This window comes from Pristiophorus japonicus, chromosome 14, assembly GCF_044704955.1.
Source record: "Pristiophorus japonicus isolate sPriJap1 chromosome 14, sPriJap1.hap1, whole genome shotgun sequence".
NCBI classification, from domain to species: Eukaryota; Metazoa; Chordata; class Chondrichthyes; family Pristiophoridae; genus Pristiophorus; species Pristiophorus japonicus.
This window is the reverse complement of record NC_091990.1, coordinates 22,935,157-23,007,245: the sequence shown is the minus strand read 5'-3', so window position 1 is coordinate 23,007,245 and position 72,089 is coordinate 22,935,157. Positions and strand designations below refer to the sequence as shown.

The 72,089-nt window shown below is 43.7% G+C and overlaps 1 protein-coding gene across 1 annotated transcript; it reads right to left on the bottom strand.

The window, feature by feature from the left end:
- Positions 1 to 30,518: 30,518 nt before the first annotated feature.
- ythdf2 (YTH N6-methyladenosine RNA binding protein F2) lies at positions 30,519 to 68,128 on the bottom strand. The gene is made up of 5 exons (XM_070898992.1): positions 67,733 to 68,128; positions 67,473 to 67,497; positions 64,653 to 64,732; positions 56,335 to 57,900; positions 30,519 to 31,436 (listed from the first exon to the last, which is right to left on the bottom strand). The coding sequence occupies exons 1-5, from the start codon at positions 67,757 to 67,759 to the stop codon at positions 31,413 to 31,415; spliced, it is 1,722 nt and encodes a 573-aa protein (XP_070755093.1). The 5' UTR covers positions 67,760 to 68,128; the 3' UTR covers positions 30,519 to 31,412.
- Positions 68,129 to 72,089: the final 3,961 nt, after the last annotated feature.

Here is a 72,089-nt window from a genome sequence, read left to right as displayed (position 1 = left end):
CATCTTTATGTACACCTGTACCTCGGGGTACCCGGACCCACACCCTTGCATTCAGTATATTGCCCTGTAGTCTGTACATTTCAGTACTGGAATGTTTCTGTATACTGACCGGTGAATTTCCGGGTGACTATTCCTTATATCGAATCCATTCGGTTTCTCTTGGCTGGCACCGCTTGTGCCCTTAAACCGAAGATTCTCAGTGCAGGGGCCGTCTCTCTATTCCGTTCCACCTGCTCCTCAGTCCCGACTCTCCCTCAGAGGCATCACTTCCCGATACCAGCCTACTCTGTAAGACAGACAATCGGAAAAGGGCATACAAATAACCATTTTATCAACAACAAAATATTCGAAACTCTGAAGCGTTGTTTTGTCAATCCGCCCTCCTCCCTAAGCCTGACCTCACCCAGTGTGAATCTGAACACCTTGGTTCAGGGTAAAGGGGACACAAAGGGGAAATAATGGTTTCAATAAATACAGAGGGTGGGGGCTGGATAGAAGCAGAATTGAACAGAAACAAACGACAGGGTTGAAACATCAATTCAACAATCCAATACTGAGATCTTAGCGAAAGTTTTACGTTATAATTACAGGACATTCCTGTACCCAATCTTACTGCTCATTCCAACTTGTGCACAACCTACTCTAGGGAGCAATATATGGGGAATCTTTACTGTTCGTGTGGCGTAAGATTATGTTTTAGTACACATTGGAGAAGTAAAGATAGATACAGTTTAAATAAGATATTGAGGGGTAATTGATTCGTTTGTTTCTGATGGAATGTTAACACAGTGGCGAATCTTCTACAGTTACATCACAAAAACTAGAACATAGGAGTAGGAGGAGGCCATTCAGCCCCTCGAGCCTGTTCCACCAATCAATTGGATCACGGTTGATCTGTATCTCAACTTCATCTGCCCGCCTTGGTTCCACATTCCTTAATAACCTTATCTAAACAAATCTATCACTTTGAGTCTTAACGTTGAAACTGCATATGGAGATTTCCTCTGAGGGATGTGTGCAGTGTCGCCGGAAATACCAGCAGAAAAAAACCGTTACCAGTGTCATTCTCATGTCCTATAACATATTATCGAGAGGGATTCTTCCATATGATCTTTCAGAACATTTTTACAGTTTCATTAGAGTTAGAAAAAGGTGCTTTATTTCCGGCGTTACTGACAGCCATCAGAGAGAGCAGCTTCACACCCACACACTGGCACTGGACCACAGGGATTGAAATACTATCACTTTACCCAAACATCCCGAGTATTGATGGCAACAGACTCTTAAAGCAATTCTGTGTCTTTGTTCCCATAGCCTCACTAGACTGGAGTGTGTGTCAGAGATTGGGTTCCAACACTATAGGGCTGATTCTGCAATCCGCATCTTTAGTCCAGCGAGGCTCTCGGTCAGGGGTGAAGGAATCTGTCCGAATGATCCCACATAGACCAAGGTTGGGCTGATGCCCATATAGTTCTACTAGCATGCAGTACGTTAAAACATAATCTGAGAGATACCACAAACCCTGTAGGACAGGGCCTGTGCATTTAAAAATGCTTGATTAATTAATAGTTTGTTAAGGCGAATAGAGTAGTTGCATTTAAGGGGCAGCTGGATAAACACACCAGAGAGCAACAAATCGAAGGATATGCTGACAGGGTGAGATGAAGTAGGATGGGAAGAGGCTTGTGTGGAGCATAAACACCGACATGGACCAGTTGGACCGAATGGCCTGTTTCTGTGCTGTAAATTCTATGTAATTCTATATAATGGCTGATCTGTATCTTAACTGCATCTCCTCGCCTTGGTTCTGTGACCTTGAAAACCCTTGCCTAACATACCTGACTGCTGGGGACCGCTGCTTGGATTCTCCAGCGACCGCTTCCTGCTGGGTTTGGGCGGGAGAGTTAAAATCACCCCGGCCTCACACTGAAGAGGGCAGGCCATCTGGGCTTGCATCCAATTGTACTTTGATCACCCCGTAATGTCTTAGGAGCTGCTGCGCCGAAAGGCCTGTTTGTGCGCTGTAAATACTTTGTAATACATACAGGGTCGCATATAGCAACTGGAGGAATATAGATCTAGTATTCTTATATAATGCATGCACTTTGTAACTCACATTTACTTCCTGTAATATTTTTCCTGTACCACTTTCCTCATAAGTTATTGATAGCACCAGTTATTGTTATCAACTTTCTCCATTATAAATTATAATGTTCATATTTACAATGGAAACTATGTAAATGTGTTACACTTTCCTGCCAGTGGAGGCAGTACCGCGCCATTACTGGTGGGATGGTGCAATTGCAGCGTGACTCCTTTACACAGGCAGGTACCATTATTAAAGTGGACATGGAGATTTGTAATTCATATCTAAAGGTAAGGATGGAATGTATGACTTTAAACTGGGGACTGGTCCAATTATCGCTATCCTCTAGCCCTGCTTCACTGGAACCTATTATGCACACAGAGCAAATGCTAATAAATAAACGATGAAAATCACTTTGCACATTCTGCTGCCGTTTCCTGGATGCGTTTGTGCAGTAGATGTATCTGGGAGTGTAAGGTAAATCATTTGGTGTGTTACCCACATTAACGGGATAGCCAAGAATGTTCTAAGTGTAAATGTTAAATACCTTCCGTGGCTAAAGCAAAGTCAGCGCATGCAATTTTGTTATTTCTGTGTGTTTTTTTCTCTTGTTTTGGATGTAGATTTCCATCAGAAACTGAATAAATGCTTAAATGTATGGGACCCGTGATAGAAACGGCTCCCGGAGGACTTCAAGCAGTCAAAGTCAGTTTACAGACTGAGAATATCTGACGCGTTTATTTTTAACATTTGCATATCCATCAATCAAGTGGGGGGTGGGGGGGACGCTATATTTCTCCCTCAATTTTTCTCTCTAGATTAACGCTTTATTCTACACAATTCAGCTCCATAGGGATCGCTGTATTTTTTTTGTACACACACACACACGCAGAAACAGGTGCAGACAACAAACGCCAGGCGTTTTCGCAATTTCCTTTCAAAGCCTTATTTGCCGCGTTGGGTTATCCATATTTATAACGGCGGATGTGTCCTGGGGTTTGATGGACCGCATCTCTGCTCGCTCTCTTGGGGAAGTGTCTGTCCCATGGGATCAGTTTGTGGTTTGAGCCCAGAATCACATCAAAAACAGCTGCGCTTGGGCCGCAGTTAATTAAAATATATGACATCGTCTTGAAAGTATATTAAAAAAAATCAGTAATCCTCCATTTCAAATTTGACTATTTTGTGGGAATAAAGCTTTCTGAACATTGCTGTCTCGAGCATGTGACTTGCTGGATGCGTTTGTTTGATTCCATATTTAATGTTTACATACTGTAATAAAGGATATTATGGAGACAGTTATAGAATCATACGGCACAAAAGGAGGCCATTGGGTCCAGCGTGTCTGTGCCGGTTCTTTGAAAGCAATCCAATTAGTCCCACTTCCACTGCCCTTTCCCCTGAGCGCTGAAAATGTTCCCCAAGAATTTATCCAACTCCCTGTTGAAATTTACTGTTGAATTTGCTTCCACCACCCTTTCAGGCAGTGCATTCCAGAGCATAACAATTCTGCTTTTCCCTATAAATCTCTACTCCCTCGTCTTTCCCGAAGGTGTCGATTTATCCTGCTGTGTGGTTCTGTGGGTACGAGGACTTTCTGGTACCTCACCCAATTCGGACATTCTTCATGCACGAGCTTGCGCAGCGAATGCTGATCTTGGAACGGGAGGCTATTCGCACATAGATGGCATCGCAGCCAAGCTCAATCCTGTTCTCACCCGAAACATGTACACCTTCCACAGTGGAGAGGTGGGGGGCTGGTGGTCACCAGATCAGGAGCAGAAATCCGAGATGATCTACTCCTCCCTATCCCAGGGATGCTGAAGTCCATTGTAGGGAAATTACAGTCACGCAGTTGGTCAACATGAATCAGGAATCAAACGTAGAACCTAGATGTATCGCACTGGGCAGCGAATAACATTTTTTACAAGATATTGATTATAACACATGTTCAAGGAGTACCGAGGGGAGAGTCTTGCTGTTTAAGGGGTTCTGAGGGCGAGGGGACACTTGCTGGTTACAAGGTACTGAGGGGTAAAATTTGCTGTTTAAGGAGTACTGAGGGAAGACTCACTGGATACAGGGTACTGAGGGATGATACTTGCTGTTTAAGGATTACTGAGAGGACACTGCTGGTGACAGGGTACTGAGGAGCACACTTTCTATTTATATACCACTGAAGGCTACACTATGGGGTAATGATGGGGGCACTCATTCTCTCCTGGTTGCTGATGATGGCTCTGTCTCTACAAGGGATAATGATACTCACTCTGCAAGGGATTCTGATGGGAACATGAGAGAGCTATTCAACTCGTTGAGCCGACACCACCATGGCGGCTAATGGAAACACTTCAATCATGCAAACAGGTGAGTGCAACCCCCACATTAACATCAACACTCCCCATGGGTGAGCAGAATATCATTACGTGGACAGACCGTCCATACACCTCAATACAAGTAAACAGGAACTTGTTCTATGGTCAGATTCTACACACCAGCTAAGAAATTATTCCAATTGTTGCCAGAATGTTACAATCCAAATACGTTTTGCAATAAAACAAATTAATGCAGCTACTCTATCCTACCAGGTCCAATCGTGCGCTCTCTTTCTCTCCACGTGCAGAACAGTCGGAATCTGTAATATAAAGGGACCCAGGTGAAACCACATGCAATAAGCTTAAATGAGAAGATTCATGTTTATATAACAGCACACAGCAACAAGGCTGTCTATTGGAATCCAATATTTATCCCTCAATCAACATCATTAAAACAGATTATCTGGCCATTATCTCATTGTTGTTTGTGGGAGCTTGCTGTGTGCAAATTGGCTGCCATGTTTCCTAGCTTACAACAGTGACTATACTTCAAAAAAGTACTTCATTGGCTGTGACGTGCTTCGGGGTCATGAAAGACACAATATAAATGCAAGTCTTTCTTTCTATCTTTTATACTGACATATACTTCAACAACCAACTCAACACTCCAACAACCGACATTGAACAAGTGCACTACTTGCAAAATCATTTCACGCATCAGTTTGTTTTGTGTCCATGTCCTTTTCCATTTGATATTTCATAGAATCATAGAATCCTACAGCACAGCAGGACCATCGTGCCTATGCTGGCTCTTTGAAAGAGCTGTCTAATTAGTCCCACTCCCCACCTTTTTCCCATAACCCTGCAAATGAGTTCCCTTGAAGTACATGCCCAATTGTCCTTTGAAGGTTACAACGGAACCTGATTCCTCCAACCTTTCAGGTAGTGCGTTCCAGATCTTAACAACAAGGAAAACTTGTATTTATATTGTCCCTTTAACGTAGTAAAATGTCCCAAGGCACGTCACAGGATTAGAATCATAGAAGCATAGAATAGTTACAGCACAGAAGGCTATTTGGCCCATCGAGCCCTTGCTGACTCGCAGCAAGTCCCACTCCACTGCTCTTTCCCTGTAGCCCTGCATTTTTTTCCCTTCAGATACTTATCCACTTCCCTTTTGAAAAATAAGATTTGAGACTGCTTCCACCATCCTTTCAGACAGTGCATTCCAGATCTTAGCCACTCGCTGTGCAAAAAGATTTTTCCTTGCGTCGCCTTGGCTTCTTTTGCCAATCACCTTAAATCTGTGACTCTGGTTCTCGAGTCTTTTGCCAACGGGAACAGTTTCCCTCGATCTATTCTGTTCAGAACCCTCATGATTTTGATTACCTTTATCAAATCTCCTCTCACTCTTCTCTGCTCCGAGGAGAACAACCCCAGCTTCTCCAGTCCATCAAAGTAACTGACATCCTTCGTTCCTGGAATCATTCTCGTAAATCTTTTCTGTACCTTCTCTAAGGCCTTCACATCCTTCCTAAAGTGTGGTGTCCAGAATTGGACACAATACTCCAGTTGGGGCCAAACCAGTGTTTTATACAGGTTCATCATAATTTCCACACTTTTGTACTCTATACCTCTGTTTTTGAAGCCCAGGATCCCATGAGCCTTTTTAATTGTTTTCTTAACCTGCCCTGCCACCTTCAATGATTTATGCACACATACCCCCAGATCTTTCTGTTTGTGCACCCCCATCAGTATTGTACCATTTAGTTTATATGTCCTCTCCTCATTCTTTCTACCAAAAATGTATCACCTTACACTTTTCTGCATTAAATTTCAGCTGCCAAATGTCCGCCGATTTTACCAGCCTGTCTATGTCTTCCTGAAATCTGTCCATTTCCTCCTCACTGTTCACTATATTTTCAAGTTTTGTGTCATCTGTAAAGTTTGAAATTGTGCCCTGTACACCCATGTCCAAGTCATTAATATGTATCAAGAAAAGCAGTGGTCCTAGAACCGATCCTTGGGGAACACCACTGTGCAGCTTCCTCCAGTCTGAAAAACAACCATTCACCACTACTCTGTTTCTTATAGTTGAAGAAATGTCTCCTAATGTCTCCTAAATTTCCCTCTAGTTCTTTTGCCAATTATTTGAAATCTATGACCTCTGGTTACTGACCCACATGCCAGAGGAAACAGTTTCTCCCGACTTGCTCTAAGAAAACCATTCATAATTTTGAATACTTTTATTCGGTCTCTCTTAACATTCTCTGCTCGAAGGAGAACAACCCCAGCTTCTCCAATCTCACCACATATCTGAACTCCCTCATCCTGGGTATGATCCTGGTAAACCTCCTCTGCACCTTCTCTAGAGCCTTGACATCTTCCTAAAGTGTGGTGCCCAAAATTGAACACAGTACTCCAGCTGAGGCCTTACCTCATTTGTGTTGGGAAATTAGGCACTTTCCATTTCAAGCACTCACACTTCAGGTATGGCAGAGGTTAGATGTGGAGTAAAGATCTCCTCTCCATCCCCCACCACAATCCCCTCAAGAGCACTGATGTAACAACAACTTGAATTTATGTAGCTTTCTTAATTTAGAAAACCAGCCCAAAGTGCAATATAGGGGCATAATCAAAAAAGTGAGCCAGAAGTGGGAGAGGCGACCAAATTCTTGGTCAAAGGGGTTATTCTTTTTTTTTAGCAACGTCTTAAAGGAGGAGCGGAAGATTGCGAGGCCTAAGGAACGAGAGAGAGAATTTCAGAGCATGGCAGCTGAAAGGCACAGACGACAGTATTGGGAAAAGTGGGTGGGGATGCAGAAGAGGCCAGAGCCTGAGGAATGCAGAGTTTGGGGGGGGAGTTGTAGAGCTGAGGGAAGTTACAGAGATGTGGAAGGGTGAGGCTATGAAGGGATATAAACAAAAGGATGAAATTTTTTTCATATAAGGCATTGGGGGACCGGGAGCTAATGAGAGTCAGCAAGGATAGGGGTGATGGGTAAGCGAGATGATGTGAGATTGGATATGGACAGCAGAATTTTGGATGAGCTGAAATTCATGGAGGATGGGAGGCTGGCCAGCAGAGTATTGGAACTGTTGTGTCTGCAGGTAACAAAGGCATGGATGAAGGTTCCAGCAGCAGATGGCTGAGGTAGAGACAGTGGTGGGTGATGTTGCGGCCGTGGAATTAGGTAGTCTTTGTGACAGAGAGGCCATGCATCCATCAGTCCAGACTGGGTTTGTCCCTAGGCTACAGAGGTAAACTAGCCAGCAACAACTTCACATTCAGTGCACTATAATGGGAAAAAAACATAAAGGCTCAGGTAGCACCTTGCAAGTTACTCTGCGTCAATGTTACTTATTGGCTGGGTAAGACCTGAGTTTGGGAGCATGTCCTTTATGGGAGTGGGGGGTGGGGTGCGGGGGGGCGAGGGGGGAACTGTTCCAGGAACCAAAAGAAGCACAAATATGTGAGAGATGACCTGGATATCTGACTTAGATATTGCCATCTGATTTGCTTTGCTGCTACCATACGAGAGAAGAAGAAGATAGGAAGCCACAAGCACAGAAATACCCTGGTACTGATTGCTACTTAAATGGTGCTCCATTGGACAATTCATGTGATGCTCTCGTGAGACCTGGTCTCAATGACTAATTGTATCCAACAGTGGGAAGAGCGCTGGGAGGAGGCTCGTGTGAAGCATAAACACCGGCATTGACCAGTTGAGCTGAATGGCCTCTTTCTGTGCTGTACATTCTATGTAATCCAGGTCATTGCACACAAATACCAAGATAACTGCAGGTACTAGCTCCAAGGAGGCAAAAAAAATCTTGCAAGTTACTCTAAATTGGCCTAAGAATCCAAAGATAGTTACAGCCCAGTTGCATGGGAGTGAGAGCAGATACCACGTGTCTGATGGCATTTGCTTTTTTTCAACCCTCATTTCGTCCTCTTCTCTCCTGGAGGTGCTGACTTTTGTTGGGGTACAGTTCCACAGATACCCAAGTCAACATTCTTCAGCCACCTTCCAACACAATTAGAAACAGGCGCCCTGGGAGATTTTGCTCCCCATCTTGCTAAAATGTGCTGAAACCACTTGCAGCAATATCTGGGCTGAGTTGAGCTAACTTTGACCACTGGAACAGGAGCAGGCCATTCAGCCCCTCGAGCCTGTTCAGCCATTCAATTATATCATGGCTGATCTGTATCTTAACTCCATTTACCTACCTTGGTTCAACATTCTTAAATACCCTTGCCGAACAAAAATCTATCAATCTGTTTTGAAATTTTCAATTGATCCCCAGCCTCAACAGCATTTTGGGGGAGAGAATTCGAGATTTCCACTGCCCCTTGTGTGGAGAAGTGCTTCCTGACATCACCCTGAACGGCCTAACATTCATTTTAAAGTTATGCCCCCCTGTTCTGGACTCCCCCACCAGAGGAAATAGTTTCCTTCTATCTACCCATCAAATCCTTAAACACCTCAATTAGATTACTCCTTAATGTTTTATTCTCAAGAGAATACAAGCCTAGGCTATGCAACCTGCCCTGACAATTTAACCCTTTTAGCCCCGGTATCATTTGATGAATCTGCGCTGCACCCCCTCCAAGGCCAATATCCTCATGGAAATTACCGGGGTGGTGGTGCTGGCGTATGGAAACATGCACAAGGAGGCGATGCAAGCCACGGGATATTGCCTTATTCAGCCAATCCTCTACTTTAATAAAATTAAATGTGTAAATAATTATTCATTAAAGGAGGATATGTTGCCTGAGGTGCAGTGCCCAGACTGAAAGTAGTCCTCCAGATGAGGTCTAACCAGAGCTTTTTAACAACTGAAGCATAAATCCCACCCCTTTGTGTTCCAGCTATCTTGAGAAAGCTGAACAGGGATTGAGTCTGGCCTGTAGTCGTTCAGAAGAAAGCATAGTCTATGTATTTTATAAGCAGTTGGTTTCAGCGGAGATTGAACCATGAGTTACTTTCTGTGAAATTACTTCAAAATCAAAGCTACTGTGAAATTTTCCAATTGTCGTGATAAGTATCCAGTGTCTGCAAAAGGGAGAAATGCATGGAGACAAGGATAGCATGGCGGCAACATTGATCAATATCACCCTAGGCTGCATTAGTGGCATCTGACAACTTCTCTTATGTTATAAAAATGAGCAGGAGTAGGCCATTCAGTCCCTCGAGCCTGCTCTGCCATTCAATAAGATTTTGACTGATCTTCGACCTCAACTCCAGTTCTTGCTCGATCCCCATATTCCTTGAATCCATAACAGTCCAAAAATCTATTGATTTAATTCTTGAATATATTCAATGATTCAGCATCCACAGCCCTCTGGGGTAGAGAATTCCAAGGATTCACAACCCTCTGAGTGAAGAAATTTCAGTCCTAAGTGGCCAACCCCTTATCCTGAGACTATGACACCCTAGTTCTGGACTCTCCAGCCAGGGGAAACAGCCTCTCAGCAACTACCCTGTCAAGCCCTCTAAGAATGTTATACTTTTCAATGAGATCATCTCTCATTCTTCTAAACCCCAGGGAATATAGGCCCACTCTACTCAATCTCGCCTCTTCTCCAGAAGCCACCGACTGATGTTGGGATATGGTTCTGCATTTCCCTCACCCACTGACCAGTGGGCCTAGACGGTGAGCAGGCTCTTCGACCATTGGGGGCATCACAACCCAGTCTTATTTTGACCTCCCCACACCCACACCCTCTCCAGCAGGTGTCACTGGGTCAGGAGCAGGAACCCTAGGCTGATTCCTAGCTCAAAGGGACTGAGAATCACTCCAGCCGTCATCGAGTGCAGGCCAAAGATACTCCTTTAACGAATAATTATTTACCTATTTAATGTTAATAAAGTGGAGGATTGGCTGAAAAATCCCCTGTAATATCCCCTAGCATGCATCGCCCCCTGTGCATGTTTCCATATGCCAGCAAACCCCCCACCACCTCCGGTAATGTCCACGAGGCAGCGATCCACTCCACTCAGTTCAAATTATAGACTGAAATATTTTTTTTAATCGAGTCATTTTTCCGCTTCTCCATTGCACAGATGAAGCGAATGTGACCAACGCAACATTACCTGCAGGGAAAGGGAAGGTGAACGCAAGGCAACGGAGAGAGATAACATTAACAGCTAGATTTCAACAATTGCAAGCGACTGGGCGGCCCATATTGTCTTGTTTCAGACAGTCTGAGCCCCAGGAATAATGTGGGAGATTAATTCCAGTCGACCCTCTGCTTTTGGCCGCTATAAACTGCGCTATTTTATCTCCAGGTTGCACCACATTCTCTCCGTCTTACCTTTCAGAAGTTTCAGCTGTTTAGTCAATTTCCACTGTGTTGTTCGGCCTGTTTGTCTTCACCCTTTCCCTCTCGACTTGTGGGGTGGGGTGGGGTGGGGGGGTGGTTTGAGCAGACCTTTTGGGGTCGATTCGGACCCCCCACCACCCCACCCATTTGATCTGCGATGGCGAGCTGGCTTGCATTTAAAAAATAATCATCTTTCGAACGTTATTTACAAAAACAAGAAAGTTTTCCTACAAACTTTGCTCTATCTCCCCTCCCAGGGAATGAATGAATGAATGAATGGGCGCTTGGTTGCGATCGCCAGGACAACGGCGACTACAGTCTGCACTGGGAATGTCTGACTTTGAAAACAAAAGGAAATAATGACTTCACTTTTTCTCAACAAAAGAATAAGCGTTTTAAAAATAAATAAATAGAAATGATTTTCCTTTCCCCAGTATTCCAGATTTCTCATTTGCTTCCAACAATTCAGGCGTTCCCAACCTGCCGTAAGCTCCACTTCTTGACCAGAGAAGGAACTAAACTGAGAAGCTCAAGGAGCAGAATCCAGGCCTATTGCTGCAGACTTGCCGTCAGACAGCGCCTTCCAGCTCCCTCGGAATGTTCCCAAAGTGCAGCCGGTATAGTGGCTAACTTTGAAGTACTGGTACTGATACCAACTAACATCTCAATAAACCACGTCTAGCTCCCCCTTCCTCTCCCCCTGCCCCAGTCTCCCAGGCACTCTCATCCTGAAAGCTCATCACCTTGCATCCACCCCCACCCCCGCACTCCTTATTCATATAATCGTACAATGGTTACAGCACAGAGGAGATCATTCGGCCTATCCAGCCTGTACAGGCTCTCTGCAAGAGCACCTCAGCTAGTCGCACTCCCCCACCCTTTCCCCGTAGACCTGCAAATTTTCCTTCAGGTACTTATCCAATTCCCTTTTGAAAGCCACGACTGAGTCTGCCTCCATCACCCGTTCAGGCCGTGCATTCCAGATCCTAACCACTCACTGCGTAAATAAGCTTTTCCTCGTGTCGCCTTTGGCTCTTCTGCCAATCACCTTAAATCTGTATCCTCTGGTTCTCGATCCTTCCGCCAATGGGATCAGTTTCTCTCTATCTACTCTGTCTCGACCACTCATGATTTTGAACACTATCAAATCTCGTCTCAACCATTTCTGCTCTAAGGAGAACAGCCCCAGCTCTTCCAATCTATCTACGTAACTGAAGTCCGTCATCCCTGGAACCATTCTTGTAAATCTCTTCTGCACCCTCTCTAAGGCCTTCATATCCTTAAGTGCCCATAATTGGACACAATACTCCAGTTGAGGCCGAGCCAGTATTTTATAAAGGTTCATCATAATTTACTTGCTTTGTACTCTATGCCTCTATTTATGAAGCCCAGGATCCTGTATGCTTTTTGAAGGGCTTTCTCAACCTGCCCTGCCGCCTTCAACAACTAGTGTACATATACCCACAGGTCTCTCTGTTCATGCACCCCCTTTAGAATTATATTGCCTCTCCCCCTCGTTTTTCCTCCCAAAATGTATCACTTTGCATTAAGTTTCATCTGCCACGTGTCCACCCATTCCACCAGCCTGTCTATGTCTTCTTGAAGTCTATCACTGTCCTCCTAAATGTTCACTATACTCCTAAGTTTTGTGTGATCAGCAAATTTTGAAATTGTGCCCTGTACACCCAAGTCTAAGTCATTAATATATATCAAGAAAAGCAGTGGTCCTAGAACCGACCCTGGGGAACATCACTATATACCTTCCTCCATCCAAAAAACAACCGTTCACCACTACTCTGTTTCCTGTCACTTAGCCAATTTGGTATCCATGCTGCCACTGTCCCTTTTATTCCATGGGTTTCAACTTTGCTGGCAAGCCTGTTTTGTGGCACTTTATCAAATGCCTTTTGGAAATCCATGTACACCACATCAACTGCATTGCCCTCATCAACCCTCTCTCTACCTCATCAAAAAACTCAATCAAGTTAGTTAAGTCAGATTCCAGCATCCGCAGTATTTAATCCATACTTGTCCAAGTGACTGTTAATTTTGTCCCGGATTACCATTTCTAAAAGCTTCCCCACTACTGAGGTTAAACTGACTGGCCTGTAGTTGCTGGGTTTATCCTTACACCCTTTTTTGTACAAGGAAGTAACATTTGCAATTCTCCAGTCCTCTGGCACCAGCCCCGTATCCAAGGAGGATTGGAAGATTATGGCCAGTACCTCCTTTACTTCCACCTTTACTTCCCTCAGCATCCTTGGATGCATCCCATCTGGTCCTGGTGACTTATCTACTTTAAGTACAGCCAGCCTTTCTAGTTCCTCCACCATATCAGTTTTCATCCCATCCAGTATATCAACTACCTCCCCCTTCACTATGACTTTGGCAGCATCTTCTTCCTTGGTGAAGACAGATGCAAAGTACTCATTTAGTATCTCAGCCATACCCTCTGCCTCCATGCGTAGGTCTCCATTTTGGTCCCTAATCCGCCCCATCCCTCTTTTTATGACCCATTTACTATTTGTATGCTTATAGGAGACTTTTGGATTCCCTTTTATGTTAGCTGCCTATCTATTCTCACACTCTCTCTTTGCCCCTCTTATTTCCTTTTTCACTTCTCCTCTGAACTTTCTATATTCAGCCTGGTTCTCACGTATTCTCAACCTGACATCTGTCATACTCCCCCTTTTGCTGCTTCAACTTACTCTCTATCTCTTTCATCATCAAGGGAGCTCTGGCTTTGGTTGCCCTACCTTTCCCCCTCATGGGATTGTACCTCAACTGAACCCGAACCATCTCCTCTTTAAAGGCAGCCCATTGTTCAATTACAGTTTTGCCTGCCAATCTTTCATTCCAATTTACCCGGGCCAGATCCATTCTCAACCCCCTGAAATTGGCCTCCCTCCAATTAAGTATTTTTACTCTAGATTTCTACCTGTCCTTTTCCATTGCTAACCTAAACCTTATGATACTGTGATCACTGTTTCCTAAATGTTCCCCTAATCACATTTGCTCTACTTAACCCACCTCATTCCCCAGAACCAGATCCAGTAATGTCTCCTTCCTCATTGGGGCAGAAATGTACTGAACAAGAAAGTTCTCTTGAACATGCTTCAGAAATTCTTCCCCCTCTCTGCCCTTTGCAGGCTGCAAAAACTGACTGCAAAAGCGTCTATAGATATGTGAAGAGAAAAAGATTAGTGAAGACAAATATAGGTCCGTTGCAGTCAGATTCAGGTGAATTTATAATGGGGAACAAAGAAATGGCAGATCAATTGAACAAATACTTTGGTTCTGTCTTCACGAAGGAAGACACAAATAACCTTCCGGAAGTACTAGGGGACCGAGGGTCTAGTGAGAAGGAGGAACTGAAGGATATCCTTATTGTGTTAGGGAAATTGATAGGATTGAAGGCCGATAAATCCCCAGGGCCTGATAGCCTGCATCCCAGAGTACTTAAGGAAGTGGCCATAGAAATAGTGGATGATCATTGGTGATCATTTTCCAACATTCTAACGACTCTTGATCAGTTCCTATGGACTGGAGGGTAGCTAATGTAACCCCACTTTTTAAAAAAGGAGGGAGAGAGAAAACGGGTAATTATAGACATCAGTAGTGGGGAAAATGTTGGAATCAATTATTAAAGATGAAATAGCAGCGCATTTGGAAAGCAGTGACAGGATCGGTCCAAGTCAGCATGGATTTATGAAAGGGAAATCACGCTTGACAAATCTTCTAGAATTTTTTGAGGATGTAACTAGTAGAGTGGACAAGGGAGAACCAGTGAATGTGGTGTATTTGGACTTTCAGAAGGCTTTTGACAGGGTCCCACACAAGAGATTAGTGTGCAAAATCAAAGCACATGGGGGTAATGTACTGACGTGGATAGAGAACTGGTTGGCAGACAGGAAGCAGAGAGGCAGGGTAAAGGTGTCCTTTTCAGAATGGCAGGCAGTGACTTGTGGGGTGCCGCAGGGCTCAGTGCTGGGACCCCAGCTATTTACAATATACATTAATGATTTAGATGAAGGAATTGAGTGTAATATCTCCAAGTTTGCAGATGACACTAAACTGGGTGGTGGTGTGAGCTGTGAGGGGGACGCTAAAAGGCTGCAGAGTGACTTGGACAGGTTAGGTGAGTGGGCAAATGCATGGCAGATGCAGTTTAATGTGGATAAATGTGAGGTTTTCCACTTTGGAGGAAAAAAAAAGAAGGCAGAATATTATCTGAATGGCGACAGATTAGGAAAGGGGGAGGTGCAACGAGACCTGGGTGTCATGTTTCATCAGTCGTTGAAAGTTGGTATGCAGGTACAGCAGGCGGTGAAGAAGGCAAATGGTATGTTGGCCTTCATTTCTAGGGGATTTGAGTATAGGAGCAGGGAGGTCATACTGCAGTTGTACAGGGCCTTGGTGAGGCCTTACCTGGAATATTGTGTGCAGTTTTGGTCTCCTAATCTGATGAAGGACGTTCTTGCTATTGAGGGAGTGCAGCGAAGGTTCACCAGACTGATTCCCGGGATGGCTGGACTGACATATGAGAAGAGACTGGATCAACTGGGCCTTTATACACTGGAGTTTAGAAGGATGAGAGGGGATCTCATAGAAACATATATGATTCTGACGGGATTTGGACAGGTTAGATGCGGGAAGAATGTTTCCGATGTTGGGGAAGTCCAGAACCAGGGACTTCCAGTCTTAGGATAAGGGGTAGGCCATTTAGGACTGAGATGAGGAGAAACTCCTTCACTCAGAGAGTTGTTAACCTGTGGAATTCCCTACCGTAGAGAGTTCATTGGATATATTCAAGAGGGAGTTAGATATGGCCCTTACGGCTAAAGTGATCAAGGGGTATGGAGAGAAAGCAGGAAAGGGGTACTGTGGGAATGATCAGCCATGATCTTATTGCATGGTGGTGCAGGCTCGAAGGGCCAAATGACCTACTCCTGCACCTGTTTTCTATGTTTTCTACACTATTACTATCCCAGTCTATGGGCTCAATTTCCCCCAAAGCATTTTTTTGGCGTACTTGAAGAGTTACGCTCAATTTTTGGGGGCCTAAGTACGCCAAAAAAAAAATATTCTAAGTTTTCCAGTTGGATTTCTTCATTTTGGTGTTGCGTAACCGATCTTTAGTTTTGGGGGGTGGAGCCTTGATCAGCGCCAAAAAGATCGGGCTGTCTTGGTAACCAGGGACACAATGCGAGCTGAGGCTGCAAAGTGAATCATACAGCCAGCTCCCAACACAATAAGAGAATTGAAAAACACATAGCAGCAACTTGCCTCCAACCCCGCCCGAAGGGCTTGCCGGTCCGGTCTCATTCTCGGTCCGGTCCCATTCTCGGTCCCCCGGACTCACTCACTCACTCTCACACTCTCTCTCTCTCTCACGCTCACTCACACTCTCTGTGTGAACTGGGGACCGAGAATCGGACCGGACCGGGAGAATGGGGACCGAGAATGGGACCGGACAGCCTTCGGGCGGGATTGGAGGTAAGTTGCTGCTATGTGTTTTTCAATATTTTTACTGTGCCCGGGCATCTGCTGCACTGATTTCCTTACCTGCGTCAATTTCCTTAACTCTAGGGAAGGTTTTTCTCAGAGGCCACATACTGGAGTAATTCCCAGCTGGCCAAACTTCCCTAAATGGCCAGAATTGGCGTAGGTGGCTGGTTACGCCCCCTTTGGCTGGAAAAAGAACTGGCCTAAAAAAATCGTAACTAACTGAGTTACACTGGTGCAAATTGATTGGAGAAACTGTGGTTTTTCAACTTAAACCAAAAAAAACAGCCTGCTCCAAAAAAAACTTTGCAAATCACTGGGGAAAATTGAGCACAATATTTGGTTAGTTGCAGTCCCCCTATTCTCACTACTCTCTAGTTCTATAATTTCCCTGCAAATTTGCTCCTCTAAATCCTTCCCACTACTTGGCAGTCTATAGAGTAAACATTCCAAACTCATCTCCCTCCATGAGACCCACCTCCTGCTCTTTTGATGGTAAGGGTTGAATGCATGAGCTCGGTTTCAGGTATAATATTTTCGTATATTTTCTTGTGTTTACAATCGTGCTGCAAGTCGGCAACAAACAGATACTCACTGTGCACCGGGCTCTCTCAGTTCTACATTGCAGCACTCCTCAGGTAATGTCCCCACTCCATGTATGTAACAGTATCACTAAATCTGATCATTATCACATTGCTGTTTGTGGGACCTTGCTGTCTGCCATGTTTCCTACATTACAACAGTGACTACACTTTAAAAGTGAGCTGCAAAGCATTTTGGGAAGCCCTGAGGTAATGAAAGGCACTACATAAAAGCCACTATATGAATGCAAGGACACTGGGGAGAACTCATCTGCTATTCTTCAAATACTGTCATGAGAACTTTTTAGAGGGCAGACAGGTTCTCGGTTTAACATCTCACCTGAAAGATAGCCCCTCCGACAGTGCAGCACTGATTTTGTGCTCAAGTCACTGGAGTGGGATGAATCCACAACCTTCTGACTCAGAGGCAAGAGTGCTACCCACTGAGCCATGACTAACATCTCAGGAGGCCAATTATGTCAATTGATCAACAGGAACTAAATGCTGTGCCTTAAAGGGAGAAGGTGGAAGTTGTCGGTTGGACTTGTGAGAAACATGAAGGAACTTTCTTTGAAGAAGTGAAAGAGATCCTCATTGGCTCATTAGGGAACAATGGAGGAGACAAATTTGCTCTAGGAGAGACCTGGAGGGTATGAGCATGGAAAGTGTGTCTTCTCAAGAAAGGTGATAAATGATGAATGGAATTATCAGCAAAAGAGTGGATAGGGGTATATGTGAGTTGATGAGGCTATTGATAGGAAGAAGGAACAGAGTGGAAAGAGGACAGAGCTTTGGACCACTCCTGCCTTACTGGTAGATGATAGAATGGATCTCTGATATTATACAGGTTGTGTAGCTGGATCTGTGATGTCACACACCGACTGTGTAGCTGGATCTGTGATGTCACACACTGACTGTGTAGCTGGATCTGTGATGTCACACACCGACTGTGTAGCTGGATCTGTGATGTCACACACTGACCGTGCAGCTGGATCTGTGATGTCACACACTGATCATGTAGCCTTCGGCCGCCTGAGGAAGAGAGTGTTCAAAAACCAGGCCCTCAATTCTACCACCAAACTCATGGTCTACAGGGCTGTAGTAATACCCGCCCTCCTGTATGGCTCAGAGACATGGACCATGTACAGTAGACACCTCAAGTCACTGGAGAAATACCACCAACGATGTCTCTGCAAAATCCTACAAATCCCCTGGGAGGACAGACGCACCAACATTAGCGTCCTCGACCAGGCCAACATCCCCAGCATTGAAACACTGACCACACTCGATCAGCTCCGCTGGGCAGGCCACATTGTCCACATGCCAGACACGAGACTCCCAAAGCAAGCGCTCTACTCGGAAATCCTTCACGGCAAACGAGCCAAAGGTGGGCAGAGGAAATGTTACAAGGACACCCTCAATGCTTCTCTGATAAAGTGCAACATCCCCACCGACACCTGGGAGTCCCTGGCCAAAGACCGCCCGAAGTGGAGGAAGTGTATCCGGGAAGGCGCTGAGCACCTCGAGTCTCATCGCTGAGAGCATGCAGAAATCAAGCGCAGGCAGCGGAAAGAGCACGCGCCAAATCTGTCCCACCCTCCCTTACCCTCAACGACCGTCTGTCCCACCTGTGACAGGGACTGTGGCTCTCCTATTGGACTGTTCAGCCACCTAAGGATTCATTCTCAGAGTGGAAGGAAGCAAGTCTTCCTCGATTCCGAGGGACTGCCTATGACAATGAGCTGGATCTGTGATGTCATACACTTATCATGTAGCAGGATCTGTGATGTCACACACTGATCGTGTAGCTGGATCTGTAATGTCGTACGCCTATCGTGTAGCTGCATCTCTGATGTCAAGACACTGACTGTGTAGCTGGATCTGTGATGTCATAAGCCTATCGTGTCGCTGGATCTGTGATGTCGCACTGTGATCGTGTAGCTGGATCTGTACTGTCATATGCTTACCGTGTAGCTGGAACTGTGATGTCACACACTGACCGTGTAGCTGAATCTCTGATGTCCACCCACCCCACTCCCAGACAAGGTTGGCAACAGAGAGAATAAAATATCTGAGAGAATAAAATCCGTTTCGTTTCTAGCATTTTGACCATGGAAGAATGCTAGGTACAGCCAATATTTTAATGTTAACACAATATGCTATGTGAAGGGGATTAACTATAATGTGCAGCTCATTATAATGCAATGAATGCTTGTCTTCTGAGGACTGTTATAATGAGAGCAGAGCACATCACCAAATAGAGCGGAAAGGCACAAAATGAATTAGAAAGTTACATGTTGGGGGTCCCTTATTGATTGCAGGCTTATGTGTACATGTAAAGCTGTACATATATCGACCAAAGCACAACGTAAGTCAGCATTATTTTGTATAATGCTCCCCCACGATAGTGTTGGTTGCATTCATGGTCCTTGCACCAACAAAGAGACAGAAGATTAGTTAGAGTGGCGAAGCTGCCTCAGATCAGAGACAAGTGTAACACACATCAGAAAGATGGAGAGTGGCTCCCTCTGGTGACAGAAATAAAGTACTTCAAGCTGTATCATGAGTTCCTTTATTGTTGAACTGAGCAAGAGCTACCGTCCAGTACGATCAAAGCAAATTGTTTTATGTTGATATTAGTTTCAAACTAATTGATATTTAATTCAACAGGTTCGCCATATAGGATGTTAGGAAGCTCATCTTTTTTTACTGGAATTAGTTTTATTTACACATTCACCAATCATTCATAGGCAGTCCCTCGGAATCGAGGAGGACTTTGCTTCCATTCCTAAAGTGAGTTATTTTGATAGCTGAACAGTCCGATACGAGAGCCACAGATCCTGTTACAGGTGGGACAGACATTCGTCCAGGGAAGGGGTCGGTTTCCATCGTAAATGGTTCACTTCAGAGGGATGAACCTGGAGGAGTGAGTGGCACCGATACCAGGTCTGTCGTGCTTGACGGGCTTGCCAAGATAATGCCTGTGAATGAGCTATCTAATTAGTCCCACTCGAACTGCTTATTTTTGCAAATTTTTCCTTTTCAAATATTTATTTAATTTCCTTTTGAAAGTTACTTCCACCGCCCTGTCAGGCAGCACATTCCAGATCATACAGCTCGCTGGATAAAAAAAAACTCATCTCCCCCTGGACTTTTTGCCAATTATCTTAAAACTGTGTCCTCTGGTTACCAACCCTCCTGCCACTGGAAACTGTTTCTTATTCACTAGTTTGTCCTATTTAAAGTTCATCGGCCTCGACGTTTGTAAAAGGCTTTTGACACACTGCTCCATACATCCTAAATCAGAACCCCAAGCTCCTTTAATATCAGCAGCTTGAGATAAATGGAAAATTAATGAGAACAGGGATTTAAATTTTACGTGTGGTCCCCAAGACTCCACAATACACATGTAAATGTTCCATAAAGGCAAGAATCTGGGAGAATCCGTGCTGCGGGACACATCTCCTGTACATCGATAGTCAGCCATGGCACTCAATGACCAGACCCCTGTCAAGCTCCTCCTGTGCTATGTGGGAAATCAGGGACGCTCCCAGTGTCCCTGACTACTATGTGTGTGGGAAGTGTATCCAGCTGCAGCTCCTAACAGACCGCATTGCGGCACTGGAGCTGCGCATGGATTCACTCTGGAGCATCTGCAATGCTGAGGATGTCGTGACGAGCATGTTTAGTGAGTTGGTCACACCGCAGGTAAAGGTTAAGCAGGCAGATAGGGAAATGGGTGACCATCAGGAAAAGCAGTGGAAGGAAGGTAGTGCAAGGATCCCCTGCAGTCATCTCCCTCCAAAACAGATATATCACCTTGGGTACTGTTGGGGGAGATGGCCAATCAGGGGAATGCAGCAGCAGCCAAGTTCATGGCACCATGGGTGGCTCTGCTGCACAGGAGGGCAGGAAAAAGAGTGGGAGAGCTATAGTGTTAGGGGATTCTAGTGTAAGGGGAATAGATAGGCATTTCTGCGGTCGCAACCGAGACTCCAGGATGGTATGTTGCCTCCCTGGTGCAAGGGTCAAGGATGCCTTGGAGCGGCTGCAGGGCATTCTGGAGGGGGAAGGTGAACAGCCAGTTATCAGTTACCAGTGGTGCATATAGGTACCAACGATATAGGTAAAAAGTGGGTTGAGGTCCTATAAGCTGAATTTAGGGAGCTAGGAGTTAAATTAAAAAGTAGGATCTCAAAGGTAGTAATCTCATGATTGCTACCAGTGCCACGTGCTAGTCAGAGTAGAAATAGCAGGAGAGTTAAGATGAATACGTGGCTTGAGGAATGGTGCAAGAGGGAGGGTGCCCTGAAGCCACTCCGAGACATCGTTGACCCTTGCACCAGGGAGGCAACATACCACCCTGGAGTCTTGTTTGCAAGCAAAAGGTATAAAGGAGAAAAGTAAAAATGGAGGGCAGAAAATCAAAGGCAAAAGGGCCATATTACAACATAATTCTAAAAGGACAAAGAGTGTTAAAAAAACAAGCCTGAGGGCTGTGTCTCAATTCGAGGAGCATTCGTAATAAGGTGGATGAATTAACTGCGCAGATAGCTGTTAACGGATATGACGTAATTGGGATTACGGAGACATGGCTCCAGGGTGACCAAGGCTGGGAACTCAACATCCAAGGGTATTCAATACTCAGGAAAGATAGACTGAAAGGAAAAGGAGGTGGGGTAGCATTGTTGGTTAAAGAGGAGATCAACGCAATAGTAAGGAGGAACATTAGCGTGGATGAGGTGGAATCTATATGGGTAGAGCTGCAGAACACCAAAGGGCAGAAAACGCTAGTGGGAGTTATGTTCAGACCACCAAAGTCATAGGGAGGTTGGGGATGGCATCAAACAGGAAATTAGGGATGCATGCAATAAAGATACAGCAGTCATCATGGGTGACTTTAATCTACATATAGATTGGGCTAAACAAACTGGTAGCAATACAGTGGAGGAGGATTTCCTGGAGAGTATAAGGGATGGTTTTCTAGACCAATATGTCGAGGAACCAACTAGAGAGCAGGCCATCCTAGACTGGGTCTTGCGTAATGAGAGAGCATTAATTAGCAATCTTGTTGTGTGAGGCCCCTTAGGGAAGAGTGACCATAATATGGTAGAATTCTTCATTAAGATGGAGAGTGACACAGTTAATTCAGAGACTAGAGTCCTGAACTTAAAGAAAGGTAACTTTGATGGTGATGAGATGGGATTTGGCTAGGATAGACTGGCGAATGATACTTAAAGGGTTGACGGTGAATAGGCAATGGCAGACATTTAAAGATCATATGGATGAACTTCAACAATTGTACATCCCTGTCTGGCATAAAAATAAAACGGGGTAGGTGGCTCAACTGTGGCTTACGAGGGAAATTAGGGATATTAGTGTTAAATCCAAGGAAGAGGCATATAAATTGGCCAGAAAAAGCAGCAAACCTGAGGACTGGGAGAAATTTAGAATTCAGCAGAGGAGGACAAAGGGTTTAATTTGGAGGGGGAAAATAGAATATGAGAGTAAGCTTGCAGGGAACATAAAAACTGATTGCAAAAGCTTCTAAGATACTTGAAGAGAAAAAGATTAGGCGAATTTATAATGGGGAACAAAGAAATGGCAGACCAATTGAACAAATACTTTGATTCTGTCTTCACCAAAGAATAACCTTCAGGAAATACTAGGGAACCGAGGGTCTAACGAGAAGGAGGAACTAAAGGAAATCCTTATTAGTCAGCAAATTGTGATAGGAAAATTGATGAGATTGAAGGCCGATAAATCCCCAGGGCCTGATAGTCTGCATCCCAGAATATTAAAGAAGTGGCCCTAGAAATAGTGGATGCATTGGTGGTCATTTTCCAACATTCTATAGACTCTGGATCAGTTGCTATGGACTGGAGGGTAGCTAATGTAACCCCACTTTTTAAAAAAGGAAGGAGAGTAAACAGGGAATTCAGCCTGACATCGGTGGTGGGGAAAATGCTGGAATCAATTATTAAAGATGTAATAGTAGCACATTTGGAAAGCAGTGACAGGATCAGTCCAAGTTAGCATGGATTTATAAAAGGGAAATCATGCTTGACAAATCTTCTACAATTTTTTGAGGATGTAACCAGTAGAGTGGACAAGGGGGAGTAGGTGGATGTGGTGTATTTACACTTTCAAAAGGCTTTTGACAAGGTCCCACACAAGAGATTAGTGTGCAAAATTAAAGCACATGGTATTGGGGGTAATGTATTGACATGGATAGAGAACTAGTTGGCAGACAGGAAGCAAGAGCAGGAATAAATGGGTCCTTTTCAGAATGGCAGGCAGTGACTAGTGGGGTACTGCAAGGTTCAATGCTGGGACCCCAGCTATTTACAAAATACATTAATGATTAGGTGAAGGAATTGAATGTAATATCCCCAAGTTTGCAGATGACACTAAGCTGGGTGGCAATGTGAGCTGTGAGGAGAATGCGAAGAGGCTGCAGGGTGACTTGGATAGGTAAGGTGCGTGGGCAAATACATGGCAGATGCAGTATAATATAGATAAATGTGAGATTATCCACTTTGGTGGTAAAAACAGGAAGGCAGATTATTATTTGAATGGTGACAGATTAGTAAAAGGGGAGGTGCAACGAGACCTGAGTGTCATGGTACATCAGTCATTGAAAGTTGGTATGCAGGTACAGTAGGCGGTGAAGGCGGCAAATGGCATGTTGGCCTTCATAGCGAGAGGATTTGAGTATAGGAGCAGGGAGGTCTTACTACAGTTGTACAGGGCCTTGGTGAGGCCACACCTTGAATATTGTGTACAGTTTTGGTCTCCTAATCTGAGGAAGGACATTCTTGCTATTGAGGGAGTGCAGCGAAGGTTCACCAGGCTGACAGGACTGACATATGAAGAAAGATTGGATCGACTAGGTTTGTATTCAATGGAATTTAGAAGAATGAGAGGGGATCTCACAGAAACGTATAAAATTCTGACCGGATTGGACAGGTTAGATGCAGGAAGAATGTTCCCGATGTTGGGGAAGTCCAGAACCAGGGGTCACAGTCTAAGGATAAGGGGTAAGCCATTTAGGACCGAGATGAGGAGAAACGTCTTCACTCAGAGTTGCGAGCGTGTGTAATTCTCTACCACAGAAAGTTGTTGAGGCCAATTCGTTAGATATATTCAAAAGGGAGTTAGATGTGGCCCTTACGGTTAAAGAGATCAAGGGGTATGGAAAGCAGGAATAGGGTACTGAAGTGCATGATCAGCCATGATCATATTGAATGGTGGTGCAGGCTAGAAGGGCCAAATGGCCTACTCCTGCCCCTATTTTCTATGTTTCTATCACAAACCTCATGTATGTTTATAGCAATCACTAATTAGAAGTGAGGCACTTGGACAACACACTTAGAATTGCACGGCGTTTCAAAAAATATCCCAACGTTCTGCATTCACTGATGTGTGCATTGCTTGAGACTCAAGACATGTTTCAGTATTTGGATATAACTGAAGTGCTGAATGAATACTTTGCATCGGTTTACGTGATTGACGATGACACTAAGGTGCTAACAAGAGACGCTCTTAAACAACAACTTGCATTTATACGGCGCCTTTACTAAAACATCCCAAGGAACTTCACAGGAGTCTAATCAAATAAACTGTGACACCAAGTAGGACATATTAGGGCAGGCAGCTAAAAGCTTGGACAAAGGGGTAGATTTTAAGGGGTATCTTTAAAGAGGAGAGGTAGAGAGGCAGAGAGGTTTAGGGAAGGAATTTGAGAGCTTAGGGCCTAGGCAGCTGAAGGCACGGCCTCCAAAGGTGGAATGAAGAAAATTGGGGATGCGCAAGAGGCCAGAATTGGAGGCGGTCAACTCGTAGAGTGAGGTAGTTGCTAGAAGGCATTAAAACTGAATCTATATGCAGAAATTATCTTCAGTTAGGATTAAAGCACTCCAGGGTTGCTGGAACTACTGCCATTTACCCAAGAGAACAGTACTCAAGAAAATGGGTGATAGAGCCATTGGTTTATGTATTTAATTGCTCCTAGTGCTTCCTTGGCTCAGTGGGTAGCACTCTTGCCTCGGAGTTAGAAGGTTGTGGGTTCAAGCCACACTCTAAAAACTTGAGCACAAAATCTAGGCTGACAGTCCCAGGAAGTGCTGCACTGTCAGAAGTGCCGTCTTTCAGATGGAGTGTAAAACTGAAGCTCTGTCTGCCTTCTCGGGTGGATGCCAAAGATGCCACGGCACTATTTAAAGAGTAGGCGAGTCTCCCAGAATCCTGGCCAACATTTGTCCCTCAATTAACATCACCCAAAACAGATTCTTATCATTATCACGTTGGTATTTGTGGGAGTTTGCTGTGCACAAATTGGCTGCTGCGTTTCCTACATTACAACAGCGACTACTTCAAAAAGTACTCCATTGGCTGTGAAGTGCTTTTGGATGTGCTGAGGTCATGAAAGGTGCTATATAAATGCAAAGTCTTTAAAAGCTGTGGCCCTTATGGCTAAAGGGATCAAGTGGTATGCAAAGGAGGAATGGGGTACTGAAGTTGCATGATCAACCATTATCATATTGAATGGTGGTGCAGGCTCGAAGGGCCGAATGGTGCAGTCCCATACAGCCCAAGCTGTTGCTAGGGTTTATGCTGATGTAGCTTGATTTCAGTCGGTGTTGTGAGGGTGCTACAATTGTTCTCGGTGCCTCTAGGCTGTAGGGAGAGAAGGCAAAGGGGAGCAGTTGCGACAGGGGGGGGTGGGGGGGGGGGGGGGGAATAAAGTACAGAAAAATCAGCCTGGGTTCCTGATTATTATCTAGTAACTCCTGCACAGTCCTTCCATTACATTCAGTTACGCAAATGCAAGCTGGGCCCTGGGCGACGGAGACATCATACTCCAACACGGATCCGCCTAGATTCAAGCAGTGTTGGGAGGAAGAAAAAAAAAGTTACGCCACATTACAGAGATTTACCTCAAAAGCTCTTCACATTTGTAAATGGTAATCGCAAACCAATTGAAGCAAACCAACCAATCTGCAAATGCGCACAACTCATCTAAACAGAATGTAGAACTAAGGACCAGCATGCAAAACCTTCAACCGAGAACTTCTCGGGCTCACTTGCGATTTTATCTCCAGAAATGTACAAATCCGGAATACTGAAGTTAATTTCTGCACAATTGCATTTGATATTCTGAATATAAATCTATTATTCCTGTAATGATCTTAAGCGTTCATGAATTTGTTTGTGTCAAATCCCAGCCCCAGTGGAGAAAGCCTTGTTCTTCAAGGCTGATCTCAGAACCGAGAGGTTATAACTATCAGGAAAGACTGAACATGCTGGGGTTCTTTTATCTAGAAAAGAGAAGACTGAGGGGTGACCTGATAGATGGCGTTAAAATTATGAAAGGGTTCAATAGGATAGACATAGAGAAAATGTGGGGGAGACCAAAACTAGAGGCCATAAATATAAGATAGTCACTAATAAATCCAATAGTGAATTCAGGAGACACTTCTTTACCCAGAATGGTTAGAATGTGGAACTCACTGCCACAAAGAGTGGTTGAGGAGCATAGCATAGATGCCTTTAAGAGGAAGCTAAACACACGAGGAAGAAAGTAGAAGGATATGCAGAAAGGGTTAGACGACATAGGGTGGGAGGAGGCTCATGTGCATAGACCAGTTATCCGGAATTGACACTTTCTGTGCTGTAAATTCTAATCAGGAATGGCTTATTCTGAAATCAAAGGTAACACTTACTATAAATCCAGTACACTTTACAATCGACAAATCTGGGAAGAAAGCAAGACTTGCCTGCAGTGATTTAAAAAAATATCAACCATCCAACCTTATGATTGTAAAATCTAAATTGGTGTGGCAGTAACTAATTTCACAATACAACTAGCTGTTATCTGTCTGTTAGTAATTAACTATGCAAGTCAAGAAAAAAAAATACCCAAAAGTCTTGCTGGAGTAACATACAACAGGTAAATACAGCACCACCAGCTTTCAAAGAGACCTACAGCAGTTGGAAGTAAACCATGGGCAGGCTGCGATTTAGAAAATTGACAACTGCATTTTGTAGAGTCTATTTAAATAGCTATAATATGTAGTCCAGCTCCCATGACATTGCATTCGGGGACTCAAGACCAAATGTAGGCTTCAGGTGAATTGGAGTTGGAGGGCAGGAGATAATTAGATCAGTACACAAGACAGAATTCAGTCCCCATCTTCAAGTTATACTCTCCTTATTTTCCCATCATAATTTGATTTTACATTATATTTATTGTATTATATTTTACAGAAAAACCTACAGCAATTTGCAAAGCAGAGTAGAGTTGGTTGGATCATGGAAGTTTTCTGCAGTGCTGGCCGAGGGGCTGGGAGTTGCAAAACTGATGGGTTACAGCATCCCCACCATTTACATAGGAAGTTCCCATTCTAAATGTTTACATAGGAATTTATAATAGAAGTGTCTACAGACGTGAGATTTTTAATATATTGTATAGAGAGACAGTTACCCGATTGAATTGCTGCCCATGAATCACAGCAGTCTGATGACATACCATCAGAGTTTGATCTTGCAAAAGCTGGTGAGCAACTTTTCGCATAGGCCCTAAATTGAGCAACACAGCATCAGGGTTGACTCCCCGTTTCAGCACAGACACCACATGGACCCAAAAGCTTGAATAATCTCTATACTGGAGATGCAATATAATGTGGATAATTGTGAGGTTATCCACTTTGGAGGCAAAAACGCGAAGACAGCATATTATCTGAATGGTGGCAGATTAGGAAAAGGGGAGTTGCAACGAGACCCGAGTGTCATGGTTCATCAGTCATTGAAAGTTGGCATACAGGTGCAGCAGGCGGTAAAGAAGGCAAATGGGGGATTTGAGTATAGGAGCAGGGAGGTCTTACTGCAGTTGTACAGGGCCTTGGTGAGGCCTCACCTGGAATAGTGTGTTCAATTTTGGTCTCCTAATCTGAGGAAGGACGTTCTTGTTATTGAGGGAGTGCAGCGAAGGTTCACCAGACTGATTCCCGGGATGGCCGGACTGACATATGAGAGACTGGATCAACTGGGCCTTTATACATTGGAGTTTAGAAGGAATGAGAGGGGATCTCATAGAAACATACAAGATTCTGATGGGACGGGACATGTTAGATGCGGGTAGATTGTTCCCGATGTTGGGGAAGTCCAGAACCAGGGGACAGTCTTAGGATAAGTGGTAGACCATTTAGGACTGAGATGAGGAGAAACTTCTTCACTCAGAGTTGTTAACCTGTGGAATTCCCTGCCGCATAGTTGTTGATGCCAGTTCATTGGATATATTCAAGAGGGAGTTAGATATGGCCCTTACGACTAAAGTGATCAAGGGGTAGGGAGAGAAAGCAGGAAAGGGGTACTGAGGGAATGATCAGCCATGATCTTATCAAATGATGGTGCAAGCTCAAAGGGCCAAATGGCCTACTCCTGCACCTATTTTCTATGTTTCTATATTTACAGTTTCCGAAAGAAGTGGCCTTCTAATCACACCGCTGAGTGGCCTGGGTGCGATTGAGAATTCCTTGTTCGCTGAGTTTCAATTCTTAATTATCTCCGCTCTGGGAAATGTACCTAGCTGAGGCTGGGAGAGAAGGACAAAACACCAGTAATTCTCACTGGGTCAGTCTTCAAACATCAGCCCGTTACAAAGCAGCAATAGGAGGGACTGGAACAAAATGTCTGGCTCACAACCACAGTATGGTTGGGAGCTAGATCATACACCTGATCAATAGTAAAAACAGAACATACTGGAAATACTCAGCAGGTCAGGCAGCATCGGCGGAGAGAGCAACAGAGTTAACGGTTCAGGTCGATGACACTTTGTCAGAACTCATTCACAGTATTTTGCCTTTGTACTTGACCAATAGAACTTGTACTGCAAATGGAATTAAAAAAAAACACTATGGGCTCACAAAATACTATTTCTGTAAAAATACTGTTACCGTAAATACTCACATTAGATGACCCAAATTCCAAGATAAAATGAAAATGGAAATGGTTCTCAAGCATCAACATTGTAAAGCTTTTATCCATCATAATTCTCACGATAGTGACCTGTGTTCAGACACGTTGGGGGGTAATTTTAACCCCCAGAAACAGGTGGGTTGGGGTCGGGTGAAATGCAAAAATTTTACAAAACACAAACCCCACCCCAATTTGCACACTTCCGGTTTAACGGAGGTGAGACGGGCAACCAACCCGCTCCCAGGAGGCGGGTTGGACATTTAAATATTATGAGGCTGGGAGCCTCACATTTAAGGAAGTGACTATTTGTACTGTCCTTTTGCACCTGCATCCCCTCGACGCCTCCCGCCTGAAACCGGAACCGGAGTCCTGCAATCAGTCCGATTACATTGTAGAGCTGATCCTCCGCGAGCCTGCTCCTCCGATCCGACCACGTTGGGAGAGAGAGAGAGAGAGAGAGAGAGAGAGAGAGATGGAGTGTGGGTAGGAGAGAGAGACACGGGGGGGGGTGGGGGCGTCGGAGGAGAGAGAGGTTCCTCCAATCCAGAGGTCACAACACTGTCAATATTCACTTCATACCCAATAAACTTGTTAACAATCCGCATACAATGCCCCATCTATGGCGGGTGGGGGGGGGGGTGGGGGTAAGGGACTTCGACTGGGGGAGGGTGCATTTGCACTAGTGTACGGCACTTCAGCTGGGGGAGACAGCATTGGCGCTGGGGTAAGGGACTTGGCTAGCACTTGGTGGCTTTTGGGGAGATCTATCCTCTGTGGCTTCTGAAGTCAAAATGGATCGAGTTACAATTTGTGAAGTCAGTCAGAATTTGGGCTGGGCGGTTCCAATTACACACTCCACAGAAAATTCAGGGTGTGGCTTATCCTTCAAAGGGGATCAATCAACAATCAGTGCAGTGAAATTGGAGAGCCAAGCAGAGACAAGGCAGCCATTTTGGCAGTACAAATAGACGTATCCCACATTGAACCTGTCTTACACCGGAACTCAAGGGAGGCGAGGACAGCTTTGGGGAAAAAGTAAGTGCTTTGACAGCACTGCTTGTGGGCTAGGAGGAGCAGGTGTGCTTCCACCCAGTCCCACCTTCTTCCCTGCTATTGGACATAATAGAAAGAAATTTGCATTTATATAGTCTTTCACCACCTCAGCACGTCGCAAAGCACTTTACAGCCAATTAAATAATTTTGAAGTGCTGTAATGTAGGAAATGCAGCAGCCAATTTGTGCACAGCTAGGTCCCACAAACAGCAATGAGATAAATGACCAAATCACCTGTATTAGTGGTGTTTGTGGAGGGATAGATATTAGCAAGGAATTCTCCTGCTCCCATTCAAATAGTAGCCATGAGATCTTTTACATCCACCAGAGAAGGCAAACGGGGCCTCGGTTTAACATCTAATCTGAACGACAATACCTCCGACAGTGCCGCATTCCCTCAGTACTAATCTGAAGTGTCAGCCTGGCTTATGTGCTCGAGTCTCTGGAAATTCCCCCCTCCCTCTGAACTTTTGTCTTCAAGACGATAGATGTTAGTTAATCTGTTTTAAACACCTAGTGTTAGCATTGAACATTACCAGTCAGGTATAGCAAGAGCCAGATGCAGAGTAGAGCTCCCTCTAATCTCCCCCAACAACCTGCTACTACACCAGCATGAAAACAAATACAGGAAAGGGAGGTGAAGACCAAAAAAAATGCATCAAACGCAATCATTCTGCTGAACAGGATATCACATTTATTACTGAGAAGTGATTAATAATGAAGAAAGGGTAAATTCCCAACTTTTCACTGTTGTTGAGGGCTGAAAAAAGACTTTAAGCAGTTTTTGTTTCTCAAAGTTCAGTGTCCAAAATGTTCCTTACAGTATTCCTTTAGTCCAGTCTTCTTTTTTTTTTAATTAGGTGGATTTAGACTTAATTGGCAGCAATTTAAAAAAAAAACATGCTCACTTTAACATTTGTGAACAGTAACCATTTTTTAATTTTTTTTGCAACGAAAGAAGGGAGAAACAGAAAAGCAACCACTCTTTCCCGGAGCGTTTTCGAAACGAAACGAGCAGCATTTTCAGGAAAAGGTGGGGCAAGGCGCTCTCTCAAAGGGGGCCTGGATGAAACAATTTGGGCTCCATAAATGAAACCTCGGAGTTGCAGAAGAAATCTGTCCACGTGCTGACCCAGCTGTGCGACTACAATTCGGAAGCTGTGAGGCAGCTGGTTTCTTTCCCCAGGAAATGCATTTAACTGTAGCCCACGGACCATAAAAATCAAAAAATGATTCTTTTTTTTTTTAATAATTTTTTTTTTTTAAAACAGAAGGAAAAACAAGTTGTACCACTTTATAAAGTCACAACCAATAGTTGAGAAAGGATTTTTAAACAATTTTCCCCCCACCTAGTTCTTGCTATCATTACCATAGTTCTATAGAAGAGGATTAAGTTTGACAACTACATGTCTGAAAGTCGTAGAATTCACTGAAAATGAAAGAGGAGGGTGGGTGGGAAGGAAGGGACGGGAGGGGGTGAGGTGGTCTTCATTATCACTCAATTTCTTGAAGAAAATTCAGGACACGACATTTAGGTCGACGCCACATTTTCAGAGAATACACAGTTACTTGACACGACCTTGACGTTCCTGTTGAGAAAAGGAAACAATTCAATTAATACACATTTCCTTAAGCTGCTTCACTTTCAGTGACAACAAAACACAATCACACAACTAACATTTTTTTTTTTAAAAAGGAGAAATTCTATGGGACGAAAAAAAATCTTTACACCTAGGTTAGAATGTGGAATTCTCTGCCACAAAATGTTGTTGAATCAAGAGTCCGTAAATTGTTTTAAAGGGGAAGATATCCCTTTAATATTCCTCTTTTTCCAAATGGCAGGCAGGAGAGGGGGGTTGGACTATGTGACTTATGTGGAGAACCAGCACTGGCACAGACTCGATGGGCTGTGTGTGTGTGTGTGTAGGAACAATCTTTAATTCTATTAATTATCAGTCAGGTCCTGATAGACCTAGAACTACATTTTTCTCTGATCGGTGGCAATCAATTAAGATCTGCTGATGGCCCAGTTGGTAAAGCGAGTGTGTAAAACGGAGATATACAGACCAGAAACGCCCAGGTTCAAAGACTAGTTTGTGCTGCATTATCTACTGACAAAGGTGGGAAATGAAGAACAAAGTTGCGTTTAAATATCCTCAGGACACTCCCAAACACCTCACAACCACAAAACGCGGGGACAATTTGCACGTTGCATGTTCTCCCAACCAACAATCCATGGAGTTCAACAATTTCAGACCACAACCTCTGCCCATATTTATTTTCCCTTTCCTCCCTTTTTTTCCTCTTTCCCACAGCAGCTGACGATTCCGCCAGTCACACCCCATCTAGACTCATCTTTTGTTTCCTAACTTGTGCCAATACCATCTCATTTTTGCCCATCATCCCATTTGTCTCTTAAATCTCTCCTGCCTTCCACCCTATCACAGACCTTCCCTTTTGTTCTTTCCTTCCCTCCCCCTTCCAGTGCCCCTGCACTTCCTTAAGAATCTCACATCTCAAACTTTTCTAGCTCTGATGAAGGGTCACAGACCTGAAACGCTAACTCTGTTCCTCTCCACAGATGCTGCCTGATCTGCTGAGATTTCCAGCATTTTCTGTTTTAATTATAGCCCAATCCAATTGCTTTTCGGTGGTCCTAACTGAGGAAGAAATGTTGAGCAGGACAACAAGGATGCAACACTTGCCCTGTGTGCCCTGGGCTTGTTGGGGGGTTGGGTGGGGGAAAGAGATAGAGAATAAGGGTATAAAAATGAGGGGAGGGTTAGGAAGAATCAGCCAAGGCTTAAAATCCTAATTGCCGTCAGTAACCCCTGCTGGAAAGTGAGAGTGTTGGATGAGTATAGGGCTACATGTAATGCTTCCAGAGTAGATTAACTTGCCATTTATTGACTATTCAACTAATAACCCTGAATAGGTTAGGGAGGACCTCACTCTTTCAAGATATGAAACTAGGTTAGATGGCAGGAGGTATTTCTTTATATCAGAGAATAGGTTACCGGCTCAGTGAACGCTGATTCACTGAATTCCTTTAAGCGAGAGCTGGAGCCGTTTCTGGCTGGGGCAGAGGGAGATCACTTCATACAAGAGGTAGGCACCGTGTGTTAATCAGGACTAGGGTGGACTCCTGGATTAGCTTTTACTGGCATAAGGGTATCAATGATAAATTCTCCAAAGCTTATTCCCCCAATTGGCCTGGGTTTTTAAATCTAGTGTTTCACCTTTCCCAGGAGATTACATGGCTCTGAGAGGTGGGGTGGGGAGTGTCTGTATTGTGATGCACAAAACAGCACTACCTTGTGGGACAGACTGAATGGATCAGAAGGTCTTTTTCCTGTCTATGTCATTTGTCATATGTTCCTAAGTCCTTAAATGATGAAGGCCCATTCAGGATGAGGCAAGAGGAATCCATGAAACCTTCCACCCAAACCCCCACACCCTCCAAAAAAAGCCATGGATAGCGGCAAATTTGGACAAGGACAATAAAACGAATTATGCGTCACACCAAACGGCTAATTTTCAAATTATTTCTTCCCGTCTTCCTGGACTAACCAGTTTGGCATGTTTTTAGCTCGTGCTAACAATCAAACGTCTCTTTTGTAAGAACAGCATCCCTATCAAAAATAACTTACTACCTTAATCTCAATCAAACATTTTAGATAAAATAACATTTCAGCTCATCCAGTGGTCTTTTTAAACCTGTTGCTCCTGTCATTCTCCAATCTGTCATTCAAACTTCAATCTTACCCTAATATGCTAACTTTATTTTTTCCAAATTAAAAGGGAGGCTTTAAATAGCATGACATTTACTTCTGTTCTTCTGCCCCTCTCTTCCACCATCTATTATGGGGTGGGAGAGAAGAGAGATGGTGGAAGCAACTTGGAAACTATTTTACATCATCAAAATGCCAATTTATTTTTCTACGGCCAAAAAGTAAAACTCTAAATATTACGGGCAAGTCACAGACAGAATCCGAATAATCTTTGACAAGTTTATTCAACCAGGATTGTTGGCAAGGTGAGTAACCTCAGACCCTGGGATGACAGGTTTATTCTGGGCTGCACTGAAATCAATCGTTTGCTTTGTTTTATTGGGGCTGTTTTCACATTTATACAACTCCAACAGTGCAAACCTCGAAAGGTTTTAGGGCACAGGAAGAGGGCACTCAGCCAGCCACTCCTACACAGTGCAGTGTGTGCATGCACTGACGCTGGTCATTCAGGTCCCACTGCTTAGAAACGCTGAATTATAGTTACAGACAAAACTAAAGAAATCTTTTACGATTGGTATTCACTGGTGCATTGTTGTGGCTCAGGAACACTAGCTTTGAGTGAGTTTGCAACACGCTATCTGCAGATTAGTTTCAATGTTTATATTTATTACATATATATGCATTCATACAGTTTTGTATTTTTATGCATTCTGGTGCAATATATAAGTGTGTTATCCTTGGGGGGAGGATGTTTTCGAACTGCACTCCAGATTGGAGTTAACACCTTTGGGAGCAGAAGGGAACAAGCCAATGAGAGACTGATTTATTACATAAATACAGAATCATAGAATGAGCAGAGAGAGAGGCCATTCAGCCCACCATGCCCGAGCCAGCTCTCTCAAAGAGCGATCCAATTAGTCCCACTCCCCTGCTCTTTTCCTATAGCCTTTTCAAGTATTTATCCAATTCCTTTTTGAAAGTTACTATTGAATCTGCAAAAAACTATTTTAATAAATCGCGTGCCAATCACCTTGACACATGCATTATCACCTGAGATGCAATCTGCAGCATGCAATCTGGACTCCCGGACTAAAACTGTTCTCAATGCGCAAATAAAACCAAAGGATAAATATCATGGACCATTTTTTTCCAAAAGTTTGAGAACTAACAGCGGCAAGTAACACTGGCAAAATACAGTTGTGATTAGGCCTACATATGAGCCCTTTTCCTGGGACACATTCCTCGTGGTTCGTTATCTTAGCTCACTTGCGCATTTTCATGTTTCTCACTGCAACCATTTTTGTGCATCAGTCTGCACTGTAACCGATTTACATAGCCCCAGACATCCAGGAATTGCAAAATGTCACTTTCCCAGGATGTGAAACTCACTGGCGATGCAACAGTGACATCACCAGGCTGCCCAGCTAGGGCACACAGTTGCGCTCCACGGCGCACACCAGAACTCATTATTTGGACAAAATGCAAATTCCAGTATGGCCTTTCTGAACTGGCAAAAAATGGAACATCACGCTGACTTTAATCGGCATTATATCACAGTACAACTGCAAACTAGTCGGGAGTCCAGATGCTGCAGATTGCATCTCATGTGATGATGCATGTGTCGAGGTGATTGGCACTTGTGATTTATTAAAATAGTTTTTCGCAAGGCCAGTGCAAGTGGTAATTACAAAATATCTTCCTGATGCAATAAGGACAGAAATGGGAAAGATAGAAATCGCGCATTCTGGGCATCAGAAGTCATTGCCTAATGAGAGCATGAGTTGGATTTATAACCATGTGTTGCGAAATCACATCTCCCCACTTGCACAAATAGATCCCTTAAGGCAAGGAGACTTGTCTGCATTTACAAAACATGTCCCATTCAAATCTTACTGTGCAGTATTTATTTCACACCATTTGGGTCAAAATTAACAACCTTTTGTGAATTAACACTTTCAATTGTGTGTGGCATTTACAAAAATTGGCACTCACTTTTTACAATCAACAGTTTTCTTATGCATACAGGAGACACTGCTACATAGGTATAGATGGCACCTGTAGTGTTCACTGTATAATCCATTGACTTTATCCTTTTGGTTTATAACATAAGAAATGGGCGCAGGAGTCGGCCTGTCGCGCATGCTCCACCATTCAATAAGATCACCAAGCACCAAGCCAGGGGTCTGTGCAATTCCAAGAGTTTGGGTTTCTTGAACTCTCGGGTAACCCAATAAATTACATCACACTTATCAAATTACCAAAGAAATTCAAATAAATCTCAAGAGTGACAGAACTTTCAAGACCAAAAAGCCAAGATGTTCTTATTTTCATTCCTAGAAGCCTCTGAATCAAATATATATTAGTTCTTCAATTTTAGAAACTAATCTTCTCATTTGATGAAGGTGCAATTCAGATGAAAATATTCTTGGCATAAGGGCTAATGTAGCATGGAAATTTGATTTAAAAACCTCATATCTCTAGTTTGTATAATCCTTGCGATTTTGGATGGGTACATTGCTGTGTATGATTGTTGCTATGTATTTGCAGTGATTAATAAGCATTTACAGCGTAATGCTCTTAGGGAAAGAGGTAAAGAAAAAACAAACGACAACTTGTTTTCCTCACCCGAGTTAAGCCTCACACAGTATTGGCCCAGACCACAGACATTGACTGCATCCCTACTTTTGCAGTGGTGACTGTATTCACTACAGAACAGTAATATGCAGCAGCCAAAAAACATTGATAAAAAGAATGAATCCCATGTTTCTCTTTCGTTTCCTTTTCAGCCAGCTCAATCTCTGCAACTTTTGCTGCAGCATCTACTCGCACCGAAGAACCAAAATTATCTTAATTTTGTCTGTATCCATACTCGTGTTTGCAATCAGAATTTTCACATTTTCAATTCCCTTTGGTTGGCGGACTCCAATATTCTTATCCAAAAGTCCTCACACCTCGAAAAATCGAAAGAAGAGAACGGTACCTCAGCCAAACCAAAAGCTGGAGCCCTTCAATTGGCCTGAGTATCTCAAGAGAGGATGGATGGGAAGGGAATAAAGCCAGAGTTCCTAATTTTGATCACCACTTAGTGAGCCCTTCTTGAGAAAGCAAGAGACGGTATATGTGTGCGTTGGGAGGAGAGGAGGTGGTGATTGGGTTCAATTGCATTGCCCTTCCAGTAAAATAACCAGCTAGCACTCATTATCCAGATGCGCTCGCAAGATCTGGCCATTTGTGCATGGTACAAGAAGCCCTCTGGTGCCCATGGAACGGTTTTAGAATCATAGAAATTTACTGCACAGAAGGCGGCCTTTTCGGCCCATCGTGTCCGTGCCGGCCAACAAGAGGCTATCCAACTTAATTCCACTTTCCAGCTCTAGGTCTGTAGCCCTGCAGGTTACAGCACTTCAAGTTCACATCCAAGTGAGGGTTTCTGCCTCTACCACCCTTTCAGGCAGTGAGGTCCAGACCCCCACAACCCTCTGGGTGAAGAAATTTCCCCTCAAATCCCCTCTAATCCTTCTACCAATTACTTTAAAGTTATGCCCCCTGGTTGTTGACCCATATGCTAAGGGAAATAGACCCTTGCTATCCATTATATCCAGGCCCCTCATAATTTTACACACCTCAATGAAGTCTCCACTCAGCCTCCTCTGTTCCAAGGAAAACAAACAGAGCCTATCCAATCTGTCCTCATAGCTAAGATTCTCCACTCCAGCTGCAGTCTCAGTAGAAAAAAGATCGAAGAAACAAAATGAAAATGAGTGAATAAATTTCAATACCCTTTGAGATTGAGCGATTTGAATATTTATTTAATCTGAGCACTGACGATAGCGGAGGACTGGAGGTGTTACTGACTCCATCGGTGCAACATGGTGGCATGTGGTCTAACTGCTCAGGCAATTTTGGAGTCGACAATTTATGTCCTACACACCATGGCTGCCCAACCTTCCGTCCCACAGCTACATGCAGCCCCCAAGCCTTGGTAACTGGTCTTCAAAGCCAGGTACTTCAGTTTCTTATCTCTGAGATAAAAGCAAATTCCCGAGATTGTGGATTTACACTTTTTCTGTAGCTCCTAAAAATCTACAAAGAAAAAACATCCTCTGCTTTACTATTCCTTTTTTGAAAGCAGATGGCATTGGGTGCAATTTGTTTCAGAAGTAGGTATCGTTAACTCCAACAAATACCACTTTAATAAAAAGGCAATAGGTAATAGTTTGGAAATTAGCCAGAGTTCCTGTTCTTGATCACCGCCCATTGCCCAGAGCTGGATGAGGGCAGGGTCATGCACAGCTAGGATGGCCCCAACATACCAGTTGAACAGCCTGTCAAGAATAGCTCATGAAGAATGGCCACTTGGTTAGGATGTCAGAGTGTAATCATTAAGCCGTACCCATGCAAGAGTCAATGTCTTCAGAGAAGGAGCAGTGCAAAAGCAAACATTTAAAAAAACACACCAAACTGGCACAAGTTTTATAAAACACCTTCGAAAGCATAGACTTTGGAACTAAGTCAAACCTCTGTGGACAGGCTCAGTAATCCAATACCCAAGCCAGGCAGGACTGCAGCACTTCAGAATACCACTGACAATTGACCAGCCTGCCTGACAGATCAATCACGGAGGGCTGGAATTATTCCCTTTTGGCTCCTGATAACCCTTCAAGCCAATGATAACTCTGCAAACCAATGCGGTACTGGCTGAACAAGCAGCTCGCAGCCTGCCAATGGCTTTGTGCACTTCGATCAGGTTAAACTCCAGCAGTACTGGCACTGGATCATCCCTAGGCCTTAGTTCTGCCAAGCTCACCTAAACTTTGGACTATATAAATGGGCATGCCTCTTTGGGGGAAGACAGTGTGCATTCTATCGGGCAAACAGGAGCTCCATTGGTGTGCAATTCTCAGTAGTTTGGTTTGAAGACTCAAGCGATGATGGGTTCCTGTGTGTCTCAGACATCCGGTTGACATAAAAAGTGGTCGCTTTAATCTCCCGTTACCATGCACACAGCACGAATACTAAAGGCTTCTAGGCTGCTTCCATTGGAAAACTGAAGAAAATTCCATATTAATGTATACTGTACAATACAGTCCCCAGCATTTACTGCCATTAGCAATTATGTTAGTGGCTCTAGCATGAAATAAACTTTCATTTGAAAATTCAGTTCATTTACGCACTGTACAAGTATACTCACGGCACACTCAGAATTCCACCAAACAGTGGAAAAGATCAAACTAGTCTATCGGCTGGACGCTTCTTCCTAACTTGGCTCTGTAAGCCTCTGATATCACAGCCTCATGCTCAAATCAGTTTGCTATTCCCCAAGAGAGAAACATCACAGCTATAAGTCTGAATCAAATTGATTGCGTGTGCGTGTAATATATATGCACAAAACTACAGGTTGGGGGGAGGGGGGGAGGTACTGACAGAACTGTAGAAAATTGGGCAAAAGGAAGGAAATGGAGATGGGGTATAACTTGAATTAAATGTTAATTCTATTTAGCAATATTCTCCTAAAGGCGTTATATAAATAAATTTCAATGGTTGCTGTGCATTGCAGCAGTCACAAACGGGTAATCTGGAATGAAGAGGTAATGGAATTTCTTTTGACTATTTCCCTAGCTTAGTAGTTCCTTCCTTACATGGTATTAACTACTTCTTTAACCACATTGCACAATTTGTGACCCAATTTTCTATTCTGGTTTAGATGTAGTCCTTCCCTATTAAAACAGTGCATGTTTTCTCCAAAATCGAACAGAGTTGACATACTTCATTCCTCCTTACCTACGTATCATCTCCACCCTTCCCTCGCTGACTCACTGAGCTTTGTCTCTGAACTATTCAGACCAAGGAGCAGCTGATCAAACACAGGGCACCAACAGGGATGATTCAACGGGCTTCAGCATCCTGGCTTAGAGCAGAGGAACCCAACAGGGCCAGGCCAGCTGTGTGTTTCGGTTAATTATCCCAACGTGGACAATTAGGGTAGATCTCTATCCGGAACACGTCCGCATGCTATCTACCTCCTCCATCAAGTCGCTCACCCAAATGCTCAAGGACACAATTTACCTTATTATACCCTCTGCACGCTTAATCTATGCACAGTTCCTTCTCCCAAGAGTTTTCTGTAGACCAAAGGTTCGTGAGATTTTTGAAAAATTATATTTAGGACTGTGCCAAATCATACATGTTGCATACAAGCTTTTACAATATTGATGGCAACATTTTGGATTGTACCTTTAAATTTGAGCTACATCCAAGAGATGCTGGAAATACAGTTTAATCGGGCTCAGCAGGCCAGTTCTGACTTACCTGCAGCACAAGAGTCCACATATCTCAACTGTTCAGAGGACGGTTGTATTTAAGGGAATTTACATTTACTCTCGGTCTTGGGACACCAAAGTCAACCCTTATGCATCATGCATCCACCAATATATAGTCTTTCGGGTGAGACGTTAAACTGAGGCCCCCGTTTGCTCCTTCAGATCCCAAAATACTATTTCGAAGCGCAGGGGAGTTCTCCCCGGTGTCCTGCCCCACATTTATCCTCAACCAATACCACTAAAACATATTATCCGTTCATATATCTTATTGTCGTGGGAGCTTGCTGTGCGCAAAGTGTCTGCCGTGTTTCCTACAGTACAACGGTGACTCATTGGCCGTAAATGCTTTGGGACGTCCTGAGATGGCAGAAGCCGCAATATAATAGGAAGACATTTTTCTTTAATCTTTGAAAGCAAACACCAAAATTGAAGACTATTGAATCCAGTCACAACCAGTCATGATGCACACAGTAGACAGGAATTGGATGCTGCAGAGTGTACAGCTTAGAAACAGGTCATTCGTTCCAGCTGGTCCATGCTGGTGTTTATGCTCCACATGAGCCTTCTCTCATCCTACTTCATCTCACCCTATTAGCATAAGCTTCTACCCCTTTCTCCCTCATGTGATTTATCAAGCTTCCCCTTAAATGCATCTATGCTATTCGCCTCAACTACTCCTACATCGACCCTATCAAACACTTTCATAATCTTAAAGACATCTCTCAGGTCACCCTTCAGCCTTCTCTTTTGCCCCAGCCTGTTGAATCATTCCCCACAGGTATAACCTCTCAGTTCTGGATTACAAGATAAACAAACACATTTAGTGTCTATCTGATGGCCATCACTTTAAAGTTGCGCGATTGCCAGGAGTTATTTGATTTTAATGCTGGACTGGTACAGTGCATCAGCATGCTTGCATCGTGATATTTTACATTAGGGCTCAAGCGCAGTGACACAATGAACCATGTGTTTAGCAGGCCGCAGGAAGTGATTGAGGCCGATCACTAGTTCCACAAAAAGTGGCTGCATCTGCCAGCAGCCAGCTGTATGGAAGCGGTCATATATATGGCTGACTTCAGTCGACCACGAGACTCACACATCTGCAATCAGCAGCCTTCCAGTCAAAGTGTCCCAAGGGTAATTAAATGGGAGATTAGCGAGGTGGTTGTTGCATTTACCAAACACTAATATAAACAATGCAGCGACAATGTTTCTGGCAGCGTGTAGATCCACCTCCAAGGGGCTTATCCCAAGCCGCAGGTAGCACTGGATGGCGCAGGTTGCATAGAGTCAGCTTGTACCCCCGAGTATAGAAGAAATATAGAAACATAGAAAATAGGTGCAGGAGCAGGCCATTCAGCCCTTCGAGCCTGCACCACCATTCAATATGATCATGGCTGATCATGCAACTTCAGTACCCCACTTCTGCCTTCTCTCCATACCCTGATCCCTTTAGCTGTAAGGGCTACATCTAACTCCCTCTTGAATATATCCAACGAACTAGACTCAACAACTTTGTGGCAGAGAATTCCACAGGTTCACCACTCTCTGGGTGAAAAAGTTTCTCCTCATCTCAGTCCTATATCCTTAGACTGTGACCCCTGGTTCTGGACTTCCCCAACATCGGGAACATTCATCCTGCATCTAGCCTGTCCAATCCAGTCAGAATTTTATATGTTTCTATGAGATCCCCTCTCATTCTTCTAAATTCCAGTGAGTATAAGCCTAGCCAATCCAGTCTTTCTTCATGTGTCAGTCCAGCCATCCCGGGAATCAGTCTGGTGAACCTTTGCTGCGCTCCCTCAATAGCAAGCACTTCCTTCCTCAGATTAGGAGACCAAAACTGCACACAATACTCAAGGTGTGGTCTCACCAAGGCCCTGTACAACCGCAGTAAGACCTCCCTGCTCCTATACTCAAATCCTCTTGCTATGAAGGCCAGCATGCCATTTGCTTTCTTTACTGCCTGCTATACCTGCATGCCTACCTTCAGTGACTGATGTACCATGACACCCAGGTCTCATTAAGGGGTGATCTCATTCAGGTGTTTTAAGGAGTTGAAAGGAGAGAAACTATTGCCTCTAGTGGGGTAGTCCAGACCAAGGGGACATAACCTTAACATTAAAGCTAAGCAGTTCAGGGGTGATGCAAGGAAACAATTCTTCACACAAAGGAGTGTGGAAATCGGGAACTCTCTCCCCCAAAAGCCAGTTGAGTTCGGGGGGGATCAATTAAAAATGTCAAAACAGGGATTTTATCTATTTTTGTTAGGCAAGGGTATTAAGGAATATGGAACGAAGGTGCATAAATGGAGCTAAAATTCAAAGCCGTAATCTAATTGAATGGTGGAACAAGCTAGAGGGGCTGAATGGCCTATGATTTCGCTCAGAGTTTCTGCATTGATGATCTGTGCACGCTTTCCCATCGACGATCAATGCGCACTGAAGCTGTAAAATTGCAATGCTGAATGTGGCATCAATGCTTCAAATATGCTACCATGTAAACAGGGCAAATTCTAGAGCATAAGCAGCCTCAATTCTTCCACGGGAATAAAAACAGAACAGTCCTTGCACCCCGATGACCTAGTAGATAAAGGCACTGCTCACTGCAGTGCAAAGCCACACAGACCAGAAAGTCTCATGTTCATTTCTTGGCCTGTGCCGAGATGGCCGATCTCAGTCAGCATTAGATTGTTGTGCTGTGAATCTGCTCAGTATCCCTCGACTAGGAGAGAAAAAAAAACTTAACCAGCATTCTCACATCCAATGGTTATCCACTGACGTCTGCTGGAAAGAGGTGTAGGGGCATCTAGCAATAAAAGAAATCAGGGTCGATGGTGAAGCCTTGCATTGCTGGTACCGTGGTGGGCTAAACTGTACCATTCCAAACACATACACGACCTTGGAATGCCCTATTCCACCTCAAATGTGTTCAATCGCATTCCATTGACTCGCCAATATTGTTTATCTAAAAATTTAGCTTTCTTTATTTACTCATAATTCTTTTAGTTTTTGATATTTTACTTAGCGCTCACTGTCCAACTCAAACAAAGAATGGCCACTCCAGCGAGGAACCAGAGGGTCAGGAGCCTATGGACCAATATTCTAGCAAAGTAAGTGGCTTCAGGAGAGATGGGGAGAAAAGTTAATGGTTTGTGGAGAGGATGTAATGGAAAGGAAACAGTAAATACCGGTACTCAAACGACATATCAGGTCCATCAGCATCTAGAGAAAAGGGTCTTCTAATAAAAGATCTCTGCCCAATGCATTAACCAGTCTTGTATTTCAGGCATCGACAGGTCAGCTGTGCATTTCCAACACTTTGGTTAGAGATGTCCAGCATACTGATTTATTTTCATTTCAAATTTTCTCACCACATCTACTTCCCTACACTTAATTCACAAAACACTTTTGCATTACCTCACACAAAAGATGCTTTTATTCCTTTGTGAGCATTGCATAGTTCCTCAAGTTTTATTTATAGCGATGAGTATATTAATGCCACTTCAGAGTTACCGCCTTTGACATCTTGCCGTTTACTAGTCTACATGCAAATTATTTATGGCCCAAAAAGCACAGTACTTTTTCTCTCCTGGAAGTAGTTCACTTACTCAACGATACAACTAAAATTACTTTTCCCGAGTCACTTCAGTTTAATCACGTGTTCCTGTCCAGGCTGACTTCAGTCCGACAAACTGGAGGCAAGAAAGTAACCTAGACTCGTCAAAACAAAAAAAAAAAATCGCACCTCCTCCGATACTTTCTTTTGTTCTAAGGTGCTGACATATACAGAGCCTAGTTCCATGGATGCCAAGGCATCTTCAGACGAGAGCCTTGGCATCAAGCGTCATCTTATCTGACAGAAACATAGAAAAAAGGTGGAGTAGGCCATTCGGCCCTTCTAGCCTGCACCGCCATTCAATGAGTTCATGGCTGAACATGCAACTTCAGTACCCCATTCCTGCTTTCTCACCATACCCCTTGATTCCCCTAGTAGTAAGGACTTCATCTAACTCCTTTTTGAATATATTTAGTGAATTGGCCTCAACAACTTTCTGTGGTAGAGAATTCCACAGGTTCACCACTCTCTGGGTGAAAAAATTCCTCCTCATCTCGGTCCTAAATGGCTTACCCCTTATCCTTAGACTGTGACCCCTGGTTCTTGACTTCCAACATTGGGAACATTCTTCCTGCATCTAACCTGTCTAACCCAGTCAGAATTTTAAACATTTCTATGAGATCCCCTCTCATTCTTCTGAACTCCAGTGAATACAAGCCCAGTTGATCCAGTCTTTCTTGATAGGTCAGTCCCACCATCCCGGGAATCAGTCTGGTGAACCTTCGCTGCACTCCCTCAATAGCAAGAATGTCCTTCCTCAGGTTAGGAGACCAAAACTGTACACAATACTCCAGGTGTGGCCTCACCAAGGCCCTGTACAATTGTAGCAACACCTCCCTGCCCCTGTACTCAAATCCCCTCGCTATGAAGGCCAACATGCCATTTGCTTTCTTAACCGCCTGCTGTACCTGCATGCCAACCTTCAATGACTGATGTACCATGACACCCAGGTCTCGTTGCACCTCCCCTTTTCCTAATCTGTCACCATTCAGATAATAGTCTGTCTCTCTGTTTTTACCACCAAAGTGGATAACCTCACATTTATCCACATTATACTTCATCTGCCATGCATTTGCCCACTCACCTAACCTATCCAAGTCGCTCTGCAGCCTCACAGCATCCTCCTCGCAGCTCACACTGCCATCCAACTTAGTGTCATCCGCAAATTTGGAGATACTACATTTAATCCCCTCGTCTAAATCATTAATATACAGTGTAAACAGCTGGGGCCCCAGCACAGAACCTTGCGGTACCCCACTAGTCACTGCCTGCCATTCTGAAAAGTCCCCATTTACTCCTACTCTTTGCTTCCTGTCTGACAACCAGTTCTCAATCCATGTCAGCACACTGACCTCACGTACTCGATAGTTATTTAGTTTTATTAGAAGTCTGGAACGTGGCCAATACCTTTCTGAAATTTTTGCAACATGCTCAAAGCATAAATCAGAAGTTCGTAATGCAAGAAGCCCTTTACCCAAGTCCATGTTGTTTCTTACCAATCTTTTGCTTTAAATGTAGTTCTTCAGCCCAGCCCTTTACATTAGAACATAAGAATTAGGAGCAGGAATGGGTCATTCGGCCCCTTGAGCCTGCTCCGCCATTCAATGAGATCATGGCTGATCTTCTACCTCAACTCCACCTTCCCGCAGTATCCCCATATCCCTCGATTCCCTGAAAATCCAAAAATCTGTCAATCCCGGTCTTGAATATACTCAAGGCCTGAGCCTCCACTGCCCTCTGGAGTAGAGAATTCCAAAAATTCACCACCCTCTCCGAGTGAAGAAGTTTCTCCTCATTCTCAGTCCTAAATGGCCAACCCCTTATTCGGAGACTGTGACCCCTGGTTCTAGACTCCTCAACCAGAGGAACAGCCTCTCGGCATCTTCCCTGTAAGAAACATAGAAACATAATAGGCGCAGGAGTAGGCCATTCAGCCCTTCAAGTCTGCTCCACCATTCAATATGATAATGGCTGATCATGCAACTTCAGTATCCCATTCCTGCTTTCTCTCCATACCCCTTGATCGCTTTAGCCTTAAGGGTGACATCTAACTCCCTTTTGAATATATCTAACTAACTGGCCTCAACAACTTTGTGGTAGAGCAGTCCACAGGTTCACAATTCTGAGTGAAGGGATTTCTCCTCATCATGGTCCTAAATGGCTTACCTCTGGTTCTGGACTTCCCAAACATCGGGAACATTCTTCCTGCATCTAACCTGTCCAATCCCGTCAGAATTTAAATGTTTCTACGGGGTCCTCTCATTCTTCTAAATTCCAGTGAGTATAAGCCTAGTCGATCCAGTCTTTCTTTATACGCAAGTCCTGCCATCCCAGGGATCAGTCTGGTGATCCTTCGCTGCACTCCCTCAATAGCAAGAATGTCCTTCCTCAGATTAGACGACCAAAACTGTACACAATATTCAAGGTGTGGCCTCACCAAGGCCCTGTACAACTGTAGTAAGACCTCCCTGCTCCTATACTCAAATCCTCGGTATGAAGGCCATCATACCATTTGCCTTCATCACCACCTGCTGTACCTGTATGCCAACTTTCAATGACTGATGTACCATGACACCCAGGTCTCATTGCACCTCCCCTTTTCCTAATCTGTCACCATTCGGATAATAGTCTGCCTTCCTGTTTTTGCCACCAAAGTGGATAACCTCACATTTATCCACATTATACTGCATCTGCCATGCATTTGCCCACTCACCTAACCTGTCCAAGTCACCCTGCAGCCTCTTAGCGTCCTCCTCACAGCTCACACCGTCACCCAGCTTAGTGTCATCTGCAAACTTGGAGATATTACATTCAATTCCTTCATCCAAATCATTCATGTATATTGTAAATAGCTGGGGTCCCAGCACTAAACCCTGCTGTACCCCACTAGTCACTGCCTGCCATTCTGAAAAGGACTCGCTTATTCCTACTCTTTGCTTCCTGTCTGCCAGCCAGTTCTCTATCCACGTCAATACATTACCCCCAATACCATGTGCTTTAATTTTACACACTAATCTCTTGTGCGAGACCTTGTCAAAAGCCTTTTTAAAGTCCAAATACACATCCACTGGTTCTCCCTTGTCCACTCTACTAGTTACATATTCAAAAAATTCAAGATTTGTCAAGCATGATTTCTCTTTCGTAAATCCATGCTGACTTGGACCGATCCTGTCACTGCTTTCCAAATGCCGTGCTATTACATCTTTAATAAATTGATTCCAACATCTTCCCCACTACCAATGTCAGGCTAACCGGTCTATAATTCCATGTTTTCTCACTCCCTCCTTTTTTAAAAAGTGGGGTTACATTAGCTACCCTCCAATCCATAGGAACTGTTCCAGAATCTATAGAATGTTGGCAAATGACCACCAATGCATCCACTATTTCTAGGGCCACTTCCTTAAGTACTCTGGGATGAAGACTATCAGGCCCTGGGGATTTATCAGCCTTCAATCCCATCAATTTCCCAGACACAATTTCCTGATAAGGATTTCCTTCAGTTCCTCCTTCTCGCTCGACCCTCGGTTCCCTAGTATTTCCAGAAGGTTATTTGTGGAAGGTTATTCCTTAGTGAAAACAGAACCAAAGTATGTGTTCAATTGGTCTGCCATATCTTTGTTCCCATTATAAATTCACTTGATTCTGATTGCAAGGGACCTACATTTGTCTTCACTAATCTTTTTCTCTTCACATATCTATAGAAGCTTTTGCTGTCGTTTTTATGTTCCCTGCAAGCTGCTTCTCATATTCTAATTTCCCCCTCCTAATTAAACCCTTTGTTCTCCTCTGCTGAATTCTAAATTTCTCCGTCCTCAGGTTTGCTGTTTTTTCTGGACAATTTATATGCCTCTTCCTTGGATTTAACACTATTCCTAATTTCCCTTGTAAGCCACAGTTGAGCCACCTTTCCTGTTTTATTTTTACGCCAGACAGGGATGTACAATTGTTGAAGTTCATCCATGTGATCTTTAAATGTCTGCCATTGGCTATCCACCATCAACCCTTTAAGTATCATTCGCCAGTCTATCCTAGCCAATTCACGTCTCATACCATCGAAGTTACCTTTCTTTAAGTTCAGGACCCTAGTCTCTGAATTAACTGTGTGTATCTCTCCATCTTAAATGAAGAATTCTACCATATTATGGTCACTCTTTCCCAAGGGGCCTCGCACAAGAAGATTGCTAATTAATCCTGTCTCATTACACAACACCCAGTCTAGGATGGCCAGCTCTCTAGTTGGTTCCTCGACATATTGGTCTAGAAAACCATCCCTTAACACTCCAGGAAATCCTCTTCCACTGTATTACTACCAGTTTGGTTAGCTCAATTTATATGTAGATTAATGTCACCCATGATAACTGCTGTAACCTTTATTGCACATCCCAAATCTCACCGCTACCGTTTGGTGGTCTGTACATAACTCCCACTCGCGTTTTCTGCCCTTTGGTGTTCCGCAGCTCTACCCATATAGATTCCACATCATCCAAGCTAATGTCCTTCCTTACTATTGCATTAATCACCTCTTTAACCAGCAATGCTACCCCACCTCCTTTTCCTTTGTCTATCCTTCCTGAAATTAAATACCCCTGGATGTTGAGTCCCCAGCTTGGTCACCCTGGGGCCATATCTCCATAATCCCAATGACATCATATCTGTTAACAGCTATCTGCATAGTTAATTCATCCACACATTGAGACACAGCCTTCAGGCTTGTTTTTTTTTCAAAACACTGTCCTTTTAGAATTATGTTGTAATGTGGCCCTTTGATTTTTGCCTTGGATTTCTCTGCCCTCCACTTTTCCTTATCTTCTTTCTACCTTTTGCTTCTGCCCCCATTTTACTTCCCTCTGTCTCTCTGCATAGATTCCTATCCCCCTGCCATATTAGTTTAAACCCTCCCCAAAGCACTAGCAAACCCCCCCCCCCCCCCCGGGACATTGGTTCCGGTCCTGCTCAGGTACAGACCGTCCGGTTTGTACTGGTCCCATCTCCCCCAGAACCGGTTCCAATGTCCCAGGAATTTGAATCCCTCCCTCTTGCACCATTGCTCAAGCCACATATTCATCTTAACTATCCTGCTATTCCTACTCGGACTTGCACATGGCATTGGTAGCAATCCTGAGATTACTACCTTTGAGGTCCTATTTATTTTAGTTTAACTCCTAGCTCCCTCAATTCAGCTTGTAGGACCTTATCCCGTTTTTTTTAAACCTATATGCACCACGACAACTGGCTGTTCACGTTCCCCCTCCAGAATACCCTGCAGCCGCTCAGAGACATCCTTGACTCTTGCATCAGGGAGGTAACAATTGTGTATGTTTCAATGAGATCACCGCTCATTCTTCTAAACCCTAGAGAATATCAGCCTAGTCTACTCAATATCTCTTCTCATAGGACAATCCCCCCATCCCAGGAATCAGTCTGCTGAATTGCACTCCCTCAATGGCAACTATATCCTTCCCTAGGCAAGGATACCAAAACGGTACACAATACTCCAGGTGCGGTCTCACCAGGGCCTATATAATTGCAGTAAGATGTCTTTACTCTTGCACTCAAATCCTCCTGTAATAAAGGCCAACATACCATTTGCTTTCTTAATGGTTTGCTGTACCTGCATGTTAACTTTCAGTGATTCATGTACAAGGACATCCAGGTCCCTCTGAACACCAACATTTCCTGATCTCTTACCATTTAAAAAATACTTTTTCTATTTTTCCTACCTAGGGGGAGAACTGCATATTTCTCCACATTATATTCAATTTGCCATTTTCTTGCCCACTCACTTAGCCTGTCTATATCCCCATGAAGCCTCTTTGCATCCTCCTCACAACTTGCATTCCCACCTAATTTTGTATCAGCAAACTTGGATACATTACATTTGGTCCCCTCATCCAAATCATCGATATAGATTGTGAATAGCTGGGGTCCAAGCACTGATCCCTGCAGTACCCAGCTAGTTACAGCCTGCCAACCCAAAAATGACTCATTTTTCCTACTCTGTCAGTTAATCAATCTATGCTAGTATATTACCCCCAATCTCATGAGCCCTAATTTTATTCAATAACCTCTTGTGTGGCACTATCGAATGCCTTCTGAAAATCCAAATACATCACATCCACCGGTCCCCGCTTATCATATTCTGCTAGTTACAACCTCAAAATAGATTTGTCAAACCTTTACCCACTACTGATGCTACTGAGACTTAATTTGTCTTTTCCAGAGTCAGATCTGTCCCTGTTTATTTATTTTTTTTTAAATGTAGGTGCTGCATTTGCATCTACAGCACCTCAGCACATCTGTTGAGATTTTTTTCATGGCTATATCCAGTTCCTCATGGAAATAAGCCTCGTTAAGCACCCTAGGATTCATGGCATTTGTCCCAGGGTCTTCAGTCCCTTTAAATCGAACCATCAGCTCTACACCAGTTTCAAAGATTCGCAGATATTCAACGTACTGCAGTAGCTGGTTGGCAAGTCAGAATTCTTTCCCCCCCCCCCCCCCACAAAGCACACAGAAAATAATCACTAATTGTTCTTCCTTCAATGGCTTAATTGGGTTCGAGTGCAGGATGCACAACACAATTGTTTTTAGTCATGCCGTTAATCAACTGATCCAAAAAAAGAGGACGCCACTTCTGTTGTGGCAGAAATAGCCCCCCTGTTCACGCAGTCATGTCTTTACAGTATTGACAATGCATGTATTATCTGACGTTTCATTGGGGAGGTCTCAACGCAGCAGCTGAATTTTCAGTTTTCTTCAGACCTGATGCCCAACTTTCCACGATTAGCATTAGATTTTATTTTATATATAAACGAATGCTTGCATAATTTCACTGGCACACAGATGTACTGAAATGGCTTTGTGCATTGAGGATAGCAGGCACCTCAAATGGAGAGCAGATGGCAAGATCCATGAACATCTGCAACACCATCGGAATTCTAGAGGTCTCGTCATTTAGATCAGGGAGCATCAATGGAGGAACACGCTTTTCCAACAAGTGTCGTTAGAACACAATTAATCACTAACCATTGGCAAAGAGGCTCCATTCATAATTACAAGTTAATATGGGTGCTTTATATTGGCACCATTTTACTTTGGGTTCCAGGCAACCGCCATCTACTTTACTAAATCAATCTCCCTTATCCTAAAGGCAAACTCTCAGATCCCCTCAGAAAACTGGACCTACAAGGCTGCTGAAAGAACCGGAATCAGTAGCTCAAACACATGAAGTCAACACACTGATACCAGTCTCAGAATCTGAAAGGAGGTAGCTCTGTATAAAAGCAGCTCTTTGTCACAGAGCAGAACCTATTGTTACCTGCTCCATCACCGCTGCATAAACGCGATCTCTGATTCATATTTACTGATGAAGAGTTGACTACATTTTAAGTTCTGATTAAGATTTATTACAAACCAAATGCTTTCAGAATCTTTATTTTCTGACCCTCGACAATGTGCTCTCGGAACACACACGGGGTATAATTACAGCAATGCCACCAACATCACCAGGCAAAAATGGAAAAAGCTGGTAAAACAGCTTAACTCAGATGAATATGGGACAAGAGGGTAGCACACCAAATGTCAGCCTAATTATGGTTACATTTTGATACAAGCTAGCCAGTTACATTATTGATATTTTATTAATTTAGCTCCATTTTTCTTTGGTCAATTAGGAATTGCTCAATATTTTTCCTTCCTTAATGCAACATTTGCCTACAGAACAGTGACCACACTTCAGAAGTAATTAGTTTCACATGCAGTGTTTTCGATGTCCTGAGGACATGACAAAGTACTATATAAATGCAGGTTCATTGTTTTTCGTTTTGCATTCTCGATCTAAGAGGGTGAGGAAGTTCTCAAGCAGCCCAAAGGGCAGAACATAAATAGGAGCAGGAGGCAGCCATTTAGCCCCTCAAGCCTGCTCCGCCATTCAGTATCATGGCTGATCTGATCTTGGCCTCAACTTCACTTTCCTGCCCGCTCCCCACAACCCTGGACTATAATTCAAAAATCTATCCATCTCCACCTTAAATATATTCAATGACCCAGCCTCCACAACTCTCTGGGGTAGAGAATTCCAAAGATTCCTCAGAAGAAATTCCTCCTCGTTTCAATTTTAAATGGACGACCGCTTATTCTGAAACTATCTTCTAGATTCCCCCACGACGGGAAACATCCTCTCTGCAGGAACAAATGTGTTTTTTCCATGTCCGAACATGTTCTGTGACCTTCCCACCAGATAGCAGGGCCGAGATCCATGAAAACTTATGCACCGATGATGGGAGTGGAGCATGCACAGGTCAGAATGAGGGGGACCAAAAAATAAGGCCTGAAAAAGCAAGCTTGCATTTCTATAGCATCTTTCACAACTTTAGGACGCCCAAAAGTTTACAGCCAATGAAGCTTTTGACGTGCATTCACTGCAGTAATGTAGGAAACACGGCAGCAAACAAGGTAATACTGACAATCTGTTTGTGATGTTGGTTGCTGGATAAATATTGACCAGGACAACAGGGACAACTCTCCTGCTCTTCAAAAGTGTGCCGGGGGATTTTTTTACCTCCATCCAAGAGGCCTTGATTTATCAGCACCTCTGACAATGCAGCATTCCCTCAGTGCTACACTGAGGCGTAGGCCAGGGATAGCGAGCTGGAGAGATTGCAGAGAACTTGCAAATGAGAACTGTGGTCTTGAATTCCATGCATGCTTGAAAATTTAAAATCATCTGCCCAAACAGAATTTCAGGTTAAGGATGCAAGTTGGAATCAGAAAACAACAGGTGTGTGGTCTCTCATTTTTCCAAATTGTAGGTAGGCAAACAGATTTGGAGTGCAAAATATTTCAATTAAAAAAAAGCTCCAATAAAGTCCGTTGAGCTTTCCAAAGCTGCACTTGTATGAAGAACCAAACTGGAATCAGTTATTTCCCCCAGAGGGGATGTGGGGGGGGGGGGGGGGGTTCACAGAGAAATCAAAGATTGAGGCATCAACGTGACAATGAATCCACTCAAGATCAGCTTGCCTAACATGCCCAGGTCTGTTCAGGCCAACTACAGGTGACCAGTTCACCAGCCATTTCACACTTGGGCCAGCCGGAAGGTAACATTTCAAAAACTTCATAATCTTTATCTTTGGACTGGAATCCAACAAAGACTGATAGATTAAAGGCTCCCCTCTCTGAGGTAGACAGCCAAGTGGAATGAGTTTTAACAGTTCCTATTTAGGGAATCAAGGGATATGGAGATAGCATGGGAAGAACATAAGAAATAGGAACAGGAGTAGGCCATACTGCCCCTTGAGCCTGTTCATTCAGTATCATGGACTCAGCCCCACAACTCCTTTAAGAAACTGAAGATGGGAGTTGAGGTAGACCAGCCATGATCTTACTGAATGGCAAAGTAGGCTCAAAGGGCCGAATGGCCTATTTCTTATGCACAAACCACGATACTCTCACTCAAGAGATTGGTTGTATGGCAAATGACAGTCACACTACTGCACAGGGACACGATGCTAGGCTCCAGGTACATTGCTGTAGTATAGAACATCAGCTTTAATCTGCATCCAACTCATGCTACACTCCATTTGCAAGTATACGGTCGGAAAGTGTTTTATTAACAGCCCCTTCAATACTACAGGTTTATTAAATGCTTTTATTTGTTTAAGTTTCCAGTGCCCAGATGATGCTGAATACACAACCACATCAGTGATAAAATCAGTACCTTGAAAGGTACAGTCTGAAATCCAAAGTCAAAAGAGAGAGCACATTTTAAATTAGTCGCTTGGTAAGTGCCTGAAACAATGTCAACCTCTGCTTTGAAAAGCACACATCAAGATTTTTTTTTTTAATAAAAAAGGTACGCAGGGTTGAGTAGAGCATGTATCAGCCATTTCAGACAGCCTTTACAAAATGCTTTCTAAATTTGACTTCACTCACTGCATTTACACAGATTGATGATTTATGCTGGATAATTCTTGGGGGAAATTTTCATGTTGACGGCAAGATAATGATAAATACTTGCATTAGACAACACTGTAGCACATCAAAGCACTGAACAAAATCTTTTTTTTGGTGCCAATTGTTAGATTTACACAGAATAGCAAACAGGCCATTCGACCCAACTGGTCTATGCCAGTGCTTTTGCTCCACATGAGCCTCCTCTCACCCCTCTTCATCTTACTATCAGCATAACCTTCTAATCCTTTCTCCCTCATGTACTTATTTAGCTTCCCCTTAAATGCATCTATGCTAGTCACCTCAACCACTCCTTGTAGTAGCAATTTCCACATTCTAACTACTCTCTGGGAAAAGAAGTTTTTCCTGAATTCCCTGTTGAGTAATGAAGGACTCAGACACCCAGTTTGTTACATAGGCAAACATAGCAGACATCCTAGATCAGCAATATCTCTTAAAAACCAGCTAATTTGATTTTTTGGTGTTGTGGCTAAGAGAGCAATCCTGGCCACAAGACGAGAAAGGACTTGTGTCTTCACATCCCCAAAGCACTTCACAGCCAATTCATTATACAGCAAGGTGCCACAAACACCAATGAGATACCCACACTTCAAATAGTGCCATGGGATCTTCAGCATCCACCCAATAAAGGCACACAGGATCTTAACAACTTACCCAAAGGACGGTGGGCTCTGGCAATGTAGCACCCCTCTCAGTCATGACACTCAAGTGTCAGCCAAGATTGTGCACGCAAGTCTTGGAATGCAAGGACTGAACCCACAATCTTCTAATCTCGGGGCAATGTTAGCCCCGAGGAAAGGACACATTTTCAACATCAGGTACTTTTCAAATCAGATGCAGCAAGGGTTAGATAGAAAGTAAAAGACTTCCCCACCCCAACAAACTTTGGGAAGAGTAGCTTTCAGTGCATCAGTTTGATATTTTTAATAACAGCAATACTGTAAGTGGAACCATTTGATTCAAATTGTGGGCAGTTTTTGGCTGTGAACATGGATCTACTTGAAACTGGCCAACCTCATTCCTCAACCCAGCAGCCAGAGAAGTGCTTTCATTTCAGATTTTAACCCAGGCTTAACACAGCATGCAAATCCATCGCTCCACCCAGAACACTAATGAATATTTTATCAGACGCAGATAGAAGATAAGCCAGCCTCAACATTTAATTTTCATTTGTTCAAAATATTTCAGTCGAATGTAGTTTCCAAAATAATTATCCTTTAGTGGTTATTTAATAATTCTGAATTGAACTATAGCAAATATTTAGATTTATTCCCTGGACAAATTTATTGTCCAGCCCGAGTTGCCCTTGAGGTGGTGGTAAGCCGCCTTCTTAAACAGCTACAATCCATGTAGAAAGTTCCAGAATACTGACTCAGCGTCAATAGAGGAATGGTGATACATGTCCAAGTCAGGGTGGTGAATGACAGAGGTAATGCCATTCACCACCCATCAACCTGCTGCCCTTGTCCTTCTAAATGGTGGAAGGTTGTGGGTTTGGGAGGTGCTGCCAAAGTCTTGACGAGTTGCTGCTGTGCATCCTGTAGATAATACACACTGCAGCCACGCTACACGCTAAGTTAGTGGATGGGATGCCAATCAAGTGGACTGCTTTGTCCTAATGTATATAATTTGCTATGCAGTATGTTTTTTTATATTGTTACCTTCATATTCAACCATCTACAATATCTGACTTCCTGAACAGCACCAGATCGGCACTGTCGCCATAACCCAACCATCTGTTTGTGCTTTGATTTTTTTGCGCTCGTTATGAAGCATGTTAATATGTTGGGGGATGGAACACATGGCATTTCATTCACATACTCTGATCAGGTGGAGCGTGCTTGGATGGGGGAAACTGTATCCCAGCTTTAGAAAAGTGATCCCTGTAACTCAGACGGCGATTTCCCATTTACTAAACCAGCCACTCTGGTTATCCCAGATTGCCAGCACAATCCTAAATTAGGGGTAATTGTGCACTATGCACAAATCAGAATGTGGCCAAGACTGCCACAAAATCATTTCAGTTAGAAGAACTTTCAGTCCATCAGTCTGGCCTGGACTTGAACCCAAGTCCCACTGGAGAGAATCAAGCGACTAACCCATGGCACCAACTCACCCCTCAGATTTCAGCAGGTCTTTATAGTTAATTGAAATGGCTGGTGTTTACTACATGTTTCTACTTTTGACAAATGAAGGCAGAGCAGATTGCACACTAGCATTTCTGGGGAAATACCTGCAGGCAAAGTATCTTTTAAGCCTTTTAAGTCTGAAGCTGCACCGCAATTCTTTGAACCAATTTACCCAGAGCGTCATTAAACTGTGCACGTAGCCAGATTCAAACCCCACAGTTCAGTGTGGCCAGTGTCATCACTCGTCTTATTTTGCAAACTATTAGTGAAATGAAAAATCACATTTGAGCCAATACACTTTTATTATGTGATATACGTCTTGTGCGACACCCTGAATTCATCGCCTTAAATTTCTCTCACCGCTTCATCCTACGGTCACACAACTCAAAATGTCCAGACTCTAATCAAGTTTGGAAGGACAAAATCTATGTTAATGCCAAGGAGAGGGGTGTTACAGTTCAAGTGGACACTGCACATTTCACAACCCTCCCATAACGTTTACTGAAATTCTAGTGACATTACTTTGATAAATCTAATTCTTTCAGCCATCAATTCAGACAGAATGAGAATCAACAGGGTTTAAGTAAACAGAATTTTTGTATATATAAAAAAAAATGAAACTTAACACTCAGTACTCAAATGTTTGTAGAGACTTTCCAAGTTGACAATTTTCAGCGCATTACAATCTTCCAATTAACATTTTTTAGCGTGACCAACCTTTTTAACACACTCCTCCTCCTCTTGACGTTTTTCGTAATGAGAAAAGTCATCAAAGATGGAGGTCGTATGCTTGTAACTGGCAATAATTTTCAGAACCTGCTTGGCTTTTTCCAAGGGCACCTCCTGAGTGTCTCGGGAGTTGGTGACAGGTTTATTCTCATTGTTTTCCAGGCGAATGTGCCGCAGTTGACTATTGGGCACGTCCTTCACAAATATCCACCTCACGTCGAACCGTCCCTTCCACTTGTCCTGAGACCACACCCCAGCACAAGTGTTGTAGTCCACAGTTGACTTCATCTCGGCGACACCACAGAAGTGGCCACTCCCGTTGACGCTGAACAAGAGGTAAACAGGGCCCTTGCCGTTCATGGTACGGTAGGCTCCGTCCAGTCTCTTGTTGCCGTGCTCGGTACTACACCAAATGGAATATTTAATCGAGCGATGGATGTCATCCTCGGAGTAGCTCTTAATGATGAAAACTCGTCCATGTTTGGGGTTCCAGTCAAAATCCTTGGGGTTGTAGTTGTTGACTGATCGCAGTTTCTCCAAGACTGGATGCGCTTCCACGGAGGCGGAGTTTGAGTTCCCATGCGCCAGCCCAATGCCTCCAGCATCCACTCCATTTTGGCCGAAGCCAGCTGCCCGGTTGCGGGGTGCAACCCAGCGGTTTGGTTGCGGCTGCTGCTGCACTGGCTGCGGCGGCACCTGCTGCTGCTGGCCTGTGGGCACCTGCTGAGGCTGCATGTTCACCACTTGTTGGTTCACTGGCAGCGGAGGGGGCTGGCCTTGTTGCTGGCCGCTGGCTTGAGTTGACGACTGAGGAGCACTTTTGGCCACAGTCCCCTTGTTATCCCAGGTACCAATATCCATATTATGCTTAATTGGAGGGGGTGGAAGGGATGGTCCACTAGACCCACCTTTTGCCTTCTTGGGTTGGGGTTTCGCCGGTTTGCTTGCTATGTCCGCCCATGAAGTTGGCTTCGGGGGAGCGATGGTAGTTGGTGGCATGGGATTAGAAGGTATCGCATTATTTGAAATAGTCGATATAGGATTACTCCCAACAGCAGAACCTACCATTTTAGATACATTACTAGCGACCTCACCACCGCTTATCTTCAGTCCTGCCATACCTTGATCAATGCTATTCATACCTGGTGCTTTATTCAGTGTCTCGTTGGCAAAAGCTGACTGTCCATCCATCATAGCTCCGCCGAGAGAGCTAGGAGGGTAGGCATAGCTGCTAGGGCTATAGCCTGAGCTTTGAGTGGACTGTCCCTGAGAACTGCTGGTTCCCCAAGCTGAGAAGTCCACACCACTGGGAAAGAAGTTAAACCCATGCTGGCTCAGGAAAGGAGTGTTCCCCAAAGTCCCTGGCTGTCCAAACATTGCATCAGGTAGAAAGTGATGCTCTCCATTACTCAGCTGTCCATACGATGTCAAATAGGGCATGGGTGGATCCCCTCCTGTCGACCAGGCAGCCTCGCTTAATGAATACTGGAACCCTATGGATGGGCTATAGTAACTTGGTAGGTAGGAGTCAGACATGGCAGTATAGGTATTGTTCTGTTAAGAAAAAATAAAAATATTCAGTAATGAAATAAGTTGCATAGAGTACAAGTACTGAGTATCTTAACAGCCCAAGTAACCTTCCAAAATTCAGCCTACAGCTGCCAGAAAGGATTTTCGATGCATTAAGGTAAGTTTGCAAAGTTTTCACACGCATCTGCTTTAACAGTCAATACTACTAGGGAGTAGAAAGCCCCACAGGAAATGCTGGACTATAAAAGTAGGCACATTATGACCATGATTAGAAAACTCCCTCAGTCCCCAGTTACCATTGGGAATGACAAGTATTAGAGACTTTCCTTGCATAAGATATTGAATTATGGAACTCAAGTGTAAAAGAAAGCATGTAAAATTTATACTTTGCACAAGTTAGAAAAATCATGAACTGAATAGATTTCCACACACCCCTCAAATTTTCCCCAATCTCCACACTAACATCCAAGTCCCTCTCAATAATAGTTTGTAACCGAGATGATACATAATTCAATGCTACACCCTCCCAATGATCTTCCATATTACTCCAGCTATTGCCTCCTCGAGCATAACTTGAGGTTGGGAACTCAGCATGTGGAGAAATCATATGCACAGCCAAAAACTTACTAAACACTATAAAGATCCAATTTACCATCCTAAATTCTAAACATCTGTCAAGACCATTAGTGGCATCAATGTGAATTAAAACTTACAATGGCACAGCAAAGATTTTCTTCGATGCTCTTAAAAACATTGATAACGCGCATGTAATTATACAGGCAGGAATTGGGAGAGTTTCTATGTGTGAAATCAGGTTAGTGGGTGGCACACTGGGCTAAACACAAGGCTAATGGGGTTAAAGTCTCTTCTGTCTGCATGTGTCCTTTGAGAGTAGAGTTTGGGCAATCTAGATCCAGCACAATACTGTCCTTAATTGAACACTAATTGTCAATCTGACCTCAGGCAGGCTTGTGCAGTACTTTAGGGGCAGGAGCTGAAGTAATTTTACTCAGCATCTGGCTGTGCTTATACCCAACCCGGGAGTGACGACTGTTGACAGTGAGTGAATGACTTCCATTCCTTTGCACTGATGTCCCTCACCTAGACACAAACACGGTTTAAAAAATGTGAAAAATCTTCCTTTACTCCCCCACACGAACCCGATTAATTACACGAGAAACAGCAGATAAACAATAATATTTGCATCAACATTGCACAACATACAAGAGATTTAAATAAATCACTTTACAACGAATGGTTCAACAGGAGACAAAGGGAACAAAGATTCATCTAATGAGAATTTAAAAAAATAGCTTTAAAGGACTTTGCTTGATCAAGTAGTTTTGTAATTCTGTAAAGTAATTTGGCCAGAAAACATCTCCATGGAAGTACACAAATGTAATCTTTGTTCCAATTGCTGAAGCCCAAACTATATGCACAATTATACAGCATTATAATTACAAGACTGTAATGGAGAAATGGCACAAGCCTTCTATTCAATCCTGCTGCCACAACTCCCATCAAGCATCCATTTGGAAAGTTGAGAACTCAAAAGGAGGAACCATTGCACCATTTACTAGCAAAACAGGACAACGGTGTAAGTTTATTTAAAGGAGGAAACAATACAGCTTGGGTTTTCCAATTGTGCCCCACTAATAACTGAATCGTATCTTCAATTTCCCAACAAATGAAATTGGCAGACATTCAGGGAAAAACATGACTCCTGTAAACTTATCTTTCACTGGTCCTTCTGTACTATCCCACTCTAGCCACCCCCAGATAACTGACTGGGAAGGGGCACCAGTGACTTTTCCCCTTTCCTCCCAAAAAATGACAGGAGTGCCAGAAAGTGACTGGTCATCTTGTGCAAGCCCAATGAATGCTCGCAGGCAATTTGACCATGGACAGCATCAATAACTTGCATTTAACAAAGAACACCCCAGGGTAGTTCACAAATAACACGAAAACTGACATCAAGCCAGTGCCACATTTCTGATTTTTAATCTTTTTCCTTCACGGAAAGGATTTGGAGATTGAGCCACATTTAAGCATCATGTTTTAAAACAGTGAATATGCACTGGGTTAGACTGCTTACATTTAGAGAATACATATTAAACTCAGACATCGAAGCTGCTACCTATGGTGATCAGCAGCAGTCATTATCCCACCTCTGGTGCTCCGAGCAGTTTCGTTTGGGGGGGGGGGGTGGGGAGAAAGAAGTGATAGCAGGCCTGATGAGCAGTACTTCAGTGAATCACTTGTCAGAAACCATGACACAACTTCCCATGGGACAGGAAACAGGAGAACACCTACCCACGTGTCAGGAGTCAGGTCCAGCAAAGGCTGCAAAGTCAGTCAAGTTTTAAACAGCAAGCAGAAAAGGCAGGCTTTGTTCAGAAGGAGAATACAGTCCACTGACATGGAGGAGCATAGCACATTAATTATCTTGTATGAATATGCTAAGAATTTAATCAGTACAACTTAAGTGAATCCACTATATGTTCACTTGCTGTGAAATTAACAATTCATATCTGGTCTCATTTTCCTGATGTTTTCAGTCCAGCAATTTGGGCTTGTGTAAAAGGGGGCATTATCGTTACACCTCTGGGTTATGCCATTATCTAGGTAGATACTGGGCTGCAGCACGCAAGGAGTGGGAATGTTTGCAAGAACGAGTGACTCCACTTAAGGCGAGAGGGTTTAAAAAAGTTTCTCCCATCTTTTCAGAGGAGAATGAAAGGATTAGGCAGGGAATTCAGATGGCACCAGGCAATCAAAGGCTCTGCTACCAACAGTGGTGCAAAGCAGGTGGGTAGATGTAAAAAAAAAAGTCAGAGGAATGGGCGATGCTTGGGGGGTTCTCAGGCTGGAGGTGGTTGCAGAGATTCAAGGATAAAGAATCTTAAATTGAATGACATTAGGGACATGGAGCCAATGTAGATTAGTGAGAACAGCGGTAACAAGTGAGACTCTGTACAGGACAGGATGTGTGCAGCACGGTTTTAGGCAACTTGCAGTTATGGTGGATGGAGAAAAAGATCAGTAAAAATTCTGGAAGTGACTAAAGCACAAGGTTCTCAGCAATTAAAGAGGCTGAGCTAATGACGAAGGCAATGTTGTGGGGATGAAATTCTGTGGTCTTTGATGGGTAGAATATGGGTCTAAAGCTGAGCTCAAGGTTGAGCAGGACACTGAGGCTCCAAATGGTCTGCTTGAGCCTGAAACTGGCCGGGGCAGGGCACAGGGATGGAGAATCAGTAGCAAGCAAAGTTTGTGGTGTGGGCTCAAGATGGTGGCTTTGATCTTCCTGATGTTGAGCCGGCAAGTTGCAAATCATCCAAAACTAGATATTGGACAAGCAGTCCAACAGCAGAGTGAAGGGATGCAGCAGAGGCACAGCCCGATGTTGTGACGTTTATAGAAGCTGACCCTATGCCTGCTGACGATCACAACTGAACCCAATGCTATCCTCACTAAATGTCCACTCAACCAGCGGGGTCACTGGAAAGGAGTGGGAACCTCAGGAGATTCTTCCTATCCCTATGCTCAGTACAGTGAGGCCAATTTTAGCCCGTTTTTTTGCCGCTCGGTGTTATTTGATAACTTAAGATTGAGGGGAGATTTGATAGGTGTTCAAAATCATGAGGGGGCTGGACAGGATAGAGAGAAACTGTTCCCATTGACATAAGGGTCAAGAACCAGAGGACACAGATTTGATTGGCAAAAGAACCCAAGGCGACGCAAGAAAAAAACTTTTATGCAGTGAGTGGTTAAGTTCTGAAATGCACGTCCTGAAAGGGTGGTGGAGGCAGACTCAATTTTATCTTTCAAAAGAGTTGGATAAGTATACGAAGGAAAAAAAATTGCAGGCTACGGGGAAAGAGAAGCGTAGAACTAGCTGAGAGTCGGCACGGACTCAACGGGCCGAATGGCCTTCTTGTGCTGTAACCATTCTATAACTACACAATTGAACCAAGGTTATTAAGGGCTAGATCACAAAGTCCCGACTAGGCTATTGGGCAGGAGAGCTTTGAGAAAACATTTTAGAAGTGGAGTAACAGCCTTTGTAACAGACTAACTACACCTTTCTAATCTACCCTCAGAGGTGTATCGGTTTCCAACACAGTAAAGCTCTTTGAAATATAGGCAAAGAAACTTCAATTTTAAGATATGTCCTTTGTTTGTATTTTAATTCCTCATTCTAGGTAACCACAATCTCATTAGGCAGTCTCTCAAACAGTTTGAGAAAGACATTCCAAACATCTGGGTGGGGATCACCTTTCAAAATATATTTAGACATCTTTTATGCACATTGAAGCATCTGCTTAACTGCAGATTAGCAAACCAAAATTAGCTTTGACTTTTCATTGGGAGAATTCTTCAGAAAAATTAAAGTGATAAAAGGAGGAAGTAAAACCACTCAATAATAAGAGCCGCCACTTCTCACCCTGCCACTCCTCTATTTCATGAGATAAAATTAAACTGGTACACTGCAACAGTGCTGTCTATGACTACACTACAAAAGTACTTAATTGACTGTAAAGCGCTTTGAGACATCCAGTGGTCATGATAGGCACTATATAAATGCAAGTCTTTCTTTCTCTTCTCGATGATTGCTTAGCTCCCCGATGCTTCCACCATCAGATAGCCTAATCATCCTCCCCAACAAACCAAAAGCTAAAGACCATACAAAAGCAAAATACTTCAGATGCTGGAATCTGAAATATAAAAACAGAAAGAGCTGGAAATACACAGGTCAGGCAGCATCTGTGGAGAGAAACAGAGGTAACGTTTCAGGTCGATGGCCCTTCGTCAGATCTGGCCAGTTCTGACACAGGGTCATCAATTTGAAACTTTAACTGTTTCTCTCTCTACAGATGCTGCCTGACCTGCTGAGTACTTCCAGCATTTTCGGTTTTTATTATAGCTCTTGACCATAATGGCTGAGGGGGCAGCAGAAAATGATTTTCTAGATAAATCACAGCAAGTGAACTGCCAAAAGACAACTAAATAAACCTGGGTGGGCAAAGAAACCTCAGGGGTTTGTACACACCATCCATGTGTAAAATGAGCTCTTCTGCTTACTGTACTCTAGAACTGTCCATAACCTCAAAAGAAATGGGCAGCTCAGGATTCGCCAACGCTTGGATATAATCACTGAAGTAGATGTATCAAGACTCATTACAATCTTCGAGAGACTAGTGACAACTTCCCTTAACTCCATTAGTAACACTCTTGCTTCTGATCAGAAAAACATGGGCTCAAGATTCAAGATTTAACATGTAATCTAAGCTGCCCCTCCAGTGCAGTACTGAGGGAGTGTTGCATTGTTGAGATGCTGTGTCTCAGATTGGACATTAAAGCAACGTCACATGCTCCTGTTCAGGTGGACTTAAAAATCCCACAGTGCTATGTGAAAAGTAGGTTGTTCTCAGAGTAATCTGGGCAGCATTCTTCGCTCAAACAATGTTTCAAAAGTAATTGGTTGTGAAGCACAGAGACATCCTGGGGAAATGTTAATGCGCCATATAAATGGTATTGTTTCTAATTGGTATAATGAACCTGTCAAGGATCTAACTTTGAAATATGCTCACTGAATATTAATTTGGTAAATGGAACTATTTTACTGCAGGTTATAATAAAAGTCCTGAGCTGTCCCAATGGTGGAGTGAATAAATGCACTGCCTGGTATGGTGTTGTTAATGTCTCTCAGGACAGCAGTAGGGGCTTGATAATTGACCGAGTCCCTACTGTGGGAAGCGAGTCCAACTTCCTAGTCTCAATCACTATCCAGTAATCCCCTACTGACAGCGGACATCAAGCGAAAACTCAGGTCCAGTTGTGATGCCCGCCAATAGCAACTTGCATTTATACAGCATCTTTAATGTAGTAACACAACCCTTCTGTGGAGTGTCTTGGGACAACAAAATTTGACACCGAGCCACATAAGGAGATATATTAGGACAGGTGACCAAAAACTAAGTTGAAGTGATAGGATTTAAGGAGCGTCGTAAAGGTGGATCGAGGTAGAGAGAACGAAACAACCTGTTGTCACTCAATGCCGAGGCTCACAAATGAAGAATGGCAAAGTACCGGAGCATATAATTGGATGTGCAAACCTGCAAGGGATCAACACTTTCAAGAGGGGAGGAAGAAATTGGGAAAATATATTTGGGGGGGGGGGGGGGGGGGGGAGGGATTTGGATCGATATGCTATGGAGAACAGGCCCAAATTCTAAATCCTATAGTGGCATTTGTACCTAGGCGGCTTCTCCTCGCCGTCACAGAAAATAGCGTTCCCAATCTCAGCTACTTCACTCGAACTGAGCCATAGCTAGGTTGTGGATGAAATGTTGAAGGGAATGGAAAAATGAGAAAACAGGAGGAAGACCCATCTACAACAGCCCTGGCAACAAAACCAGGAACACTGACAATACCCATCGACAGACCAGACAGTGCAAACCCTTGCACTTTGGAAGGAATAATCAAGTACACATATGACCGTTGCAAAAAAAAACAATAAAATTGACTTCCACTTCCTCCCCAACTTGCTCTACACATCTGAATGAACTTCCACCTAACTGAGGAAACCTGTCCCCAAAACAATAAATTAAATTCACCATCAGTGCTGGGGCATTGGCAATTTTATTCTGCAAGAACACAGAACTCCCCCACCTCCCATCAAAGCCTCCAGTGTTTCACATTGTAAAACCAAATCGAACATTATCCATTGTCTCCCAGCGCATGAATTGCTAATAAAATTCTTGTACACTCACCTGCCTGGTCTGAGTGCTCAGATAAGGCTCAAAATCGTCATCATTTAGTGCATCCTTTTGGTGAACTGCTCCATTTTGCACTATAATAGAATTGGAGGGGAAAAATGATTGAATGAAAATGGGAAATCTTATTAGGTCATAACAGCAGCTGCCCTCCAATAGCAGACTGGAGAGCAGTGTCAGCCTCAAAGACTAAATGAATGCTGGATCTGGTTACATGTAATATAATCAAGAGCTGAAATAGAATCAGGTAAAGACAAAACCCCAACACATTTCTCTCCAATTGTACCCTCTCCTCAAGTCATGTGCCTAGATAGCAACTGTTAGGAAGTAGGGAAACATAATCCCACTCCTATCCTCACTAGACACCTACTCCTGCACTTTCAAGCAAGAGTCTGGTCAGCATGACTCACTAGCTCACCATGCAGTGTATTTGCTCAAGCAGACCAGACAGGCACTTGGTGGAACCATTCAAAGATACGACATTCCTGCCATGATAACAAGTTAAAGGCCCATGAATAGCAGCTTGGCTTTCCCGCCACATGCTTCCATTAACTGGGCATAATCCCAGTTACAAAACCCTGGGTTCTTTCACTAACAAATGCCTCAAACATCTCTTCAAATAAATATAATATATTGGTTGGAATAAAAAAAAAAGAGGGCACTATGACACAGATACCTTCACAACATGAATTGCAAACTCAAAAAAGAAAATGCAACAAGTAAAATTAGAAGACTCTTCACTGGGCAGCTGATAAATGCACAGTGCTGAGCCAGACATCAGACTGTCCCAATCTGGATCAAATCATCCAATCTGTGCTAGAGTGCAAGTAAGAGATTCTCCATTTTGCTGGGAAGTGCACAGCTCTGGGCATCAGCCAAGTACAGGATTTGGCCTAGCTGTGATGGCCCCTGCAGTCGAACAGCATGCCAACACAACAGTTAGGCTAACATGCGAAGTGGCCAATACATATGGAATTGTACCCCAGTATGAGTCAGCACCCTGAAAGGAGCAGAGAAAAATTAAGGGGGGGGGGGGGGGGGGGGAAGAGAAGAGAGAAGAAACTAAACCAAAAAGTTTTAGATTGGAAAACTCATCAGTCGCTGTTTGCATCAAAACTCCAAACTCTGACACAGCCAGTGTTTTAATTGGGAATGGTAAATCATTGCATTTTTTTTTTAAATAAACCAGTAACTGTGGCATGCCCTGTAGCAAACAGAAGGTGATATGACCCACGTGTTTTTATGATCATAGTCACAAATTGGTCTACATCTATCTGCTGGCTGTGTGTTTATAGTTCATACAGCTAAGCGAGCAGAGAATCCAGAAGGATGTTTCCACAGACTGGATATCAGAGACCATATTAATTTACCAGACTCAAGTCTGAGAATGTGCCATGATCATTCTAACAGGCCTTTTACTTCAATTCGCCTGTACATTATTAGTTTCCTCAGACTGGTGCAGTTAACATTTCAGTAGTCAAACACAAGCAAAAAACAGATGCTTTAGGAATGGCCCCACAGATGGAGAATGTTGTAAATTGTCTGGGAGGTCAGAGTGATTAACGCTTAATAAATGTGTGATGGGCAGGGAACACGTGCTGTACGGTCAGAGATCAATTACCTCTCAAGTGAGCAGTCAGTATCAGGGAAACTTTTGGGAGTTATATATCTATGATTAAAAATGGCAACATTGTGGCTGCAAATGCAGTTACATAATTGGAATGTTGTTTATTTTACCAGTGATGCATCAAAATTGGTTACACTTTTAAATGGATATGAATGAGAGTTGACAAGCCAGTGGTCCCTCTCTAAGAAAAGACTATGCGAAGACAAAAGCTGTTGGTGGGAAGACTTTTAACTGAAGTAGAAACAATGGGTGGGCAGATGCAGGGCTCAGGAGAGGGAAAAGCACAATGACAAGGATCTTTGGCCAGCCAAGTTATATGAAATGCTAAAACTATTAATTAAATCTCTACAACTTAATGCAAAAGGAATACATAACACAAAAGAATTACAGCCAAAAATATTACAATAGATCTTTCCAAACTGTTGAAAGTTAATGTATGTACAAAATTTACCCAAGAGTCAATCCTTTTATTGACAAATGCACTGTCAAAATTTGATTGAAAAACAGATACTAAAATCATTCAACAAAAATGGTGAAATGTTCTCCCCTCCCCCAATTAAGGGAGTGTCTTGCAAATACTACAATTTGTACATTCTTAAACTCTCATCTCGTTTGAAATGTGTCTTTTTTTTGCCGGGGGGGGGGGGGGGGGAGCGGAGGAATAAATATCTGAAAACCTCCAAAGAAAAAGTGGTTACGAACCAGTGAAATTGCTTTATTTTTTAAAAAAACACCTAGAATGAAGATGGCAATGAAATGCATTAGTCATTCTTCCTGTTCATAAGGAAACGTGTATTTTATATCGTAGATCTGCTGAAATTGAAAAACAAATCTCCATCACAGATTCCCCCAATAGAGATGTGGAGAGTGGGGGAAAAGAGAAACAGGAAGAAAATGAGGGGGTGGAGGGGTAAAACTGCATTGGATGCTCGACCCAACTCGAGTCCCAGGCCTCGAGGCCTGTGCTACTTCCCTCCTCCCGCCCCCCGCAAACACACGAGCTTTCTCATCCCAAGGTGCGGATCTAGTGAGACAATTTAAACCTAATAAACCCCTCGCCGCCGCTCACAAAAAAAATTCCCCACCCCACTACCCGCGGCCTAGCCACCATTTTAAAAATAAAGCACCCAGGACAGTCCGAGACTGCAGGGCCTTCCCCCGGGAGCCAGCAGGAGGCCGCACTTTCTTACCTTTATTTCCTTGGCCTTTCGGTCTCTGCGCCAGTCGGTGTCCGTCGAGAGAAAAGAGGGAGGGGGGGGGAAAAAAGAGAGAAGAGTATTAATCGAGTGCTGAGGCGGCGGCCTAAACCCACCCCGTGCAAAGTGAGGGGGGGGGGGGGGGAGAGAAAGGAGGAGGCGGAAGGCCGGGAGTGGGGGGGGGGGGGGCTGGAACAAACTCCACAAACCCCTGGCCCGATTTACCGGTTGAAATATTTTTTCTGTAACCTCACCTGGTCCAGGACGCTGGTGGCCGACATTTCTTCATGAACCGAGGCCGGGGGGGTGGGGAAGGGGAGGGGGGAGATTCGGTACGCGAGTCCCGAGGCTGTGGGCTGGGCTCCAGCGGCCTGCACAACGCGCTGACTGAAGGGGGTGCGGGAGGGCGCCGCGCGGCTTATGATGATTTTTTTTCCTGACCGACCGGGCTGGCGGCGAGCGGGCGGACGGAGTCCCGGTGGATCGATCCGCGGTCCTGCTGCGAGGGTGGTGTTTTTATATATATATATAATATATAATATACGACGACTCGCTTCTTCTCCTTTCCACTCTCCCCCCCCCGGTCTCTCTGTTCCGCTCCTCGCTCTCCCTCCCTCCCTCACACAATGGCGGAGCCGCTCACATGGGCCGCAGCGGAAACCCAGCTACAAGAGCGCCGCCCGCTCATCCCACGCCCTCCTCTCGCAGCACGGCCGCCAAAACCCCGCCTCCACCCGGCGACCGGCACTCCTCCTGCATGCAGCGCCACCTGTCGGCCCGGAGGATTGTTCCTCCAGGCTTTGGTCCCGCCTAACTATTTTGAGCTTTAACTTTAAACTCTTTTTGGAGTTCACCTGCAAAACATAAAACATTAAACGGTGCCACCCGACCTGGGTGACACTCCAGACATTTACAAGGCCCTTTTTTTTTTTCCCCCTTTTTTTTTTGTGTTTTGAGCTTTAACTTTAAATCAAGTGCCCCCCCCCACCCACTTTTTTGATCAAGGCACCAGAACCCACAAATTTCCAAAATAACAGTTTAATCGAAACCTAAATCAAATTAAAATTCGGTTGCCGGGTGGAAGGCCGCGAGCATACCGGTGGACACTGCGTGCTCCATCTCCAGGGGGACACCCTGGCGTCAACGTAGCCCGACGGTAGAGAGGCAGGCAGTCCGGCTGAACGGCCCGCTCGACCGCCCGCTGCCTGGACCGGTTAATGGCCACCTTGGCCAGGCTTGGTCCCATACAACTCCCACTTGCAGCATTGGATACATCGCAGAATTCTACAGCGCAGAAGGAGGCCATTCGGCCCGTCGGACCTGTGCCGGCTCTTCAAAAGAGCTAAAAATACATGATGCTGGCATTACCCTCAAGCAGCATCTGTGCGAAGGGAAACAGTGTTAACGTTTCAGATCGATGACATTTCGTCAGAAAGAGCTATCCAGTTAGTCCCACTCTCCGCCACCCACCCCCCTTCCCCTCTCCCCAAAGCCCTGCAAATGTTTCCCTTCAAGTATTTATCCAATTCCCTTTTGAAAGTTACTATTCAATTTGCTTCCACTGCCATTTTAGCTGGTGCATCCCAGATCATAACAATTCGCTGCGTGAAAACATATCTTAACTCTGGTTCTTTTGCCAATTACCTTAAATCTATGTTCTCTGGCTACTGACCCTGCTGCCACTTTAAACAGTTTCTCATTATTTACTCTATCAAAACCATTCATGATTTTGAACACCTCCATCAAATTTGCCCTTAACCTTCTCTGCTCTAAAGAGAACAACCTCAGCTTCTCCAGTCTCTCGGATGAGACGTTAAACCAAGGCCCCGTCTGCTCTCTCAATTGAACATAAATGATCCCATGGCACTATTTTGAAGAAGAGTAGGGAAGTTATTCCCAGTGTCCTGGCCAAGATTTATCCCTCAATCAACATAACAAAAAAAAAAGATTATCTGGTCATTATCACATTGCTGTTTGTGGGAGCTTGCTTGTGCATAAATTGGCTGCCGCATTTCTCACATTACAACAGTGACTACACTCCAAAAGTACTTCATAGGCTGTACTTCATGAGACATCCGGTGGTCGTGGAAGGTGCTACGATATATAAATCCAAGTCTTTCTTTTCCTCCACATAACTGAAGTCCCTCATCCCTGGAACCATTCTCGTAAAGGTCTTGACATCCTTTCTAAAGTGTGGTACCCAGAAATAGCCACAGTACTCCAGCTGGGGCCTAACCAGAATTTTATAAAGGTTTAGCATAACTTCCTTGCTTTTGTGCTCCACTTATTAATAAAGCTAAGGATCTCATATGCTTTTTTAACAGACCTCTCAACTTCCTTCAAAGATTGTTGTACATACACCCCCAGGTCTCTCTGTTCCCGCACCTTCTTTAAAATTGGACCATATAGTTTATATTGCCTCTCCTCATTCTTCCTACCAAAATGTATCACTTCACACATCTCTGCATTAAATTTCATCTGCCATGTTTCTGTCCATTTTACCAGTCTGTCTATGTCCTCCTGTGGTCAGTTAGTATCCTCCTCATTGTTTACTATGTTTCTGAGTTTCGTATCATCTGCAAACTTTGAAATTCTGCTCTGTACACCCAAGTCCAGATCATTAATATATATTAAAAAGAGCATTGGTCCTATTAATGACCCCTGGGGAACACCACTGTATACTTTTTTCAGTCTGAAAACAATCATTCACCACTACTCTCTGCTTTCCTTCCCTTGTTAATGTTGTATCCATGCTGCCACTGTCCCTTTAATCCCATGGCTATTCATTTTGCTAACAAGTCTATTATTTGTCAAATGTTTTTTGAAAGTGCATATACACAACATCAATCACACTACCCTAATCAACCTTCTCCATTACTTCATCAAAGAACTCGATCAAGTTAGTCAAACAGATTTGCCTTTAGCAGATCTGTGCTGACTTTCATTTATTAGCCCATAATTATTAGCTCTCCTTCAGCCTTGCTCACAACAAGATGCGTATAGTATCTACTAAAGGGGAATTGGACGTATTCTTTTCACCTCTTTTCAACTCCTCTCTTCCCACTGTCTAAGGCCCCAAACACTCCTTCCAGGTGAAATGACGATTTACTTGTACTTCTTTCAATTTAGTATACTGCATCCGCTGATCGCGATGTGGTCTCCTCTAAATTGGGGAGACCAAACATAGATTGGGTGATCACTTTGCTGAATACCTCTGTTCAGTCCACAAGTTGGACCCTGAACTTATGGTCACTTGCCATTTTAATTCCCTGCCCCACTACTACTCTGACCTCTCTGTTCTCGGCCTCCTACACTGTTCCAATGAAGCTCAACGGAAGTTCGAGCAACCGTACCTCATTTTTCAATTAGGCACTTTACAGCCTTCCAGTCTAAATATTGAGTTCAACATGGACAGAAAACAGAGAGTAGGAACAAACGGGTCATTTATAACTAGTGGGGTACCGCAAGGATCAGTGCTTGGGCCTCAGCTATTTACAATCTATATCAATGACTTACATGAGGGGACCAAGTGCAATGTATCCAGGTTTGCTGCTGATACAAAGTTGGGTGGGAAAGAAAGCTGTGAGGAGGACACAAAGAGTCTGAAAAGGGATATAGACAGGGTAAGTAAATGGGCAAGAACATGGCAGATGGAGTATAATGTCGAGGTGTGAAGTTATCCACTTTGATAGGAAAAATAAAAAAGCATAATATTTTTTAAATGGTGAAAAACTGGGAAATGTTCATATTCAGAGAGACCTAGGTGTCCTTGTATACGAGTCACAGAAAATTAACATGCAGGTACAGCAAATAATTAGGAAAGCAAATGGTATGTTAGGCTTTTACATAGGATTACATAGGATATACAGCACAGAAACCGGCCATTCGGCCCAACCAGTCCATGCCAGCATTTATGCTCCACTTGAGCCTCCTCCCATCTTTCCTCATCTAACTCTATCATCATAACTCTTTATTCCCTTCTCCCTCATATGCTTATCTAAATGCATCTATACTATTCACTTCGCGTTCCACATTCTCACTACTCTCTGGGTAAAGAAGTTTCTTCTGAATTCCCTATTGGTTTCTTGGTGACTATCTTATATTGATGGCCTTTAGTTATGCTCTTTCCCACAGTGGAAACATTCTTTCTGTATCTATTCTTTCAAAACCTTTCATAATTTTAAAGATCTCAATTAGGTCACCCCTCAGCCTTCTCTTTTGAAGAGAAAAGAGACCCAGCCTGTTCATCCTTTCCCGATAGGTATACCCTTGCATTTCTGGTATCATCCTTGTAAATCTTCTCTGCACCCTCTCCAGTTCATCTATATCCTTTTTATAATGTGGTGACCAGAATTGTATCCGGTACTCTAAGTGTGGTCTAACCAAGGTTCGATACAAGTTTAGCATAACTTCCCTACTTTTCAATTCTATCCCTCTAGAAATAAACTCTAGTGCCTTGTTTGCTTTTTTTTGGCCTTGTTAACTTGTGATGCTATTATTAGTGATTTGTATATTTGTACTCCGAGATCCCTTTGTTCCTCTACCCCACCTAGACTCACACCCTCCAAGTAATAAGTGACCTCCCTATTCTTCCTACCAAAATGCAATACC

Bases quoted from the DNA above. Each gene is read 5' to 3' on its own strand.
- ythdf2 (XM_070898992.1), bottom strand. From the start codon at position 67,759: ATGTCGGCCACCAGCGTCCTGGACCAG. The intron at 67,498-67,732 runs GTGAGGTTACAG...CGACTGGCGCAG, and splicing joins CCACCAGCGTCCTGGACCAG to AGACCGAAAGGCCAAGGAAA. The intron at 31,437-56,334 runs GTTGGTCACGCT...TTTTCTCAACAG, and splicing joins AGGAGGAGTGTGTTAAAAAG to GAACGTCAAGGTCGTGTCAA.